The sequence below is a fragment of the Cibotium barometz genome, chromosome 60, assembly GCF_041138505.1.
Source record: "Cibotium barometz isolate CiBa-2024 chromosome 60, ASM4113850v1, whole genome shotgun sequence".
NCBI lineage: Eukaryota > Viridiplantae > Streptophyta > Polypodiopsida > Cyatheales > Cibotiaceae > Cibotium > Cibotium barometz.
The window spans coordinates 10,133,404-10,205,492 of record NC_141105.1 but is presented as its reverse complement, the minus strand read 5'-3'; the positions used below and the strand labels follow the sequence as shown (position 1 = coordinate 10,205,492).

The 72,089-nt window shown below is 42.8% G+C and overlaps 1 protein-coding gene across 6 annotated transcripts; it reads left to right on the top strand.

Annotated features, from left to right (window-relative positions):
• Positions 1-21,743: 21,743 nt before the first annotated feature.
• Positions 21,744-66,979, top strand: LOC147604958 (uncharacterized). 6 transcript variants are annotated; one of them, XM_086793956.1, is made up of 14 exons: positions 21,765-21,821; positions 21,996-22,067; positions 22,140-22,196; positions 22,290-22,367; positions 23,340-23,418; positions 25,766-25,943; positions 26,254-26,296; positions 64,261-64,544; positions 64,632-64,709; positions 64,799-64,837; positions 64,939-65,565; positions 65,659-65,733; positions 65,809-66,162; positions 66,481-66,979. In XM_086793956.1, exons 4-14 carry the CDS (start codon positions 22,337-22,339, stop codon positions 66,619-66,621), a joined length of 1,929 nt encoding a protein of 642 aa, XP_086650082.1. In that variant the 5' UTR covers positions 21,765-21,821; positions 21,996-22,067; positions 22,140-22,196; positions 22,290-22,336; the 3' UTR covers positions 66,622-66,979. The 6 variants fall into 6 exon arrangements, with proteins under 6 accessions (XP_086650079.1, XP_086650082.1, XP_086650080.1 ...); XM_086793954.1 differs by having other exon boundaries at positions 22,140-22,367; XM_086793953.1 differs by having other exon boundaries at positions 21,744-21,821; positions 21,996-22,367.
• Positions 66,980-72,089: the final 5,110 nt, after the last annotated feature.

Genomic DNA, 72,089 nt, shown 5'->3' with positions numbered 1-72,089 from the left:
GGCATATTAGCTACTATCAACGTAGATTTGTGAGGATGTATGCTAATGTCTCATTCCCTCTAATCCAACTTCTGCACCACAGAGTCCATTTCATTGGGGGCCAAATAAAAAACAACAAGCTTTTCCCATACTCAAGCATATGTTGGTGCATGCTCTAGTGCTCGTTACCCTGAATTGGTGTATCATTTTTCATGTTCACATAGATGCCAGTGGAGTAGTGGTGGGAGCAGTGCTTGTCCAGCCGGATGACACCCTCAAGATGGATTGACCTATCCATTATACGAGCCGTCAACTCAATCAAGCTGAGCAAAACTACTCCACCACAGAGAGGGAAGCTTTGGCTATTGTCTATGCCCCACTCAATTCAATCAAGCTGAGCAAATCTACTCCACCATACAGAGGGAATGTTTGGCTATTGTCTATGCCCTGCATAAATTTCATCAATACTTTTAGGCACCCATTTTTGTGGTAATTACTGATCTCTAAGCCTTAAAGTATCTATTTAACAAGGCTCAGGTGTGGTTAGTTGCATTTCAAGGTGGTTGTTGCTATTTTTGGAGCTCGACTTGGAGGTTATGGTGTGACTAGGGAAAGAGCATGTGATGTCCGATCACCTTTCAAGAGTCACCAACTACTAGTGGCATTTGTGATGGCCTTCTAGATAGCATGTTATTTACATTAGATGCCACTCCCACTAGATACAAAGATATTATGGTGCTGTTGAGCATGGCCCGCTTCCTTGAATGAGCCCCAAGGAGAAGTGAAAACTTCTCATCAAGATCCAACCATACCAGATCATTGGGGGGAAATTATAGAAGATGGGCAAGGATGAGGTACTTCACCAGTGCAATGAGCCCTAAGAAGAAGCACAAAGAAGAAGCACAAACTTCTAATCAAGAGCCAGCCATACAAGATCATTGCAAGACAACTATACGATATGGGCAAGGATGAGGTACTTTGCCGATGCGTCAACCCTCATGAGGTGAATTTAATTGTGGTCGAAGATACCCACGCAGATCTAGGTGTGGTGGCGGCCATCTCCTAGGGCATATCACATCAAATAAGATCATGCAGTCTGGGATGTGGTGGCCATCCCTTTTTACATTTTGCAAGAACCATGTGCGCCAATGTGATGTGTGCCAAAGGTTGGGTCCTAAGCCCACAAGCAAGCAATTCTCTCCACTGCCATGTGGGCACCCTTTGAGAGGCGAGGTAGAGACTTTATGGGGACTATCACTCTGAATGCTCACCCTAGCGGTGGTTGTGCATATTTTCTTGTGGCCAATGATTATGCCACCAAATGGGCTGAGGCAAAGGCCAAAAAGGACAACACGCGACCATAGTGGCAAAGTTACTCTATGAAAACATCTTTATCAAATTTGGGTGCCCTTTAGAGATAGTTATTGATAGAGGTAATGGACAACTTGCTTGCTTAGGTATTAGATCTTCCACAGAAAGTACTATGCCTTAAGAAGCAACAATGGTTAGGTGGAGAGCACGAACAATGTGTTATGCAAATTAATGCTCAAGGTAGGAGGAGAGAACTCACTCCCTTTTGGGGGTACTGTGGGCTTACCGCATTGCTTTCAAGGGCACCACCTTGTAAACCCCCTTCCAATTGTCTTTTGGCCTAGAGGCTATCATGCCCTTTTTCGAATGGTTATGTTGAGAGTACAAACAATGTGCTATGCAAATTGATGCTCAAAGAGGTAGGAGGAGATCACTCCCTTTTGGGGGATACTGTGGGCTTACTGCACTTCTTTCAAGCCCACCACCTTGTACAGCCCCTTCCAACTGGCTTTTGGCCTAGCGGCTATCATGCCCCTTTTTTCAACGATGGATCAGTGAGGGTGGGCAGGGCAAGGAAAAGAGGATTTGGGGCAACCTATTCAACTCGACAACTACACCTTGAGGTATTGTAGGATACTCATTGGATGGCTTATAAGGCCATTAAAGTGGAGTAATCAAGACAAAAAGTTTGGCATGAGCTGCCAGTTTGCAATTGGAGATTTGGTCTTGGTGTACAATTCTAAATTTTTGAAAAAGGCCTGAAAACTCATGTACGAGTGGCAAGGCCCGTACACATTGGTGGAAATTTTACCCAAAGGAGCACTACGACTGGCTTCCTTAGATATCAAGGAGCTTCCACTAATCAATGGCTCTCCAAGATGAAAAAATATTGACTCCATGGATAATATTTTTTTTGGCGAGCTTGAATGAATTTGGTGAGCTTCGTGGTTACGCCACTTATATTCTGGTGAGCTTTTTGGCTACATTAAGTTTATTTTGACTAGGTTTGGTGAGCTTAGTGGTTACACCAGTTGTAATTTGGCAACCTCATGGCTAATGTTTTTCCACCCCCACCCAATTCAATGTGAAATGACATCTTATAAATGTAGTACCCTCTCACATCATCAAATTAAAACCTATGTATAGAAATTCTACTACACCATGCTTATTTGTACAAAGAATAGCTCTACAATACATACTATCATAGAAATCCTACTACACCATGCTTATTTGCACAAAGAATAGCTCTATAATACATACTATAAGTTTTTCATAATGTATAAATCTAAGCATGCATATCATCAAATTTTAATTAAAACCTATACATATAAATCCTATTACACTATGCTTATTTGTACATCTATGATACATACTATCATGTTTTCATAATGTGGAGATCTAAGCATAGAAAATCTCCTATACCATGCTTATGTGCAAACAAAACATAGTCCTTGTTTGTAGATGAGAAAATTAAATTCAAGATCCCCATTTAAGTTCATGGTGGGATACATATGGGCTCTCAAAAAGATCAACACATAGACCTCCAAAAAAGAGAACAAAACTTATGTGCTACCCAGTCGGCTACTCCTTTGTAGAATTTCCACCCTCTTTTGTTTGACTCTTTGCATTTGGATGTGCCCTTGACAATGGCTTAAGGAACACATCCAACATGACATCATCAAACTCCATAGAGACACAATGTCTTCCAAACTCCTTGCATGCATTGGACATGTTCCCTATGCTTGCAAGCACATCCACAACTACATCTCTGCATTGTGTGAAACAATATAGCAAAAACCCGCAAGCATATGGGATCCAATGTGATCTCACCAACAAGTCAAACATGTTGAAGAAGGAAACATTAAATTATTTAGGGTTTTAAGACTGCTACCTACTAAGATCAATTTGTCTCTCAGCACCTCCACGTACACACACTCGCTCATGTTTGCTCATTTTGACCTCATCAAATGCACATTCTCTTATTCAGTTTGCTACCAGACACTGCAACATTCTCACCCATTGCCTTGTCAGCTCCTAACCTATCAAAGAATTTAGGTTGGTAGTGATCATGCTGAAACATAACACAAGGACCAACCAATTCACCTATCAAAAACTCACATTAGTAGTAGTTAGGAGCATGCACATAAGGTATATATCCCATCACAACCAAAGATCCATGCAATCACAACATCCTTACCATTGCATGAGGCTCTTGCATAATGTACCCATTGTGGATATACACCATCATGGTTCAATAGAGCCTAAACATGCATGCATTGGCCATCTTTTGTATCTTATAAAGGTCATTGGAAGTACAAGTTGTTATGAACCAGCCTCCATCAGCTAGTATCTTGTCAAGTGCAGGAGCTCCACGTACCAATAGGGCGTCAATACATTCCACCATGGCATAGTAACTTTGGGGCCACATTGTGATACAGGAGTGGAAGTTGGGTAATCAACCCAAACCATATTGGCTATCTTCTTTGTAGGATCCCCTTTCCAAAGCAATCTAGGTGGACTAGTCAACTGCAAGAAGTTTTGAACCTTTCGGGTTACTCTACAAGGTGCACAAACATGCTTAAAACTATAATGTCTCGCCCTTTAGGTTGAAATTATACAAACTAAAAAAGAATGCAAGATCTTTTTCTTACTTATGTGGTTCTCATGCATTTATTGCTGCCCAACCAACCTCTTTTATGTTGGCTTTAACCACACGATGGTATACTTGGTGACGTGCTTGTCACTTCCATTAGTAGACAATTCTAAAATGAAGGGTATAAAATCATGAAAACGCCATAGAATTTTGCAAACATAAATCATACCATTTATGTCCATGGTCTCATCTACAAAACCCTTGCTGGCTCCCCGCTCCTGGGTGAAACTCCAAGTTCTTCTTCACTCGTGGGTCTTGAGAAAACTTGGTCCTTTTCTTCTTTCGCTTTGATGCAAATCCCAAAACTGTTGCTTCTTAATTATTCTTCTTCACCCATTCAAAACCTACATGTCATGTATAATGGTGTGGGGCACATGAAGTCATGAAAACCTACAAAGAGATGATCATATCATTTATTTAATTTTCACATAAACAATTTGTGGAATGGGAAGGTTGGGTAGGATGCATACCTATTCATCTCTACAAGTGCAAGGAGGGCCTACACACTTACACTACACACTTCTTTTGGTTTTCACATGTTTAAGAAAAATAACAAAATATGGAGATGGTTGGAATATTCAATAGAAGAGCTTCACATATATCAATTATCACCAACCTTAATGATCAAGAGTATGAGACTGGTGGCAGAGGTATCTTGGTCTCTAAGATACTTAGGAATTAGTGATGATTATCATAAAGATTTGGTATCTGAAATCTTTGGAAAAACTATTAGGAAAATATGAGAAGAAACGTTAACAATTAAGGGTCTCGGGGCGACAGCACTAGATCTGAAGGCCATCTAATTTGTACTTAATTTGTATTTACTTCTTCAAAAAGGATAACTTTTTGGGTTGAATATAAACAAAAACATGTTTTAAGATTTTGTGTTATAAATTCAAGCCTTGAAATTTTTCAAGCTTTAATTTTTTTATTTAATGTTTTTTATTGATTAAAACTTTCTACGTACATCACAAGTACAAGATTTGCAAAAGTATAAGATTTATTTCTAACAAAAGAGATAAAATTTTAGATGATTCTTCACCAAACATTCTAATCAAAATTTTCAGCTTCTTCTTGTTTGGGGTCCTTAGATCCTTGGGGTTTGGGGGTCTTTAGCTCTTGGGCATCTTGGGCTCTTTCTTCACTTTGGCTAGAGTGAACATTTTCTAATTTTTTCTGATCTTTAAGAGCTATATCATGCATTATTTATTCTTCATTAATATCAACTTTTATTTCTTTGTTGGATTTGGCATCTATTTCTATGTGCGATCAAACTCTTTCCCACTATTAATATCAACTTTTATCTCTTTGTTAGTTTCATCATCTAGCTCCATGCGATCAAACTCTTTCTCACTTTTCATTTTTGCTTGACTTGCAGCTTCTTTTTCTCTTTCTTCTTTATTCAGTCTAGTAGACATATTTATTTAGTGCCCATAATTGGGCACTAATTAATGAATATACTAAGGTTCTGAACCTTAGCCTCTCTCTCTCTCTCTCTCTCTCTCTCTCTCTCTCTCTCTCTCTCTCTCTCTCTCTCTCTCTCTCTCTCTCTCTCCAACCCAGCCCCTCTCTCCCACGTTGACCTCATAGATGACAAACCATCTCCCATCTCTCTCACTCACAAACTTGCCCTCCCTCGTAAACCTAACCTCTACCATGGCTTGAACACCTTTCCCCCCACCCCCAGACTTGCTTCATGATGCCAATGTGCCTTAGCCGAGCATGCTACTAGCCCCATGTCAAACCCATTAACCTCTCCCATGGCTTGAACACCTTCTCCCCCCATCCCCAGACTCGCTTCATGCCAGCGTGCCTCAACTGAACATGCTACTAGCCCCACCTGACACCCATAGACACATCCCATGATATGCCGAGAGAGAGAGAGAGAGAGAGAGAGAGAGAGAGAGAGAGAGAGAGAGAGAGAGAGAGAGAGAGAGAGAGAGAGAGAGAGAGAGAGAGAGAGAGAGAGAGAGAGAGTAGCATACCCAAGGAGATAAGAGAGAAAGAGCCCACGGAAAGAAATCTGCTACCACCTATGGAAAGACATCCATGTGTTTCCACAAGAAAAATCAACACCCTCCCACCTCATTTAATCTTTGCACTAAGGTTCCTCCAAACAAATTATTTAATTAATACACAAACAAAATTTGGCACCCATATTGGTTTGATTTTGATTAGCATTGATTTTTTGTGATGAGGTGTTTCTTTTGCGAATGACCTTTGAGTGGAGAGGCACTTCTCCTTATTTCATTTAGTAAGACAAATGGAGAGAGAGAGAGAGAGAGAGAGAGAGAGAGAGAGAGGGAGAGAGAGAGAGAGAGAGAGAGAGAGAGAGAGAGAGTAGCCTTAGGATATTTCCATTATGTCTTCATAGCACAAATAAGGTTCTATGCTTCTGAGTGTAGAGTGAAGCTCATTGTTTGAGATTTATCATCTACTAGTGTATACGTGATGAAGATCTTTGACCTTGATCATAGAGATTGTGGCATTCTTGTTTGAAAATTCAATACTTTCTCTATGCGTTTTTATTGCAAGTTACCTAGACATAATCTTAAATTCAGTAATACCTTCCATATACGCTAAGGAGTCTTCACATCTTTAAGATAATAGAGAAAATCATTACTCACATGTAACCTCATTTATCATATGTCCAACACACATCGCCTTTTTATCCACTCGGCTTAAGCACTTTTTTTCAGTTATATGTGTACTAGACATATTCAGTCTAGCATACGTATTCATTAATTACTGCCTGCAAAAACAAACATGCACTAATTAATTAATATAATAAGGTTCTAAACCTTAGCCTCCCTCCCTCTCTCTCTCTCTCTCTCTCTCTCTCTCTCTCTCTCTCTCTCTCTCTCTCTCTCTCTCTCTCTCTCTCTCTCTCTCTCTCTCTCTCTCTCTCTCTCTCTCTCTCTCCAACCCAACCCCTCTCTCCTATATTGGCCTCAGAGACGGCAAACAACTCCTATCCTCTCTTTTGATGGTAGACTTGCCCTCACTCTTGCAGACCTAACCTCTCCCATGGCTTGAACACCTTCCCCCTTGTCCCTAGACTTGCTTCACCGCCAGCCTACCTCAGTTAAGCGTGCTAGTAGCCCTGCCTCACACCCATTAACCTCTCCCATGGCTCAAACACCTTTCTCCCCACCCCCAGACTCACTTAATGCAAGCCTGCCTCAACAGAGCATGCTACCAACCCTGCCTCACACCCATATAAACAAGCCACAATACATTGAGAGAGAGAGAGAGAGAGAGAGAGAGAGAGAGAGAGTAGCATACCTAAGGAGATAAGAGAGAGAGAGTAGCATACCTAAGGAGATAAGAGAGAGAGAGAGTAGCATACCTAAGGAGATAAGAGAGAAAGAGCCCACAAAAAAAAAAAAAATTCTACCACTGCTCGGACAGACATCCACGTGTTTACACAAGAAAAATCAACACCCTTCCCCCTCATTAATCTTTCCACTAAGGTCCCTCTAAACAAACTAATTAATTAATACACAAACAAAATTTGGCACCCATATTCATGCACGTCACTCACTTGTCTCATCATCTTAGAAGAAGATCAATAGCTCCATCTTCACTTCCAAGTTCTATAGTTGACACTACTAAGTTTTTACATGCTTCCAAGTTTAAGTTGCTTATGGGAGCCATCTTGATGCTTTTATAGATGAAATGGGCTGATGTGACACAACACAGTCTCACAAAAAGATGAAGGCTTACTAAACAAGTGGAATCACTCAAAATAAGGTCTAGACCTAAGATCGAGAACACTCTAATACCATGATAAAAATTTCAAAGGGGTTGGCATGTCAATAGGCTTGTTAGTAAACTATATCAAAACATACAAAGGATTGGCATTCTGTATACAACAAAATCATATCAATACATACAAAAGATTGGATTATGTATACAACAAAATTGCCAAGGTCTTAGCACTAACATCATTTTAGTGGTGTGTTGAAGACATAATGCCCAAAATAAACACTGCTCATCTCAACATGAAGGCTACTCTCAATCACACATGTTTACTTGCCTATGCAAACCCATGTTTCTAAAGTGCAAGAGTTTCAAGATTAAAAGTTTAGAGCCATTAGATTGCCCCAAATCTTAATTTAAATCATTGTTGGAGCTCTTCATCTCACAATGAGGGTGATATACATGAGTGGCTTTGAAATCACTTGGAATATCAAGAGATAATCAACCACCTATATGGAAACTTGGTGTGGAATTGGAATTCTAGCATCATTACCCACTATGTTGTGGTTGCTTACAACATGCTATGAATGATAAGGGTGATCATCCTCAGTCAATGATTCCAACATGGGGTATCGGAGGAGGTGGTGAGTCGTAGTGGTAAGATGCCTTACACTATGAGAAACCCCAATCCTTCATGTGCATGTGTTGTAAAAGAAGATGCGTACATTTTTAGGACAACGTAATGATTTTTATTGCATGACACTAGACAAACCTTGAATGTGAACAACTTATGGTGCGCATTGTAAGCCACATGTAACTTACCTTAGGATAGGTTCATAACTACAAGGTGTATATAGGGTGGGTTTTATTTTTAACAGAGTGAAAGGTTGGGTGTCTTAAAGGAGTTGGACCCATATAATTACATCAAGGTGAGGCGAAGCATTGGCATAGTGAGTCCAAAAGGATCGACTAGCCCTGGTTGCAACATCTAAAATAACCTTAGCCCTTTTATAATTAAGCTGAATGATGTTGAGCTTAATCTTATTCTATTAAGCACAAGTTTCTCCCCCTACCATGTGTCACTTTCTCTAGCCATCTTCCTTTCCATGATGCGGCCAAAGGACAAGAGGAATAGAGCCAAGGGAGAAAGGGGAGAGATTCACGGTGCCCTTTTCTCAAATTTGAAGTTTTTTCATCTCATGTCATTTTAATTTTTGAAAGATAATGGTTTTCTTAAGAGAAAAAATAGGAGCCTCCTTCTTAAAAGATAAGCTTCATTGATGAAAAATCTTGCAAGGATGGTGGTCTAAGATTCCATATCAAGGGATGGTGTTCCTATGGCGCATGCTAGTTGGAGGCCTACTATTGGGGGACCAGTTTTGCGAAAGTGACGAATTGCTTCTGGTAATTGTGTGTTTTGTATTACATGCTCGCATCTTTTCATTTCATGTATGTATGTATCTATAGGTATGTAAGCATGTATATATAAATAGATCTATACACACACACACACACACACCACACAAACACACGCACGTGATATGTGCACACACGCACACATACACACACTCGCATGCATGGGCACACGTGCACACATAGAGATATGCACACACACACAAGCTTACACATATACATACATGTGTATATATGCACACAAGAACATACATATGCTCACATACACAAGTACATGCATGCACACATGTATACATAGATGGAAACATATACACATTCGCACACGCTACATGCACACACTCACACACACACGTGCACGTGCACACACATAGACCCAAAGATATACATATGGACATATTCACATGTTCACACACACACATATGCACACACTCGCACATGGATACACACAAACATAAACATACACACCACGTACATACACAAGTACATGCATGCACACATGTATACATAGATGGAAACATATACACATTCGCACACGCTACATGCACACACTCACACACACACGTGCACGTGCACACACATAGACCCAAAGATATACATATGGACATATTCACATGTTCACACACACACATATGCACCCACTGGCACATGGATACACACAAACATAAACATACACACCACGTACACATGAAGTCGAGATTACACAATCACACACGTATAGATACACACTTGCACGATGCATGACGTCAAGATTACACAATCACACACGTATATATGTGCACACATAATCACACGCATATGCATGCAAGTGTGTGTTTATGTGTGTGGAGAGAGAGAGAGAGAGAGAGAGAGAGAGTGTGTTTCTATGCGTGTGTGAGGGGGTGTGAAGAGAGAGTGCATGTGCATGTATATGCATAAGAGAGGGGTGTGTGTGAGTGTGTTTGAGAGAGAGAGAGGTATATTGCACATGTATGTGCGTGCATGTGGGAGAGAGAGAGAGAGAGGTATATTGCACATGTATGTGCATGCATGTGAGAAGATAGGATGTTAGTGTGTGCGTGTGTGGGAGATTGTGTCTCTGTGAGAGAGAGAGAGAGAGAGACACACACACATGAACGTACATGTATTCATGCACACACACACACTTGAGCTTACACACACATATACATGCATACGCACTCACATAAGTATATACATATATATAAACACATACACAAACTCACACACACAAGTACACTGTGCACACCCACATGCACATCCATGTATACATAGATGCACACACATACACATTTACACGTGCATGCACACACATAGACACAAAGATGCACACACAGACACATTCACATGCTCACATACTTGCACACGCACATATAAACACAAACATACATACGTACACACAAACACATGCACATACACACACTAGCACATGTGCACAATCAAGACACTTGCACGATGCATGCAGGCATGAAGTCGACATTACATAGTCACACACGTATGTATGTACACACAGTCACATAGATGAGCGTGCAAGTATATGTGTGTGCATGTGTGTGTGTGTGTGTGTGTGTGTGAGAGAGAGAGAGAGAGAGAGAGAGAGAGAGAGAGAGAATTTCTATGTATGTGAGGGGGTGTGAGAAGAGACAGCACGTGCATGTGTATGCGTGAGAGAGAGAGAGAGAGAGAGAGAGAGGTGTGAATGTGTGTGTGTGTGAGAGAGAGAGAGAGAGAGGACGGGTGTGTGTGTGTGTGTGTGTGTGTGTGAGAAAGAGAGAGAGAGAGAGAGAGAGAGAGAGAGAGAGAGGACGGGTGCATGTGCATGTGTATATGTGAGGATGTTTGTATGCGCATACGTGGGAGATTGAGTGTGTCTCTATGAGAGACACACACACACATGCATGTACACATGCACACATACACACATGCACATGCATACATGCACATACATGAACATGCACACATACACACTTGCACATATAAACACATGTGTATACACATGGCATGCACACCACATAGAGTACAGGCACACACACTTAAACGTATACACACTCACTCACATGTACACACATGTATACACGTACAATCACCTACACAAACATATGCATAGAGTTGCACGTTTGTATATGCATACACACACATGTACACTCACCTACATAAACACACACACTTGTATGTATGGACACGCATACACACACAGAGATATGCACACTTACACACACACATACACTCAAGCTTGCACATACACATACATGCATATGCACGCATATAAGCACAAATAGACACACATACACAAGTACACATGTACACATATGTATACATAGACACACATGCATACACAATTGCACGTGTACATGCACACACTCTCACACACATATACATGTATATATGCACATACATCTATATCTGTACAAGATAAAGCAAGGGTGCCTACCCTATAAACCAAGCCTTTACGCGGAGAAAGGAGAGGGAGAACTTTTGAAAAGAAGAAAGGAGAAGAGAAGGCAGTCTTTGGGGGTTTCTTTCCCATATGCCTAGCTACATTGGGGCTCACAATTAATGATCACCATCAAGTCATTTGCTTATTGAATGAGTTTCTTATATATATATATATATATATATATATATATATATAATACATTAGAAAGCAAATTACCCACCCCTCCCTCCTCCTCCTCCTCCTCCACACACATATACATCTTCTAATATTATATTATATGCATGTGTAAGAGAGAGAATATACCTACCTATACATACATAGATAAACACACACACACACACACATATAAATACATACACACACATATATAATATGTATGTATATATGTATCTATAGGTATGTAAGCATGTATATATAAATAGATCTGTATGTATGTCGACGTACACATGTATCTATAGGTATGTAAGCATGTATATATAAATAGATCTGTATGTATGTCGATGTACACATGTACGTGCATGCACACACACGCACATGATACATGCACACATACACAAACACACACCCGCACTCATGGACACACGTGCATACACAGAGATATGCACACTTACATGCACGCACACTCAAGCTTTCACATACACATACGTGCGTGTACATGCACACAAGCACATACATTTACACGCATACATACACTCACATTTACAAATACATGTGTACACACATGTATACATGTGCACACTTACATGCACGCACACTCAAGCTTTCACATACACATACATGCGTGTACATGCACACAAGCATGTGTACACACATGTATACATAGACGTAAGCTCATACACATTTGCACGTGGTACATGCACACACACACACACATATGCATGTGCACGTACACACACATAGATAAAAAAAGATGTACATGCATATATACACATGGTCACACACACGTACATGCACACACTCGCACATGGATACACACAAATATAAACCATACACACCACGTACACACACTCACACCATACACACTAGCATAGACGCACAATCAAGAGACTTACATGACACATACACACATGAAGTCAACATTACACAATCACATATACATGTGTATGTGCACACACAATCACACACATTAGAGTGCAAAAGAAAACACAAAAGACATTGTATGTAAGACACACTTATTTAAGAGTGAGCACACCTCACCATGCATCCCTATTTATGTATTAAAATTTATTATTAATTAAAAGTATTTGTGTATGTGTTTATTTATTTTATAAATGCACATGTATATATAGGTAAATGCACATGTGTATATAGGTATATGCACACACACTCACACATATATGTCTCTAAATATAATAAAACATAATATTATAGATAATATATATTTACATATATGTGTGAGTGTGTGTGTGTGCATGTCAAAACCCTAAGATCTCTCTAGATAATTAACATACATAAATCAGGCATGAACTCTACCACCCAACCACCCCCGAGCCCAAGGGTTGCACACATGAAATATAATGGAGTACCACATACCTTAACCTTAGTGTCCATACCACCAAGAGGAATAACTCCAATACAACAACACTCAGCTCTATAGTGAAATGGCAAGAATGTAGATACAATTCTCTACACAAGAGAACATCCCTTGAGTGTGCCCCATGCCCCTATTATATAGGAGGACTAACCCATGCTCCACTAGAGCTTGTTCACATGCTCCCATGCTCACAAGCCTAATGTGGGTTAGCCTTCTAGTATATGCACATATAATGTGTACATAACATACTTCCCCTCTCTCAAAACATTGCACTCTTGCAATGAAAAGAAGGAAATTTGCGCTGAACATTCTCAACCGACTCCCAAGTCAAATCCTCTATTTCCCTATCTTTCCACAAAATTTTAACCTCAGGGATTAGTCGACTACGAAGTTTCCCCTGAATTCAAGTACCCTTTCAGGTTCATGTGGAACATAAGATAAATCTTCGACTTCAACGAGTTCTTGAGGAGTAACTGTGTTATCCTCACCTCCCAGCTTCTCTTTCAATCTACTGACATGAAAGACCGGATGAACTCTAACATGTGGAGGCAGTTTTAGCTCATATGCAACCGTGCCAATTCGACAAATAACTCGAAATGGACCACAATATCTAGGAGATAATTTCGAGCATTTTCCTGTTGATAAAGTTAGAGAGTCTTTAGGAACTTTTAAATAAACCAACGCTCCTGGTTCAAAAGATCGAGATGAGCGTCCTCTATTAAAATAAAAACCGTGCTCTATCCTGAGCACTCCTGATAGAATCCCGAGCTTCGATCAGCATTTCCTGCATATCATGCAAGAAATCCCTCGATGCATCAAGCTCAATGTCCTTAAGACCAACATCAATAGGTGCTTTGGGTTGATACCCATACATAAGCATGAACGGACTAAAACCTGTAGCCGTATGTTTAGAACTGTTATAGGCAAATTCTATCAATGGAAGATACTTTTCCCAATTTGATGATTTTCCAGAGACATATGCATGAAGCATATCCTCTACAACCTGATTCACCCGCTCTGTTTGCCCATCAGACTGTGGATGATCAAAGGAACTCATACTTAAAGTTGTTTCCAATTTCTTGAAAACTTCCTGCCAAAAATTAGCCGTGAACTTAGAGTCCCAATCGCTCACAATATCAGAAGGTAGACCATATAGTCTAAACAGTTGCTTTTGACAAATTGGTACGCCAATTCTGAGGCTTTAACTATTGTTTTTGTGGGTAAAAACCTAGCCATCTTTGTTAATCTATCCACGACTACCCAAATGGCATCGTGACAACTGCTGGTATGTGGAAGTCCCGTAATGAAATCCATGGAAATACTTTCCCACTTTCTAGACGGAATATCCAAAGGATGTAATAGCCCAGCAGATTTAAAGCATTCAGCCTTGTTTATTTGACATTGATGACATCGGACCACATAACTCTGAATAAAATCTTTCATTTTTGGCCAATAAAATGTCCTTCTAACTAAAGCCAAGGTACACTGTATGCCAGGATGTCCTGCCGGCTGATGGTACATCATGGCACTCAAATAGGATCCTTAACTTAATTTTCGGCACATCCGGCACGCAAACCTTATCATTTCGAAATAAAAGACCATTCCGAAGAAAAAATTGGTTGGCTTTTCCTTTCACCAGGTTTTGATCTACTTTCAGAGTTGGACCCTGATTTTGCCAAATTCCAATATTTTCCAAAGAAAATATATGTGCTGCATTTTTTCCTGACTGAATCCTACAAGTTAGAAGTAATCTCAGTGAAGCAAAGCTCATTAACTTCATCGATTCGACTCAATGCATCAGTAATGCGATTTAAACTACCCTTTCTGTATTTAATAAAATCGAAATCCTGCATTAACTCGGCCCATCTTGCTTTTCTACCTTTTAAGTCCGGTTGATCACAAATATACTGTAAAGATTGATGATCTGTCAAGACCATAAACTGAGACCCGTAAAGATACTGTCTCCATGCCTTTAAAGCATAAATGATTGCATACAACTCTTTCTCCTGAACTGGGTACCTAGTCTGTGCATCATTGAGTTTCTTACTCTCGAAGGCCACAGGCTTCCCATCCTCGAATAAAGCTGCGCCTACCGCAAAATCACTAGCATCAGTCTCAACAATGTAAGGTCTGCTAGGATCTGGCAAAGCTAACACAGGAGCATCTCGAACTTTATTTTTCAAAATTTCGAAAGCCTCTTGTAGCTTATCATTCCAACTAATTGGAGAATTAAACTTTTTATTTTTACTTTTAAGAAGATTGGTAAAAGGTATAGTCAACTTCGAATAATCTTTAACAGATTTTCGAAGAAATACCACAAAACCTAAGAAAGATCTTAGCTGTTTGACCGTACGCGAAACTGGCCATTCCAAAACCTTTTGGATCCGATCCCAATCTATACTTAAGCCATCCCGAGAGATCTTATGACCTAAATATAACAATTCCTTTTTGAAGAAATCACACTTATATGATTTACAATACAGTTTTTTCTTCCTGAGTCTTCCTAGAACCTCTTTAAGATGACTCTCATGCTCATCCAAAGTTTTGTTGTATATCAAAAAGTTTTTCTTCCTGAGTCTTCCTAGAACCTCTTTAAGATGACTCTCATGCTCATCCAAAGTTTTGCTGTATATCAAAAATATCATCTAAGAAAACCACCACACATTTTCCTAACAGATCTCAAAATATATCATTCATCATCTATTGGAAAGTTGCTGGTGCATTAGTGAGACCAAAGGGTAACACTAAAAATTCATAATGGCCATATCTTGTCCTAAAAGCAGTTTTAGAAACATCATCCTTTGCTATACGGATCTGATGATAACTTGTTTGCAAGTCAAGCTTTGTAAAATACTTAGCTCCATGCAACCTATCAATAAGATCATCTGATCTAGGTAATGGGTTTCTATTTTTAATTGTAACCTTGTTAAGATGTTTATAATCAATACATATCCTCCAGATACCTTGATCCTTTTTCTTAACTAGGAAAACTGGTGCACCCTAAGGAGACTTACTTGGTCTAATTTGACCCATCCTCAAATATTCAGCTAGTTGTTTGGCTACCTCATCCTCCTCAGATTGGCTAAGCCGATACGGAGGAATACTAATAGGTTCTGCCCGTGGTACTAGCTCTATTTTATGGTCCACCTCTCGTTCAAAAGGTAATCCATGAGGCAATTCATCAGGAAATACATCGTGAAATTTGCTTTTAATGAAACTTAATACTTTACTCTCCCAAACATCTAAAGAAACAGTGTTTGTATCAAAATGAATATACGAAGACACTGGATCCATAACCAACTGGAAAAGTTCATAGTTAAAAATATCTTCCATTAATTCTAGCTCATTTGATAAACGTTTCCTTGGGTACAACAATGCTTCCTTTAAGAGTTACAAGGCTTCCATTGTGATGAAAAGACATCAAATGTTTGACCCAATCGATAGAAAAATTCTTATTTTTGCTATGAAACCATTCCATTCCCAAAATTATATCCATATGACCCAAGCTCATGACATGGAAATCAAGCCTATCTGAGTACAATTGGATGTCTAATGGTAATTTTGACACCTTCTTGTCCCAAAATTGGACTTGTCCTCCACCCATCCTGACCTTGTACATGTGATCATTCTACATGGTTTCCAGCTTCATCTTCTGTACCACAATATTGTCAATAAAATTGTGAGGACTACCAGGACCTTGTACATGTGATCATTCTACATGGTTTCTAGCTTCATCTTATGTACCACAATATTGTTGATAAAATTGTGAGTACTACCAGGATCAAACAAAATATGAACCAGATGTCCTTTCACTTATCCATAAACACGAAATAATTCGTTTGGACCATAAACGTCTTTATTGAAAGTACAATCTAAACATTTGGTTCCTTCAAGATGCGAAACATTAACTTCAGAGAATTTACCTTGAAGTTCCGTAATGTGAACAGATTTTCTTGGAATAAACTTTTTCGGTGCTACCTTTTGAACAGGCGACGAAGTTGTTGTAGCTTCATTCAAAGGACAAAATTTCTTTGTATGCCCTTTCTCTTTGCACTTAAAGCATCTGAGTTTTTCCTTACTCATAAACTTTGGTTTTTTGCTGGCATTGTCACCATTTTTTGGTTTTGGTGTGAAAACGAATTTCCTTTTTTGTCCACTGTTTGAATAAGCGAAAGTGGGTTTCTTTTCATTTGACGCTGGTTTTGATGAATTGGCGCCAACCACCATTGTCTTATGAAAAACCTGAGCAGCCTGAATAGCATCTTCAGCCGTTTTAACTTTGCACTTCTTTACCTCGTATTGATAATCACGAGATAATCCATTGATGAAAATACCACACAAAGTATGATCATTAGACTTGGCTTTAGCAGCCAACTGTCTAAACTTTTGCACATAGTTATCAAAAGATTGATTAGCTGTGCTATTTTTAACCAACTTGGCAATAACTTTGAATTCATCCTCTGGTTGGACAAATTCTTTCTTGAATGCAACTTCAAATCCTAGCCAAGTAGTGAAATAGAATCTTCTTTTAGATCCTTCCACCAAGTCAAAGCTTTTCCCTTTAATAAACCCTGTGCCATTTGCAATTTCTGCACATCAGTGAAAGGGTGAAAAGCAAAGTGTGTATTCCACCTATGAAGCCAAGCATCCACACATTCTTGTGTCTTCTCCTTCTTCTCTCCACTATACACCTTTGGTGCAAAAGACGGAGCAACTGCTTTGGTAGCTATAGATGAGCTGGCTAGAAGAGCTTTCTGCAGAGTTAAAATCTGCACCTTAAGTGATTCCATCTCATCATGGCACTTTGTTATAGTAGCCTCGAGACGTTGTGTCACCTCCAAAAATTCGCTCTTTGCTACTGCCTCCTCTTCTTCTTCATGGAACTTATGATCTTCCCTTCTAGAGTTGGGATGATCACTCATGTCATCGACATTGTCATTGACCGAGAAGTCAATATGAGCCATGGTAAATGAGTTCTCTATGAATCCGGGTTAAACTTTTCTTCACCTTTCTCTTGACCCCTCTTGACCAAAAGTTCTAGCAAATTAATTCACTAGAAACAACTGCACATAAGAAAAATGCTTTAATTAGCATTTGGTGGCTAGACTTTGGCTTAAAAATCATGAAAACATCGTCTAGAATCAATCCAAACGAATAAAATATTAATACAAGGCATGCTCGCATTGATAATATGCGAATAACCCGCATTTGTTTAGTGTGAGTACATAAAAAATGTACTATAACACCAAATATCCCTCGAAAATAAGAATTCTCAAGAAAAAAGAATTACCATGATTTTTTTCTAATTTTTCCTAATTTTCTAGGGCCTCAAAATATGTTAATTTTGAAAACCAACAAAACCCATCTTATGGCACTCCAAACCTATAATTTTCCAGTAAAATTTTTAGCAAGTAAATTTGCCAAAATACCATTGATATTTTTAAAAAATACCAATTTCTAGAATCTCTAAAAATAATTTCTAAAATATTCCTAATCTCTTATGAGAATCCCATCGTCCACGAAATTTCCAATTTCGCCCGACAATTCTCAAATCCAATGAAAATTTAAAAATTTTAATGGATTTCTTAAATTTTTGGACCAAAAAATAGGTTTTTAAAAGAATTTGAATGGTCACGGTTGCCCGAATAAACATACCACATGCCAATCACCAATCCCAAATATTCCAAAAAATTAAAATATCCTTTGCCTAATTTTTTACTAATTTTCTAGAATTTTTTTTAAAAATTTTAATTAACCCCAAACGCATTTAGAATACGAATGGTCAAAAAAAATTCAGAATTCCAATGGTTTCTTGGAATACGGAAAGCCAAAAGTTTTGGGAAAATGAAAAGACAAAAAAAAAAGGAATATGAAAGGTCAAAAGTTTCCGGAATCCGAAAGGTCAAAAGATTTTCCGAGAATGCGAAAAGCCAAAAGGTTCAAGGGAAAAAAATTTCCAGAAGAAAGAATATAATTTTCAGAGAAATAATATATTTTTTAAGGATTTTTTCCCTTTTTCCAAGCTTTTTCCAAACGAAAATAACTTGAAAAAATATATCTATTTCAAATATATATTTTTTAATTTTTTTTAAAATGCTTATAACCTTTTGGTTTAAAGTCTTAAGAAAAAAATTTTATAAGGGGGGGGGGGGGGCGAATTTCGCCCACCGGCTGGCTACCCCTCCACCCGTCTCTGTGCGCCGATTCCCAGAGAGAGGGAGAGATACCTCTCTTCTCTCTTCTCTTCTCTCTACCATCTCCCATACTACCTCTCTCTACCATCTCCTTCTCTTCTCTTCTCTTCTCTTCTCTGTTAGAGATTAGAGATAGATGATTTAAGATTAATTAATCATGTATTAATCATAATTAGTGTTTAATTATGATTAATATTTAATTAAATTATCTTATTAAAATACGTTCCCACACACGAGAGAGAAATGGAAGATAAAAATTTTTGATTTTGAGTAAGAGAAGAACTTTACGCACACGGGAGAGAACCCACGCATCAATTGACTGCCCCACATTGCTTTTCAGCAAGAAAAATTGGCATAAAATCGAAAACATGTCCGCGGAAAACCCGCCAAATGCATTAAAAATATATTTTTACCATAAAAATGCTCAAAAAAAATTTAAAAAATTAGGAAAAAATTCCTAAAATTTTTAAAAATTTAGGGAATCCATTCTACCAACAATATCCACAATAAAATAAGTGGAATTTGGTAAAAATTTCATTAATGCTTATTTTAAACCATAAAAAATAGGAAAAAAATAGCATTAAACTCACGAAATTCCCCCGCAGCGTCGATTCGTCCACCATTGAGTAGTAGTAACACACGTTCCAATCGCCATATCGACGATCCACGTGCAAAATCACCAAAACAAACCAATAGAATAACATTCTATTTAGTAAATATAAAAATTTACTTTTAAAAAAAAAGCCAAAAATTAGAATAAGAAAGTAGAAACAACAACAATTAACTAGAGATTGCTCTGATACCACTGTTAAAACCCTAAGATCTCTCTAGATAATTAACATGCATAAATCAGGCATAAACTCTACCACACCCAACCACCCCCGAGCCCAAGGGTTGCACACATGCCATACCACCAAGAGGTATAACTCCAATACAACAGCACTCAGCTCTATAGTGAAATGGCAAGAATGTAGATACAATCCTCTACACAAGAGAACATCCCTTGAGTGTGTCTCATGTCCCTATTATATAGGAGGGCCCTCAAGTGACTCTTGACTCTCCATTTTCCATGTGTGACCATTGGATGCCTGACCCTAATCTTAACCCTTAAGGTTAGTCCTAACCCATGCTCCATTAGAGCTTATTCCCATGCTCACAAGCCTAATGTGGGTTAGCCTCCTAGTATATGCACATATAATGTGTACATAACAGTGCACGACAAAGAGTGTGTGTTTGTGTGTGTACCTGTGAGAGAGAGAGAGAGAGAGAGAGAGAGAGAGAGAGAGAGAGTTTTTATATGTGGGAGATCATGTGTGAGAGAAGAAAGAGAGAGAGAGTGTGTGTGTGTGACTGGAGAGAGAGAGACACACACAGACATGGAAGTCTATGTGAGAGTGTGTGTGGGGAGGGAAGAGTGTTTTTGCATTAGTGCATGTGCAGGTGTGTACATGTGTGTGTGAGAGAGAGAGAGAGAGAGAGAGAGAGGGTGTGCATGTGCATGTGTGTGTGTGTGAGAGAGAGAGAGAGAGAGAGAGAGAGAGAGAGAGAGAGAGAAAGGGAGTGTGTTTGTGCGAGAGAGAATTTCTATGTGTGAGATAGTTTGTGTGGGAGGAGAGAGTGTATGTTTGCATTAGTGCATGTGTGGGTGTTTACACGTGTGTGTGCATGAGAGAGAGAGAGAGAGAGAGAGAGAGTGCATGCGTGTGCGTACATCTGCATCTATCTTGAGAGAGAGTGAGATGGGGCAGGCCTGGAAAGAGAGAGAGAGAGAGAGAGAGAGAGGTGTGCAAAGAGGGAGAGGGTGAAAAGAGAGAGAAAGAGAGCGAGAGATAGAGAATAAAAAGTAGCTTTTAATAAAATATAAATTAAATTAAATTAAATAAAAAATATATATGTATATGTGTATACATATATGTGTGTTTTTATTTACATTTATACATACATACATACATACAGATATATATATATGTGTGTGTATATACAGATGTGTGTGTGTGTGTGTGTGTACATATATATATGTAAATGTATACACACACACACATATATATATATAGAAATATATATATGTGTGTGCGTGTATGTGTGTGTGTTTGTGTGTATAATATATCTATTTATATAATTAAAAGTGAGCACACCTTACCACCCATCTCCATACATTAAAATTTAATCAAAATTATGTATGTGTGTGTATTTATATTTTTAAAATCACCTATATATGTATGTATAAGTATATGTGTCTATGTATAGCTATATGTATCTAAAACATAATATTGTATATACTAATATTTACATGTGTGTGTGTGTGTGTGTGAGAGAGAGAGAGAGAGAGCTTCTATGTGTGGGAGAGTGAGAATAGAGAGGGAGTGTGTGTATGCGTGTGTGTGTGTGTGAGAGAGAGAGAGAGAGAGAGAGAGAGATGGGGACATGCCTGGAGGGGGGAAGAGAGAGAAAGAGATGGGGGCTGTGTGTGTGTGAGAGAGAGAGAGAGAGAGAGAGAACCAGTTAACAACGCAATGGGCCAATACTCTTTAGAATGCATGCACCCCACACTACAGAATGCATGCACAAACCTTTTAGAGAGGGCAAGGATAGGCGTGGTGAGAGGTAATAATGTTTGAAAAATGATAATTATTTTACAAATTTTTAAATCTTGTATGTTAATTTGCGTCATCAGTGTGTTTTTTTTCTCCTTTAGAATAGAGATAAGTTTTTATGTTGTAGCCAAGCTTTAGGGTTTGGTTGCAGCTTCAGAATTAGGTTTTCGTCTGTGTAACACAGGAACAGCGAGTTTCGGAAGGAGCATCACCTGGAGCTAGGGTTTGCCTGCAGTTCTTGAAGGAACCCGCAGAGGTTAGGGTTTGTCAGTCGGGCACGTCCATATGCTTTACTGCAGTTTCTGAAGGACCTAGGATGTGCCTGCAGATTTTGAGTTAGGGTTCGGTTGCAGAATCGAAAGGTTGCAGCAGTGTAGCATTAGGGACTTCTGATCACTGCGGTTTCAGATGGACATCATATAGGGCTAGTGTTAGGGATTTTGGTTGGCCGCAGATTGTTTTCGGAGGGGTTTGAGAGGGTGCGCCCACTGAGATGAGTGACTACAAGGTGGCCCTCCCATCAACATGAGCAACTCTCAGCACCGCTGCATTTTTGGTATGCACTTTCTTGCCATGATCATCTGCACTAGCTTGTACCTAAGGCTTTTTTGCTGTTTCCTGGTTCATAATAGTAATAGGCCCTTTTCCTCGATATGCGTGCTGATTGAAGAGTTCTTTGAATCTGGCATTCTTTTTACTTCTCCTGTTTTTGGTAAATCCACTCCTGGTTCTATTGTCATCCAAAAGGGCCTGGCATTGTGTTAATATCAGGTGCCCACACTATCTGTCATGCGCGTCTTGCCATCGGTTTGCCACAAAAATGTCTAGTGTCTATTCCATATCTTTTTAAAATGATTTACGCCGAACAAACCAACTTTCTCAGGTAATGAAGCCTTGAAAACACACACGTACAGGAGAATGATTCATTGATTCAAACCCCTAACTTGTATTCGGGTACCACTCTGTTCACAAGCAGCTATGCCAAATGCTGCACTGCAAAGTAACGTAGCCATGCGTTTGAAATCCGGCTAGAGGTTAGCTACGATCCGTGGCTGTGTGCACATCAGAAAGAGGTCGTCTAGGGAATTGGGATACCCGACGTGATCCACATATTCTTGTATTGTAATTTACTCAAGGGGTCTGTTTCAAAGCAAATCAATCCGTATTGCCTTACTCTATATGGTTTTTTTTTGGGGCACAAAATTTGTTTTTCTACGATTGTTTTGTAAATGCAATGCTTTTGAATAGCATGTTCAAATGCTTGGGCAGCATAAAAAAATCAAACACATGGTTTATGGGTTTGCATTCCATCGCATATTGCAAAAAATGGAGATGTTAACTTCTTTCATGGTTTCCGAGCAGTTGGTTTGCCAGCATGAAGTCAAGTGTTGTTTTGAATTTGCATGACCCATGGACACATAAATGTTCATTGCCATGCCATATACTGGTGTTTTCTGTAATTGGGTTCTCGGATGGGTAGTTGGCATTCTTTGGATGGTGAACTGATTGGTGCTTGTTTTTGCCACAGTGGGAAATATAGCTTACGACACTACAGAAGATCAGCTGGTTCGAATCTTTGAGGAGGTTGGCCCAGTTGTTTCTTTCCGGTGGGTCCAAGATCAGCCAGGAGCGAGAAACTTTTTCTCCTCCTGATTACATTCTGTTCCTTTTTAACCTTTTTCACCAGTTTAAAGATGTAAAAAATATTATATGCTTGTTACTCAGAAGGCAAGAAGGCAGGGCCGGAATAACAGTAACCTTCAGTATTTGAACATCCTTTTTGTATAAAATGATTTTTGTTGTAGGGAAATTTACTTTGAATGGAAACCAGTAGTAATTCATTAATGTGGTTTCCGTCTTTTAGTTGGATTCATTTGTCTATTGAATCTTGATTAATTAATTTATCTAAAGTTGTAGTGGTGTTCTTCTTGAATTTTTTTCCTTTGAAGTGTGTGATCACAGCACACGCATGGATACACCTTGCTTTTTAGCTGTGATTTGGCAAGGTCTGTGAATGAATTATATGGGTGGTGCTTAATGCGAAACTCTTTGAAAGTGGAATTTATGATAAAAGTAAAGGCTAATTGGCCCTAATGGAGTTGTAATTTGGGATTATGAGGATTTTGACCTCATGTTTTTTGCCTATATCTGCAGAATATGTCACTATATGTGTTTGTGAATGCAGTTGCATTCTTTTGCATACTGTTGTGTTGTGTGAAAATGAAATTGGCAGCTCCATACAAGTTGCAACAAAGAGCTTATGGTCATATCACTTGTGTAACTTAGTGCCCGGACACATGGATGCTCCGATGCCCAAGGGTTTCTCTGGTTTCTCTGCTGCCATGCTGTAGGGTCACTGTATTTAGGCAGGGGTTGGCTGAGGCCATGGTTTGAGATATGGGAGCAGAAGGTGAGCCACCTTGTGATGCTGTAGCCACATTTTTGTAGCAGGTAGGAGTTGAATTCAGAGGGCAGCTTATAGGTATATACTCCTCTGCCATGCCAGATGTTAATATTGCTTTCTTGCTGCACAGCAACATGCTTATTTGATTGAAAAGTCAAAACATCTATGGTAATGAGCAAAGGTCATGCAACAAAGAATGGATCGCGATGGAGGAGGTTTTATCTTAGGTCAATGTGCGTGTGAGAGAGAGAGAGAGAGAGAGAGAGAGAGAGAGAGAGAGACTCTTAAGGACTTAGCTAAGCCGATGGAGCACATATTATCCCCATAAGAGGGCAATGAAGTGCACTTGAACCTGAGATATGTCAAGTAGGACTATTACTCACGATCAACCTGCAAATGAAATAATAAAGAAGAAAATTTTAGCACAAATCACTATGCCCACACGAGAGAGAGATTTTTGCATCTCTCGTCTTACTAGTAAGTAGCAACACTACTGTTGAGGAGGTAATGTATGTGCATAATTACAATAATTGCAAAGAGTTGCTAGAGAGCCCCATTTCTTCAAGTGCCTGAAAATTTGTTTTTAATTTTTTTTTATAGCTTGCCTCACAGCTGAACCCTCGAGCTTGCAGATACAGTTAGGAGTGTCTCATGGCCTGAATTCAGTGTACTCTATTTTTTACTATATTTTGTTAATGATTGCATTGAAGCCTCACATGGTTTGTGGGACCCCGAAAGTGAATGCGATCTCAGTTACTGTAAAGAATGTCTAACTGCTTTTGCCCTCTATGTGAATTTTATTTGGGTTCTTGTCTGTATTGCGTGTTGATAAGCTTAGCTGCCCTGAATCACCATTTTAAATGTTTTTCATATCTTTCTCTCCCTTTCTTTATCCTGGTTCTGTATGCTGTTATTTTTCCCAGAGAAAAAACGCTGCAGCTTCTTAGGCTACGAGAGAAACAGGCATCGGGGATGAGCATTCTGTGGGTTGGCGACTGGCTTCTTAGGCTTGGAACCTTATGAGAGAAAACAGGCATTGGGGACGAGCATTCTGCAGGTTGGCGACTGGTGTCAGCCAAGAGTTAGCTGCAGAATGCCTGGACCCACATTGGTTCTACTCTTGTCAGGGTGGCCCAGGAGGGTGTCAGACTAATGACAGGTCATATAAGTTAGAATGTTAGTGCCTCTGTTGGACATCTCAGCAAAGGGGAGACCATATGGTAGGATGGCAGGCTAAGACTACTCGTCTGGGAAATGTGCCAACAGTGGAGATCATGATGGTACTAGGACAACATGTTTGTGTCTGTCAAAGGGACTGTAGACCTACTTAATTGGATGCCAAAGGGGCATTCGATATCATGTTAACTGTTTTAAGGTCCAAGGCTATTACAGTACATGTACTTGAAAAATTACCAACAACAATAGTTACAAAGTACATCAGTAAATCTTTTTTCAGTGGATTTCGATAAGTATCTTTTCGATGTTTCTAACAAAAATCTGCATTTTAAAATCTGGAGTCTTGTCTTATCAAGTTTCTTCTGTGGGTCCAGATTGGTTCATGACAGGGAAACTGGAAAGCTGAAGGGTTACGGATTCTGTGAGTTTAGGGATGAGGAAACAGCCTTAAGTGCCCAACGCAATTTGCATGGCTATGAAATAAATGGGAGGCAGCTGCGAGTTGCCTTTGCTGAAAACGATAAAGGGAGCGTAGATAGAACTAAAGAACAGGTACTGACTGATACTATTAGCTGAAATAGGGGCTTAACACAAATAGTCCATAAAACATGGATGGTCGGCTATGGACGAGCTTGATTGTCCTGCCACCCTGCTTGTATTTGGATCCGTGAACCCCCCGCCCCCCCTACCCCCCCTCTGTTGTCAGATCTTCTGAGTTCTGACAGCAGGCAGGGTGGGCAGCATATGTATAAAGGAGACCTCAAAGAAAAATATGATTGCATTTTTTAATTTTTAGATGAATGCTTTGTTTCACTAGGTAGTATTCTCCTGTTTTCTTGTTTACTCGTTTCTGCCTTCGCAGGGACGTGGAGGAATAGGGCCAATAGGCCCATCACAAAACACTGGTGAGTGCTCAACCCATATGTGTGTTACTTCTTACTTGAAGAAAGCTGTTATTCATGGTATTATAGAACAGCTATATTGGTTTATCAGTTTCCCTTTACGAAGCGATCCTTTTAGCAGGTTTGTGACTGAGGCCAGATTGAATGTGCTGTCCTACTATCTGTAAAGGTGACTAGCTTAGCTTGAGGAGATTGTAGTGTTGCTTCGGATTGTGACCATGCAACATAATTACTAGGCCACTCAGAAATCCTATGTGACCATGCAACACAATAACTAGGCCACTCAGAAATCCTATCATTTGATTTCAGCCATCATTGCCAAAGCACAAAGTTTAGAGGAAGTGTACACGCCTATAGATTATACAGAGGGAAAGAGCATTATTATTAGGTCAGAAAAACTGAAAACTTGCAGACCTTTTCCAAGCAGAAATTGAACAAGAAACCTTGTAAATCTTCAGCAGATTAGCTTGTAAATCCACATGATGAGGTAGGGAACTCCGTTGGACATCCGTTCCTGGCTACCTGTTGCGTGTCTGGGAGCACGTGTCCGAAGGAGGTGCACCTTGGCAAACATCTACATCTATCCTCTGATAGAAAACTGTCACCTTTCACTTTCCTGGCAGCAGCTTGTGATTGGTAGATGGGATGAGGTAGAAAGTTCCAGCTCTTTGACTAATAGAGCCATTTTGTTTGAGATTCTTTGAAGGGTTCTACAGTAGAATGATGGTCTGATGGATAGCTTGGGATGGGAACTAACATTCTAAGACCATTGGAGCTGCTCCGAACTCAGCCAGTATGTGTTTGAAGGCTTGCTCCTGATCATGTGTGAGAGCTTGCTTCTGATCATGGATGAGAACACGGTCACCTGCAATCTCTGGATCCTCCTCCGATCCTCCCCTCCCAAATCTGGACCCTAAACATTGGTCAGTCTCACCATGGTGTCAAAGAGGCTCCCGTGGGTGTTTCAAAAGCTGGGCTCTCGATATTGAATCAAAAGCCTTAAAAGAATCACAACACTGGTCCCATTGCGTGCATGCTCTTGTCTCCTCAATGATAGCTGTGAGATTAAAGATTTGATCCATTGTCAAGTAGTTTCACCTAAATCCTGCTTGCTCAGTGGGCTTTTGCTCCGTCTTAGGGTTGGGGTCTCATGTACTAAACATGTACTTTGCTGGCTTGGGGTTGCGGAACTACTGGATGATGACCTTTTATCCTTTAGCTTGTTTGAGTGTTTGAAGATGTTGAGTCTGTCTTCTCCGGTTTGGTGCATGTCTCTTGTTGTTTGGTTTGTTGGTACAGATGGTGTCAATTATCCATTGGGGGTAGTGTCACCAGCCTGGACATTTTCTAGTATGAAAGGGGTCTGGTGGACTCCAGGATGTCTAAATATTTGGAAAGTACAAGCTTTGGGAATGGGGGATTATCCTAGAATACAAAGGACCACACTCCTAAAATTTAGGAGAGTTGCTATTTTTGGCCCGACTCCGATGGAAATTCTGTTCGCGTCATTACATCTGGCATTGAGCAGATACCAAGAGTTGGCAAAGTGCCTATGACAGAATGTCTACCGGTTGGGATATTTTTAGAGAGAGTTTATGGAAGGACCCATCTCTTAGATTGGGACATGTGGCAAGAAAGTGGACCAAAGTGAGACAAGTGGCCTGACACTTGTTAGAAAGTGGATCAAAGTGAGACAAGTGGCCTCACACTTGTCATTGTAGCCTTCTCTTGCCATTTTAGCTCATGGGAGGCCCAAATCTATAAATTGGAGCTTTCTCTCTTCATTAATGAAGGCTCTCTTGCTGCACACTAGCCTCTACCACCGTTACAGGCTACCCTAATGATGGCTATTCTCTTTCTCTCTCTCTTGAAGGCTGCCCATGAAGAATATCGGCTAATTGGGACTATTTTGGAGGCTTCCATCGCGAAGAAATATTGAAGGCAAGGGTATTTAATCATTTATTATGATTTATAGCCATTGTACTTGTTGTACCAGCCTTTGTACCTGTTGTACCAGCCATTGTATTGGTTGTACCAGTCCTTGTACTTGTTGTACCATCCATTGTACTTGTTGTATCAGCTTTTGTACTTGCTGCACCAGCTTCTGTACTTATTGTACAAATCACTGTACATGGTGTACCAATCATTATACATGCTGTACCAGCATTTGTACTTGCTGTACCAGCCATCGTATCGATTGTACTAGCCATTGTACTTGATATACCAACCATTGTATCGACTGTACCAGCCATTGTACTTGCTGTATCGACTGAATGGAGAGTTGTGCTTGCTGTACCAGCTCTATTGCATGAAGACCCGTGGTTTTTGGGAAAGAACCAGTACCCACACGGAGGTATATGGATTATGTTGTTGGCTCGGCATTTCCCTAGTCCCCAGTGTCCCATCCACTTAGATCTCCATATTTCTTCTCGTCCAGCCCTTGTGGAGCCCCCCTTATGTGGAGCTGGAGGGATTGAGCCTCCATTCTTTTCTGTTCCTTGAGTTCGACCCGTGTTCAGATCTTCATGAGGCGCTTAGTTGTCTCTTGTAGGGTATCGTATCCTTGTGGAGGATTCCTCTCAAGTTAACTGCTCTCTTGCAGGTTGTGTTCGAATTCTAACTCATCATAATCTCTTCCATGCATCAAGTTTGGGTGACCAAATCGTGCCTAGATTCCAGTAGTGCACGACAGTCCTCGAGATTGCAGAGGCAGTCCTTGTGTGTCACATGTGGAAGCTTTGGGAGTCTTCTTTCAGCCCTAAACACCTTCCTTGGAACATACTTGATGCAAAACACAAGTAGAAGATGGAGAGAGAGCTGGGTTTCAGTATATTCTTAATATACAAAAGGTGTACATTCTTGGCAAGCCTTAGGCTGCCCCATAAAAGGTAGAATAATCTAGATTCTAGTAAACCTAATCTATGATCTAACACCGCGACAAGGTGAGAGGTGCCTCACAATGAGCTATGCGCCTGCTTATATAGGCCCTTGGAGGCCATGTGGGTTGGCCGACTTGCGACACATGATCACTGTCTTTATCTTCTGGCTGACAGCCACTTGGTCCAACCACAATATCTTCCCTGCCAATAAAAGCTGCAAGAGCTCCATAATCAAGTCCAAAATCTGGTTTTTATTTGTTGCCCTTCAGGGATTAGCATGTACATGTCATGCACATGACATCCCTCCTTGCTAAACTTGTTGACGGGATTCCAACTTCTGACCTTGGATGACTATCATCATCCCCTTGTCTTCTCATGGGTTCCCCAACTTGACATGCTTTCCTTCCTTTGGCAACCTTTTCATTGAAAACCCTGCTCGGTCTCCAAATCCACTCCAAATCTGATGAAGATATGTGCGTCTGTTCCACTTTGTCCCCTGGCCTTCTTGCCCTGTCCCTGATCTTCTTTTCCCCTGAGTATTGAGTTTGGCACTCTCACTCCACTACTTGGAGGATCACCCTCCCTTGGAACTGTTGCTTGAAAGCCTTTCCTGGTGTGCCCCAAGTGGTATCCGACTCACAGGACTGCCATTCCCCTTGGGTCTTGTGGAACACCACCAACCGACCTCTTGCGAACTTCTTCCATGTCTTGTGTTACTTTCCTTGCCACCTTCATCCGGGTCACCATTAGTGTTTAGCCTTGTTGAACCTAACGCTCAAATACCCATGTCACATGTGGAAGCTCTGGGAGTCTTTTGCTAGCCCTAAACACCTTCCCTAGAACATACTTGATGCAAAACACAAGTAGAAGATGGAGAGGAGAGACAGAGCACTGAGTTTCAGTATATTCATATATACAAAAAGGTGTTGTCACATGCACTCTGCATTGTAGTGCATGGTGACAAGATGGCTCATTCATCAGTGCAACATTGTATATTATTAGTACCTTTTAGGATGATATTTGTTGGACGCCGTGACCCCATTGTAATCCTCAGTCCAGGATAAGTCAGGCAGCACGAGCTACGTAGGTCATTCTCAGCCTTAGACAGTTAGTCAGTCAGTCCAAGTCCGTTAACCCACTTGAAGAGATGCATTCATGCATGTAGAGTCAGTAGAAGCCTGGGATTTGCATTAGAAAGCACTTTGCATAATGCATAGCATTCATCCATTGCATTTAGACCATGGCAGAAGCCTTCAAATACCATCTAGCATTCATTAGAATTCAATCATGTAAATGTAAAGTAATAGACTTAATTACACTCAAGTAATATCATACATTTTCTTTAGTGATATCATAATGTAAAGAGACTTAATTACACTCAAATGATATATCATACATTTTCTTTAGTGATATCATAATGTAAAGAGACTTAATTACACTCAAATGATATATCATACATTTTCTTTAGTGAGCCAGGCATCCCAAATACAATCATGAAAATAAATACCAACAAGAAAAAGCCATCTGGATAATTGCTTTTGTTTGCATATTACATGATGGGAGTGATTCTGATAAGAAATGGAAATTATATATAACATAAACATAAAACTAGCTATGCTATACACAATGATGAAGTATTTTTTTCATAATTTACAGCATTTATTGGGCATTTTTACATCATTTATGTATTTTATCCAAGACAGATGCAGTCGGCCAACTTTGTAGCCAGCCGACCAGCATCCTTTGTCCATATAAATAGCTGACCATATAATCCATTCATCATCCATATCATAATCAGCATTGAAGAACTCAACGCTTGGAGCCGTCAGCACAAGGAGCATAAGTGATTGCAGAATTCAGCACATCAGCCTTCAGCGTTTTTTCCTCATCAGCATATAGGAGCATCAACGCTTGAGCAATTCAGCCTTCATTCAGTAAAACGTAGCATCTACAGCATTCAGCCTACAGATCCCCTTGCGTTTTCAGCATTCATACAGTTTTCAGCATCCTCACATGCATCATTTTGCTACAACCACTTGGTGAAGGTAAAACTCAGAATTCATACTCATTTTCAGCATTCAGACATAGTCTAGAACAGTCCCAATTGGCCCCTTCTCTCAGCCTCAGATTTGCAGCCTTCCTACATCCATTGGGAAGAGTGCATAGGCTCGAGATTGGTCATCATTGGTGCTTCTACAGCCGTGTACAGTTCAGCCCAACTCTTGGTTCTCAGAGATCTTGCGTTTGGCTTATCGTCAATCCACAATCAATCTCTTCAAAGAAATAAAGCAAATACTATTCCGGTAACGGGATAGGGGGTCCTTTAGTGGGTAATTTAGGACCCCATATGGTGTAGAGTTTCTCTCTCTCTCTCTCTCTCTCTCTCTCTCTCTCTCAAATCTTTAAAGTTTGAAGTCATAAAGTGGATTGCTAAACTTGCGAAACTCAGGATACCGAAGATGGTGTGAGCATTTGTGTGACAGGATCCTCAATTACGAATACTTCTGTTGCATGTTACATTGGTATCAGATTCAGCTTGTCCACACACACCGTATCCTAGCGTGAGGGCATCCTTGGATGGTCAGATTGCGTTCCGGTACGACCACCGACTTTAGCATCATGTCCACAGAGGAGAGTATCCATCGGTCGGAAGAAGTCTCCCCCGAAGGAGACCGTGCCCTTCCGACCACAGCAAACACCATAGCTCTAGCCAGAGCTGAGAACCAGCTTCTCATGGAGTGTCTCTAACTCTGGAGGCAACAACAGCACGTCCTCCTCCGCCTCCAGCAACCCTTGACTACATCTCCCTCTTCGTTCAGATGGAACAACAAAGAAGAGAAGACAAGGCTAGACGAAGAGAAGAAAAAAGCAGAAGCTGAAGCAAGAAAGCAACAAGAAAAAGCATATCGACGGGACCATGAGGAAGCCCAATGCAGGATCGAAGAAGACCGACGTCAGGCTGAACTTGCCGCTCAGGAGTACCAACAAGAGCTTGATCGAGAATGTATGTTACTCGAGCACCAAAGGGAAAAGGAGGCCATGTATCTTAGATATCCAGCACTTCTCTTCAGTTTCCCTAGCCTCAGGTGCCACCAGCGAGCAGCCCGCGACATCGACTACCGTCATTGGAAGTCAACCGAATTTTAGTAAGTATGATGGTAAGCGTGATCATTTAACAGTTAATCAGTTTATTTCATCAATTTACTGCTCGTTTTCCATTAGCTAGGATTACAGATCCTCAGGACAGAGTCATACAGATCAGACCACGGGTGTCACAACTTTTAGTTGAGATACCTTTGTTCATGACCTTAAGACTAGATTCCTCTCGCCCTAGTACATGACCGGCCTAGCAGATAAGTTTTATGGACTCAAACAGAACAGGTCAGCAGTGCTTGAGTTTTTCGGAAAGGTTATCACTTTAGCACAACGGTTAGGGTTATTTGAGCAGTCCAAGATGGATCAATTCGTTCGTGGATTAGATCCCAACATTCGGTTCACAGTTCGCAACTTTGAACCCAGTACATAGGACCGGGCTTTGACTCTTGCTGAAAATGAAGAAATGAAGATGAATGGAGGCAAGCCCAAGCAGTCATCACAGTCTAGTACCAAACCCCTGCAGACAGCAGCAATATGTTGCGCAGCCAGGGAACAGGGAAAGGTAATGCATCTTCTAAAGATGCTAAGAAGGACGGCAGTAACAGCTCTAGTTCAGGGGGTAAGAAGGATAAAGAATCCAAGCCTAAGAAAACCCCTAAGGAAAAGGCTAAAGCAGGCATCAATGGAGGCTATCTTTCTCAGAGGAGCAAAGGAATACCAGTCAGAAAATAGATGCTTTTTTTGTCATACCATAGGGCATGGTAAGAAGGATTGCCACAAATGGTGTTGGGATAAAGGCATTATGCCCACCCTTATAGTGTGTACAAGCCCATAAGTTTTATAGTACATAGTACACTTAGTACTTTTAATGTACTAAGTGCACTATGTGTACTAGAGCAAATATACATGTGTGATAGGGGAGTCACACACTCATACTGTGAGTTGACTTATCCCCACATGTCTCTCTCTCTCTCTCTCCCCCTTCTTCTCTGTGTGTGTCTCCCACATGAAACCCTAACTCTCTCCCTTCAACTGGTATCAGAGCCTACAACACAGTTCATAGCCTCTGCAGGTCTGCCTCGCCTGCACTCCCTTGACAGCACGGCTCTCTAGCAGCTGCTTTGCAAGGCCTCTGAGTGCCAGCTGTCCACGTCCAATTGGCTCTCTGTTCCCACCCTTATGAGGGAAGAAGCCAGCCAAAAGAGGCGTTGAACCAGTCGGTCGCAGGCAGGTGGGCGGATATGCGCATGCAGGCAGGCGGGTATGCACACTTAGGCGGACACGTAAAAGTAGTTCGCCTCTTGCTGCCCTTGCCCAATCAAGTATTCGCCAGTTGGAGCTTCCCTTGCGCAGAGGCGATTCAGAATCCGACACGTCGGTCCTCATGTCTCTCCGCCAAGCTATACGGGCCGCCCCTCTCCAAGGCCTAAGAGTTTGCGTGGATTGCTCCTCGATGCATCTGTTGCCTGCAGATCACAGCTGCGGCCACTCGGTGGTGGAACCACGCAACTGACATCGCCTTCCGATCCCAGAAGTACACAGCAGCTCTACATCTCTGACAAAATCGCTGAGGGAATTCTCTCGTGTTGGAGGAGCTCCTGCTTCGTTGCCCTCTGACGACTTCTTCTCAGACTGTCCATGATGGCGCACCTGCGTCCAACATCAATTTCTGCCATTGCAACAGAAATCAGAAATTTCAGAGGTATTTGCTTTCAATTTTTGGGATTTGAATGTATCAATTGAGCAGCTATAGGTCCAAATGGCTCAGATTTTGAGCAAAATTGGCAACATTGGGTGACATTGGTCACAATCCAGGTCAATTTGCAGGAAATTGGGTGTTAACATTTGGGGCTTTTGATGTAATTGTGCCATTGGACATTCATACATGCTGTATGATGTAAGCAATCTCACATTCGGGTCTAAAATGCAAGAAATTGGAGTGCAAATCAAAGGGCTTTTGTGCCAATTGGGTTGTTTTGCATGCAGGCACTGGCATTTGATGCTTTGGGCAATGTGTTGATGCCTGTCAAGCACTCAATGTGCCAGTAAATCAAGGGGCTTTTATGTATTGGATGTATATGTGGCCAGGGGGAAGCATTGTGAAGACTCTGGATGCCTTCATGTGCATTAATGTACCATTCATGATAAAAAATTGATCTTGAATCAAGGGGCTTTTTTCAAGATTCTGTGCTTGTTGAGCTTGGCAAAGCAGCAGGGAAGACTTTTATGCCTTGAACCCTAAGAAATCCACTTGCAGTCAAGGGGCTTTTGCCCAATTTCTGTCCGGGACTGTTGTATGCAGTGGTGGGGACTATCAAGGTCTGATTTTCACTCATTTGGACAGCCAGGAGAGCATTTATTGCTACTGTACTTGCTGGTACAGATTTGGTACAACTTTGTACAAGTATTGGTATGGCTGTACATTGATTTGAGTGAGGAAAAGGCTTATTTTCAGCTGATGTACTTGCCGGTACAGATTTGGTACATCATTGGTGAGCACTTAGTACTGTTGTACAGTATTTTGGAAGGGGAACAGAGCACATCTAAGGTGCTGTCATAAATCTGCAGCAACCAGATTTTGGTGATTTTATCACATTCAGTGGGAGGAGAGTTGCATTCGTGCTTCCGCAGTGGGAGATAAACTTTGGGAGAACAACTGTGAGCACTTTGTGTGCTTTGGTGCAGTGTTTGCACATCTTGCAGAAAGTCAGGCATTGACTGTGTCAAAGGTTGCATATTGCTATGGCAACCACAGTAGAGAGCTCTTCATTGCTTCACATCAAGAAGCTTGAAGGCTCACATAATTATGACATTTGGCAAACCCAGTGCTATAATGTGTTGCTCCAGAAGAAGCAGCACAAGCCCATCAAAGAAAGGGGTGTAATGCCCGCTTCTCTTACTGGTGAAGAATGGGAAGATATGGATGAGCTGGCAAGATCCACCATCATGTTGTCTGTGTCAGACACTTTACTTTTCAGCATACGTGAAGAGAAGACAGCTTGGGGAATGTGGCAAAGATTGCAGGACTTGTATGCCCAGCAAAGTGCCTCAAGCAAAGTGTATTGGTTGAAGAAACTCATAGGTCTTCAAATGAAGGAAGGGGCGTCTATGACAGCCCATCTAAATGAGTTTAATGGTGTTGTCAGCCAGGTCATTAATCAAAAGTTGGCAATGGACGATGAATTCAAATGCTATACTGTCATATGCAGATGTGGAGGGTGCTCTCCTTCAAGAGGAGATGAACAACTCTGTTGGAAAGTCCAATGCAATGAATGCACGTGGGAGATCCCAGCAAAGGGATAAAAGTCAAGAACGGGGAAGAAGCAAGTCCCGCTCCAAAAAGGACTTGGAATGCCATTATTGTGGCAAGAAGGGACATTTCAAAAAGCAATGCTACAAATGGAAGAATGATCAAAAGGAAAAGGGCAAAGGCAAAGACAAAGACAAAGATGAAGCCAAAGATGCAAAGCCAAAGGGCAAAAGTGGAGTCAAGATTGAAGAAGTCAATGTGTCACATGCAGGTGACAGTGAGGATGAAGTCCTATTCATGTCTTCACTCGATGCCCATTCACTCCATGCAGGACATGGTCATGGTATGCACTCATGGATTATTGATTCAGGTGCCTCCTTTCATGTCACAGGTTGCAGAGACTTGTTTGTCAGGTATACTGCTCGCAATGTAGGAGTAGTTTATTTGGGTGACAACCATGCATGCCAGATTCTTGGCAGAGGTGATGTGAGGCTTGTGTTTTCAGATGGCTCACAGCTTATGCTCCATGATGTCAGGCATGTGCCTGAGATCAAGAAGAACCTGTTTTCTACTGGACAGCTTGATGATGCTGGTTACGTGTAATATGCGGAAGCTTCGGAGAAGGATCGGTACTTCAAAACTCAGAAAACAGCACTCTTTTCGCGACGGAACTAACGCACAAACTGAAAGACGATGTGCAGAAAAATAGAGAGAGAAAGGGGAGATGGAGAGGACACAGTATTGGGTACCAATTACCCTCTGTAGGGCCCCCACCACGGATGGTGTATTTGCTTTATTAGAATGATGTAAATCTGAAACAAATACAAAGTACTTGACCTTTTCTTGGCTGGAAAACCTGCCCTTGACCTTCAGTCCTTCACCCCTTTGCTTTAGCAATGTCCTTGGCTGTCCTGGCCCTTGTTTGCTTGGAGCACTTGGTGAATTATGAGATGAGAGCATGGATTATGGGCTAAGGTATTTATACTCTTCATAACATCCAGTCGGCTGGCTTCAGGGAGCTCCACGACCGAGTTTTATTAATGAAGTGTTTTCACACTATAAATACCTTCTGTCCAGCCTGCGCATGTATTCACACTGCTGTCCAGCCTGCGCAGCCTTCTGGGGCAGCATCCTGGCTGCTGGGCATCATGCGCATGGGTGTGGGACCCCACACCTGGCCGATTGGCTGGGTAGGGTTTCTAACCCTGTCGGCTGCCTGTCCAGCAGCCCTAGGGCTGGCCGACAGCCCTTCCAGCCCAAGCCATGGCTGGTGGGCACAATGTGGGCCCTCCTGGCCCCTTGGGGGTGGTTCTATACCTCCCCCATGCCCACACTAAGAATGCAAATGCAAATCCTCGCACTGGGGTAGCCCTATGGGCTGGCCCCATCTCTACATGCAAACCTACATGCCTACAGAGGCCTGGCATCCAGTTGCAAACCAGATACACAACGCATCTGACATCATTCCAGAGGGAGACTCACAGCGCGGATTGGCACTGCTTCATGTGCAGGACAATGCACACCTGACCTTGGACTCATGTGCAGGACGATGCACACCTGACCTCGAACGACTGAGATGGATCCCTGGCTGACTCGTCTCGGACTGGGCTCACATGGGACCAGTTCACCATCCCAGGTCCTGCACCTTCTGTACAGAAATGTCTACGTGGCATCCAAGTGCGGGATGCACGTGACATCCCCTTCTGCTTAACTTGACGGAAGTTGCATAGCCTCCAAATAATCCGTCAATAATGCCGGATAGTCTTCGAAAAATTCTTTGTCGAGCCATACCGCTTCATGAGTTCCTCGGTCTTGAAACTTCGTGAGGAACTGTCGTAGTCTTCGGCCTGAGCCATGCTTGAAACGGTGCAGAAGGATCTGTTCTGGAACCATTACCTCAGCTTCATCAATGATGTCTGGTTCCGCTTCGTCTTTGACCTCTGAAGGGGGTGGACCTGCATATGGCTTTAACCAACTGACATGAAATACATCGTGCATCGTCCAACTCGGAGGTAGCTTTAACTGCATAGACAGCTCATTAATCTTTTTCCGGATGGGAAATGGTCCGAAGCTCCTGAAAGACAACTTTGGGCATCGCTTGCCCACCTGCTTTAATCTTTGCTTCATAATCCGAAGATACACCCAATCTTCTTCCGAAAACTTCATGTCCCTTCGGTCTTTATTGGCCTGTCGAGTGTAGGCCTCTTGCGCTTTAGCCAACCTGTCTTTAACGGACTCTAGGATCTCCTGGTAAGACTCCGTCACTCTGTTCGCCTCCGGTACTGAAGACGAAGTCCTGGTTAACAACGACTGGAAAGGCCTTCCAAACGCTGCCTCATATGGAGTCCTGCCAATAGCTGAAGAAAAAGAGTCATTCAAAACAGCTTGAACTAAAGGCAAAAACGATTCCTACTTACCTTGTTGATCGTGGACATAACACTTCAGCACATCAAAGGCCAACTGATTGTATATCTCTGTCTGGCCATCTGTCTGTGGGTGGAATGCACTGGAAAAATTCAACTTAGTACCAAAATTATCAAACAATGCCCTCCAAAAATGACTGGTAAACTTGGCATCTCGGTCTGACACTATGGTCTTAGGAATCTCACCAATCGGGTACCAATGCCGAATGAATAGCTGGGCAACATTGTCGGCGGTCACATTGGCCCTGCAAGGAATAAGCATAACAAATTTGCTGAACCTGTCAACAATAGTTAAACACTGTGTATTACGCTTACTCGGACTGGGAGGCAGATTTGTGACAAAGTCCATTGAAATGTCTTGGAAAGGACCCTCAGGAATTGGCAAAGGCTGTAACAACCCTATCTTCTTTCCACGAGGAGCTTTCACCTTTTGACAAATGTCACAGCGTTGTACATATGTAAATACATCACGCCTCATCTTTGGCCAAAAGTATTGCCGTTCTAATTTCTCCAGAGTCGAATTCATGCCCCTATGACCACCTGTAATGGCGTCATGGGCATCATGGAGAAGAGCTGCCCGGAATGATTTCATGACACACAGTCGGCCTTTGTAATAAAGCCAACCATTGCGTATCGGAAAATGGCATGGTCCTGTGGCATCCAATGCCTGTTCCCACTGAGTACCGAATTCCTCGGAATCCGCGTACGTGTGCTTCATGTCTTCTAGTCCTGTACCAACAAGGTCCAGTCGAGTGGTCTGAATCGCAGATACTTGTCCCTTCCTGCTCAAAGCATCGGCCACTGGATTGGCCTTTCCTGGAAGGTACTCAATCATATCACCGAACTGCTGGAATATCTGACTCCAGCGGTGTTGTCGATCACTCCACTGTGCACTTGGCATCGTCTGAATCCAGCGCAATGCCTGATGGTCAGTGCGGACCTCGAAGTCACGGCCATACAGGAAATGTTTCCAATGTTTCAAGGCCTGTATGACCGCTAGGAGTTCACGATCATAGATTGAGTAGTTCTTTTCGGCGGGCAGTAACTTACGAGACATGTAAGCTACTGGATGACCATTCTGTTGCAATACACCTCCAATTGCGATGTTACTCGCATCGGTGATCACTTGAAATGGTTCGTCCCACGAGGCAAGGGCTAAACAAGGCGCTTCAGACAAAGCCACCTTGAGGGTCTGGAATGCCTCCAACGCTCGTGGAGTCATTCGAATCTTTTACCTCCTGGTTTTCACTCCCTTTAGCAGATCGGTGAGGTCTGCCGAGAGATCAGAAAACTTGTCAATGTGGGTGGAATATGCCTGGCATATACCCACAAATGATCTAATGTCATAAGCAGTCTGAGGTACTTTCCAGTTAACAATCTCGGCTACTTTAGCCGGATCAAGTCGAATGCCTTCGGCACTGATTATATATCCCAAGTAATGTACCTGGAACAGATAAAATTCGGACTTCTTTTCATTGACATAGAGCTCGTTGCTTTCCAGCAACTTAAGGACTTTCTCCACATCAATGTCATGCTGCTCAACTGTAGCTGAAAATATGAGTATGTCGTCCAGAAATATGAACACACACACTTCAATCAACTCCCGGAAAATACGCATCATCATGCGGTTAAATGTAGCTGGGGCGTTCGTCAAACCAAATGGCATGACCACAAATTCATAGTGGGCCCGTTCTGTACGGAAAGCTGTCTTGGGGATGTCCCCCTCAACAATCCGAACCTGGTGGTACCCACTCTTTAAATCCAGTTTGGAGAACACCTTAGCTCCATTCAGCCTCTCGAGGATATAGTCAATTCGAGGCATCGGGAATCGGCTCTTGATAGTCAGCTTCTTGTTGAGTGCACGATAATCGACACACAACCGAGAAGACCCATCTTTCTTCTTGACAAATAAGATCGGTGCTGCAAATGGCGACATGCTGGGGCGGATGAAGCCAGCTTGCAACAATTCTTGGAGTTGGCGGTCCAACTCCGATTCCATTGCTTTAGAAAGGCGATACGGAAACTTGCTCGGGGGTTCCGAGCCTAGGAGGAGGTCAATCTTGTGATCCTCCGGTCTGGACGGGGGAAGCTGGGGAGGGAGACTGTCCCGAAGAAAAATCTTCTGGAACTTTTCATGGAGAACCGAGTACTTCTCGGAAGCACTGGCCATGGTCTGGGCTGTCTGGATGTAAATCATCGCACACTGTGCGCCTTTCCTGACTGCTCGCTTAGCCTGCAAGTGGCTTATGAGCGGAAAGTTTGGAATACCTGGCTCACACTTAATGGTCACCGGGGTGTTTGACACATTCCGAACAATCTGGAACGTGTGCTTGTCCCACTTGACATCAGGAAGAAACTTGTGAAACCACTGGATACCCAAAATTATGTCTGCTCCTACAAGAGGGGCAACCATAAAGTCACGCACAAACTCTATGCCCTGAATCACTAATTTAGCACCTAGAGCTTCATACTTGACGCTCGTTGTCATACCTGTGCTAAAACCCTCAACTTGTTTGTCCACTGGAGTTAGCTCGAAACGGGCACGCCTAGCGGCCTCTTCCGTGATCACATCCTCCGTGCTGCCGCTGTCAAACAAGACAACGACTCTCTGGCCACCTATGTAGCCAAAGGACTTGAGCAATTCGTTGCGCTCATACTCCTGGTCATGGGCGCCCTTCTGCTCATCTTTGAGCTCCCGGCTAATAATTGCTCCAAGAGAAGCATCGGGGGTTGAAGAACTAGGGGTAGCCGCTGGGGTCTGTGTGGGAGCTGTGCTCACCACGGAAGCTGTGGAGGCGGCGGCGGCCTTTGGAGGCTTCTTCGGACAATCCCGAGAAGTATGTCCTTTTGTGTGACAAAAGTAACATCTACCCTCCTTCCTGTACTGAGAAAGCTCCTCAGCACTCAACTTGCCACCTGTCTTGCCTGCCTCCGCTTTCTGGTCTGGAGTAAGCTTAGAGAGGCGTTAGCCTTGGGAGAAGCCGGCTGGGAAGTCTTGGGCTTGCCACCATTGTGTTTCATTTCTGCACTCTGCGCAAGCGAGAGTGCGTCCTCAAAGGTGGCTGGCCTAAACATACGCAGCTCCCATTGGATTTGCGTGTCCAGGCCATACAAAAACTGCCCTTTCTTGTCCGAATCAGATAAGCCTAATTGTAGACACAAGGTCGAAATTTTATTGGCAAACTGAAGGACTGGTTGCGCGTTCTGACGCGCACCCCTGAACTCGTCTTCGAGTCGCTCAAGGTAGTGGGGCGGTAAAAACCGTTGCTTAAGGTCACGGACGAACTCGTCCCACCCATAAGCTGCCATACCTGATCTGGTGTGGGCATGAGCCCACTGAGTCCACCAAGGAATGGCCTCACCTTCCAAGTACCAACTGGCTAAGATCACTTTGTCAATATCTGATTTCCTAACTGCGGCAAAGTAAGCTTCAAATTGATGTAACCATGAATACAGAGTAGTGGGATCGAGTTTACCATTATACTTACTGAAATTCATTTTCTCGGGAAAATGATTCGAGGGCGCCGCCGGTGTCAATCTGGCGTCCAAAGCTTTGAGGTAACGCTCGTGTTCCACTCGTCGCATGGCGTCATCTTCGCGTTGTCGAATCTCCAATGCGCGCAACTGCATCTCAAGCAAGGAGCTTGGCTGCGACTGTGACCCTGTGAGAGGGTCCCTGTGACGAGGATCTGGTATCTGGGATACGGAAGGAGAGGGAGGAGGAGATGGAAAACGCGACGCTGGAGAGCGAGAACGCTCCTCCAGAGCCAAAATCCGCGCCTTCTGCTCATCCAACTTGGTTGTCTGGTCTGCGATTGCTCGCATCATCTGCTGGAACATGTCTTGTACACTCAAGCCGGGTGCCCTCGCTGGGCTGCCTGGTGCACTCTGGTCCCATGGTTCTGGTTCTCTCTCGTCGCCAAAGTTCGCCATAGCGGGAAAATGCAATTCCTTTCCGGAACGCAATCTGACCATCCACTATCTGTGTGGGAGACTTCCGGAGGCTTCCGGAGGCTAAAAACCAACCGTCCTTCGAGGGACAGGAGTCACTCCGAAAGGGGTAGTCCACCGGCGTCTAAAAACCAACCACACGAGCGAAAAAATTTTCTGGTTTTCTTTGCTGAATCTTTGTCCTTGAAGTGAGCTCTGATACCACTGTAATATGCGGAAGCTTCGGAGAAGGATCGGTACTTCAAAACTCAGAAAACAGCACTCTTTTCGCGACGGAATTAACGCACAAACTGAAAGACGATGTGCAGAAAAATAGAGAGAGAAAGGGGAGATGGAGAGGACACAGTATTGGGTCCCAATTACCCTCTGTAGGGCCCCCACCACGGATGGTGTATTTGCTTTATTAGAATGATGTAAATCTGAAACAAATACAAAGTACTTGACCTTTTCTTGGCTGGAAAACCTGCCCGTGACCTTCAGTCCTTCACCCCTTTGCTTTAGCAATGTCCTTGGCTGTCCTGGCCCTTGTTTGCTTGGAGCACTTGGTGAATTATGAGATGAGAGCATGGATTATGGGCTGGGGTATTTATACTCTTCATAACATCCAGTCGGCTGGCTTCAGGGAGCTCCACGACTGAGTTTTATTAATAAAGTGTTTTCACACTATAAATACCTTCTGTCCAGCCTGCGCATGTATTCACACTGCTGTCCAGCCTGCGCAGCCTTCTGGGGCAGCATCCTGGCTGCTGGGCATCATGCGCATGGGTGTGGGACCCCACACCTGGCCGACTGGCTGGGTAGGGTTTCTAACCCTGTTGGCTGCCTGTCCAGCAGCCCTAGGGCTGGCCGACAGCCCTTCCAGCCCAAGCCATGGCTGGTGGGCACAATGTGGGCCCTCCTGGCCGGGTGGCCCCTTGGGGGTGGTTCTATACCTCCCCCATGCCCACACTAAGAATGCAAATGCAAATCCTCGCACTGGGGTAGCCCTATGGGCTGGCCCCATCTCTACATGCAAACCTACATGCCTACAGAGGCCTGGCATCCAGTTGCAAACCAGATACACAACGCATTTGACATCATTCGAGAGGGAAACTCACAGCGCGGACTGGCACTGCTTCATGTGCAGGACAATGCACACCTGACCTTGGACTCATGTGCAGGACGATGCACACCTGACCTCGGACGACTGAGATGGATCCCTGGCTGACTCGTCCCGGACTGGGCTTACATGGGACCAGTTCACCATCCCAGGTCCTGCACCTTCTGTACAGAAATGTCTACGTGGCATGCAAGTGCGGGATGCACGTGACATTATGTTACCACATTTGGTAGCGGAAAGTGGAAGATTAGTAAGGGCTCACTGGTTGTTGCCAGAGGCTCTAAGGTGGACACTCTTTACTTCATGCATGCTGGTGTTTGTCACCATGCTAATGTAAATGCAACCGAGCTGTCGGAAATCTCTATGTGGCATAGCCGGTTGGGACACATGATTGTCAAAAGGAATGGAGCAATTGTCTCGTTTTGGTTACTTGCCTTCTCTAAAGTTCTCAAGTTTTCAGTTTTGTGAGCATTGTATATATGGCAGGCAACTCCAGTGCCCCCACAAGAAAGCTCTTGGACAGAAAGATGCTCAGTTAGAGCTTGTGCATACAGATGTATGTGAGATGCCTCAGCTTTCTTTGGGAGGGGCAAAATATTTTGTGTCTTTTATTGATGATGCCACACACAAGGTGTGGGTTTATCCTCTTCGTTTGAAGAGTGATACATTCTCAGTGTTTGAGAAGTTTGTTGCTCATGTTGAAAATCAAACTGGCAAAACACTGAAGGCTTTGCGTTCCGACAATGGTGGAGAGTATATGTCCAAACAGTTTCAGGACTTTTGTGATGCTAAAGGCATCAAGAGGGAGCTCTCTACTCCTTTTGATCCTCCACAAAACGGGACAGCAGAGAGGATGAACAGGACCATTTAGGAGAAGGTCCGTTCTATGTTGTCACATGCTTCATTACCTCATGGTTTTTGGGCTGAAGCTGTTATGACAGCCGTTCATCTTATAAACAGGTCACCTAACACGAGGCTTGGTGGGAAAGTGCCAGAGGAAGTATGGACAGGGAAGCCTCCGTCCTACAAGCACTTGAGAGTGTTTGGTTGTGTTGCGTACGTGCACATACGCAGGGAAATACGCACCAAACTTGATCCTAAGTCTCACAAATGCATATTCCTAGGATATGGTGACAGAGGTGAAATGGGGTATAGACTTTGGGATCCAGTGAATAGAAAGATTATATGCAGCAATGATGTGGTCCAAATGGACAGCCAGAGATGGCAGAAGATATCCCTATGGATATCCCACAGTTACAGGAGATACCGGGCATGATCTTTCAACCTTATGGCATGGAACAGGAGCCACCAATAGGTGATATGCAGGCTGGACAGCAACCTGCAAATGATGGTCATTGGGTACGGAGGTCCACAAGACCCTCCAGACCCCCTGACAGGTTTGTTCCAGGGGTTGACTACTTGATGCTCACTGACTGTGGAGAGCCCTCTTGTTATAAGGAGGCTTTACAGAGGGCAGACAAGGCTCTTTGGGAGCGTGCTATGAAGTCAGAGATGGATTCTCTGCACAAAAATGGAACATGGAAGTTGGTGCATTTGCGTACAGGCAAGAAGGTTTTGCCATGCAAGTGGGTTTACAGGCTCAAAGTTGCACCTGATGCAAAGCCAAGATACAAAGCCAGGTTAGTGGCTAAGGGCTTCAAGCAGGAATATGGTGTGGAATTTGATGAGATCTTCTCTCCAGTGGTCAAAATGACCACACTTAGAGCTGTATTAGCTTTGGTTGCTCATGATGATCTGGATTTGATTCAGATGGATGTGAAGACTGCTTTTCTTCACGGTGATCTCCATGAGGAGATATATATGCAACAGCCAGAGAGTTATGCAATGAATGGAAAGGAGAAGCTTGTATGCAAGCTGAAAAAGAGTCTTTATGGGCTCAAACAGGCACCAAGGGAATGGTATCATAAATTTGATACATTCATGAAATCCCAGGATTTCAGGAGGAGTGACATAGATCACTCCTTATACACCAAGAAAGCTTTGGATGGTAGTCTATTGATCCTCATCTTGTATGTTGATGATATGTTGATTGTCGGGAAATCTCGTAAAGAGATGGATGCCTTGAAGAAGAGGCTGCATCAGATCTTTGATATGAAGGATTTGGGTGATGCAAATCACATTTTGGGTATGCGGATACTTCGGGACAGAAATCAGCATGTGTTGTATTTGTCTCAGAAGGAATACATTGGCAAAGTTTTGCAGAGGTTCAATATGGATGGGGGGAAGAAGACTAGTACTCCTTTGCCTCCATATGTGAAACTCAGTGCTATGGACAGCCCACAGTCGGATAGTGACAGGGCTGGTATGGCCAAGATTCCGTATGCTTCAGCTTGTGGCAGTTTCATGTATGCCATGGTTGCTACCAGGCCGGACATTGCATTTGCAGTGGGAGTGGTTACTAGATACATGGCCAACCCTTGCAAGAAGCATTGGGAAGCAGTGAAAGGTGTCATGAGATACTTGAAGGGCACACAGGATATGTGCATCTGCTTTGGCAAACAGGATGCATTAGTGCATGGTTACACAGATTCGGATTATGCTGGTCATCCAGATAACCGGAAGTCTACTACCGGTTATGTGTTTACATTCACAGGAGGTGCTGTGTCATGGATATCCAGGATGCAGAAGTGCACTGCCTTATCTACTACAGAGGCCGAGTGTAACTCGCGCGACAGGTGCCCGAGGGACTAGGGCCTTTGACACACTTGTTGATACCATCAATGCATATTAAAACATTTAAACATGGCCACAGCCTTAACACATATCCATCATCACTTTGCATAAAACATAAAGCTGGACAAAACATCCACAAATGCTGAAAATGGAGCTTGCACGTGTGACACCGCATAGAGGCCGGAATGGGCCGACCCCCCCCCCCCCCCCCTTGGAGTATTTTATTACCCAAGGAGAATAATATCATGTACAAGCTTTGAGGGCCTTACTCTCCCCACGGGAGATGCCGGATTATCCATATACAAATGCCATAACACAGCCCAACATGAGGCAACCAAGCCGGAACATAGGCTGTAGAAATGCCGAGCCAACAATATAATCCATATACCTCCGTGTGGGTACTGATTCTTTCCCAAAAACCACGAGTCTTCATGCAATAGAGAGGGTACAGCAAGTACAACTCTCCATTCAGCCGGTACAGCTGGTACGGTGGCTGGTACAGCAGGTACAGCAAGTACAGAAGTTGGTACAGCAAGTACGGTGGCTGGTACAGCCGGTACGGTGGCTGGTACAGCAAGTACAGAAGCTAGTACAGCCGGTATGGTGGCTGGTACAGCAGGTACAGCAAGTACAAATGCTGGTACAACACATACAATGGCTAGAAATCATAATAAATGATTGAATACCCTTGCCTTCAGTATTTCTTCGCGATGGAAGCCTCCAAAACAGTCCCCAACAGCCGGTATTCTTCATGGGCAGCCTTCAAGAGAGAGAGAAAGAGAGTAGCCATCATTAGGGCAGCCTGTAACGGTGGTAGAGGTTAGTGTGCAGCAAGAGAGCCTCTATTAATGAAGAGAGAGGGCTCCAATTTATAGATTTGGGCCTCCCATGAGCTAAAATGGCAAGAGAAGGTTACGATGACAAGTGGAGAGCCACACAATAGCTGAAGTGACAAGTGTGAGGCCACTTGTCTCACTTTGATCCTTTTTCTAACAAGTGTCAGGCCACTTGTCTCACTTTGGTCCACTTTCTTGCCACATGTCCCAATCTAAGAGATGGGTCCTTCCATAATCTTTACCTCTAAAAATATCCCAACTGGTAGACATTCTGTCATAGGCACTTTGCCAACTCTTGGTATCTGCTCAATTCCAGATGTAATGACGCGAACAGAATTTCCATCGGAGGCGGGCCAAAAATAGCAACTCTCCTAAATTTTAGGAGTGTGGTCCTTTGTATTCTAGGATAATCCCCCATTCCCAAAGCTTGTACTTTCCAAATATTTAAACATCCTGGAGTCCACCAGACCCCTTTCAGACTGGGAAATGTCCAGGCTGGTGACACCGAGTATATTGCAGCCATAGAGGCTTGCAAGGAGGCATTATGGCTATCTCGGTTAGTGGTTGATTTGGGTTATTCAGGGGATATTCCATTGTTGCATTGTGACAGTCAGAGTGCCGTCCAGTTGGCAAAGAACCCCGTCTTTCATGCAAAGACAAAGCATGTGGATGTGAAGTATCACTTCATCAGAGAGGTGATAGAGAACAAGCTGATTCAGCTTGTCAAGATTCATACGGATGACAACCCGGCTGATCTGTTGACAAAGAGTTTGCCTCCAGAGCGGTTTGCTCATTGCAGACACTTGATGGGCATTGGATGAGGCCAGTTTCAGCCTTGATATGGCCTTGTATATTATCATGTATATGCTGATTTTTTCTTTTCTTTCATTTAAGGGCACTTTGCCTTTAAGTGGGAGGTTGTTGGGGTAAAGGCGTTATGCCCACCCTTATAGTGTGTACAAGCCCATAAGTTTTATAGTGAAACTCTAACTCTCTCCCTTCAAATGGCAAGCGGAGCAAGCCTCTAAAGCTCCTTTTGCCACAGTTGCCACAGCATCACTAGCTCCTCAAGCCCCGCCTACTACCACAAATGCGGTGCAGTTTTTACCTTCTATGCATCCTATGCCATCCGTGGTATTTGATGCTAAGCAGGAGGGTGAGAGCAATGCTGCACAGAAAAGTCTCATCCGAGCTTATGGCGCTGCAAGGGCCGGTAGTTTGTAGTCTTGTTTGACATGGGCAGTTCTAAGGACTGCATCTCTCCCTAGTTAGCTAACAAGATGAGCTACACATTAGTACCATATCATTTGGATGTGGATGGGTTCACACTTGGTCTCCGCACCCATATATCTCAGAAGGCACAACAGGTTGCCTTTGAAGTTCAGAAGGCCTCATTTCGACGAGATTCCATTGTCTCGTCTCTTTTGGGGTGTGACATGATCTTAGAAATCCAGTGGTTTTGTCAATATGAGCCTATTTCCGATCGGGGGCAGGACACTTTTACTATTTGTAAAGGTTTTCCTGAGCCCGTCATGATTTGTATAGGGATAGAAGCATTCTTGGCATCCCATTGATTTCGCACCTCCAGGCCCGACGAGCTGTCCGCAAGGGAGCGGAGCAGCACTATTTTACGTACATGCTCAGACAGCCTCTACCGCATCGGTAGCACCTATCTCATCTTCAGTTCCACAGTTAGCAGACCTCTTGTCCAGCCATTAGGACATTATGCTTAGGGATGATCTTCCGCCCAGTCTCCCTCCATCACGTCCTGAGGACCATCATATCGATTTGGTCCGTGGATCAGAACCTCCCAGCAGGTTCCCCTATCATCTTTCCAAGACTTTAGAGGGCGAGCTAGAAAGGCAGATAGTTATCTGAGCTCCTCCGAGCTGGATTCATCCGGCCTTCGTCCTCACCATTTGCTGCACCCATCCTATTTGTCCAAAAGAAGGACAAGTTTGCACGCCTTTGTGTAGACTACAGGGCATTGAATAAACTCACCATTAAGAATAAGTTTCCTATGCCAAGGATTGAGTACATTTTGGAGCGTTTAGACGGTGCAAAATTTTTCTCTAAGATCGACCTCAAGAGTGGTTACCATCAGGTTCGCATTTTTGAAGCTGACATTTCAAAAACAGCTTTTTGGACAGAGCATGGTCACTACGATTTCGTAGTCATGCCTTTTGGGCTTACAAATGCACCCGCAACCTTCAATAAAATGATGTCTAGGATTTTTGCAGTCCTTATTAGTAAGTGTGTCTTCATCTTTCTTGATGACATACTTGTATTCTCAGCCACTGTAGAGCAGCATGAGAAAGATGTGGAGAAAGTCTTGCAACTTTTTCGAGATAATGAACTCTACATAAATGCCAAAAAGTCTATCTTCAGCGTTAAAGAGGTTCAATACTTGGGCTATATCATCGATTCCGATGGGATTCGATTGGACCCCTCAAAGATTCAAGAGATCTTGGTTTGGGACGTTCCTCAGACCGCCCAAGAGATCCGTTCTTTTGTAGGTCTTTGTCAAGCCTACAGCACCCATGTTCACCAGTTTTCCAACCTTGTAGCACCTCTCACCGACTTGCTCAAGGGGGTAAAGACTTGTAAACAAAAAGTCTCAGTCATCACAGGCAAGGCGCTTGATGCATTCTGTGCACTCCAGAAAGCGGCCTTAGAAGCGCTTGTTTTTAAGTTAGCATCTTGGGATGAACCTTTTGACGTCATTACCGATGCAAGCAATGTAGCCATTGGTGTAGTTCTCTAGCAGGACAATAGACCCGTGGCCTACTATGATCGAAAGTTGGATGTCGTCGAAAAGAATTATTCGGTTTATGACAAAGAGCTTTTGGGTGTGATCACAACGCTGAAACATTGGAAGCCTTTCCTTTATGGACAGGTCTTCACAGTCAAAACAGACCACCAAGCACTTCAGTGGCTTCAAACCATGCCAAGTGCCCAGTGGAGTGATCGGCAAGCCAGGTGGAGTCAACTCTTCCAACAATTTGGAGGAATGATCGAGTACATCCTTGGTAAGCATAACCCAGTTTGCAGATTCTTAGTCGAAAGGCCAACATCCAGGCAGTGCAGGACTCTACCATTCTCGAAATCACGGGGAAGGACTTAGATAGCATGAAAGACCAGTATGTCGACTCTCCTAAGTTTGGTACTCAATACAATTTGGCCCTCACTTCTGAGCCTAGCCATTATTCAATACAGAACGGTTGGTTGTTCTTTAAGAATCGCCTCTGTGTCATTCGAGAAAAGCGATAAGCTCTTCTCCATGATGTCCATGACTCCTTCGTTGGAGGACAGAGAGGTATCAATAGTACCCTCGAGCATAGTAGCAACGGAACAGGAACAAGAACGGAACGAAAGCACCACCAGGGGAATGGGAACACGGGAAAAAGGGGGAACGGGAATGAAAACAGGGAACGACCTAGATAATTCCTAGAAATGACAATAAATCTTAACATACAATGCTCATTTATATAACCAAATTAGTGCACCACACAATTTGCATGGCTAGATACTAACATTGAACAGATCTCACAAGTCAAAATAAATTAGCCCACATGTGACATCATACATGACATAAGTGACAAAAAGCACAAAATGTGGCCCAGGGCCTAGATAAAAGAAACAAACCAAGTCCAGAGTCCAAGCCTCAAGGTGACATGCAAATAGTAAGGAGATATCATGCATGGCTACTGCCAGTGATGCCATCAAGGAGACTATCATCTATGTCATCCAAGAAAGCCATATTATCAAGACCAACATCTGTAGCATCCAAATCTTCAACCCCATCCTGACCAAGATCTGCAAGTCCATGTGTCTGCTTTTCATATGAGGACTCCTCATATAAACTTCTCTGGTTTGGGAGAAGCTATATCCCCAAGCAAGCGCAAATTAGCACTCACAAAAATCAAGTCATTGACTTGTTTTGTCCCAAATTTGTTCCTCTTCTTGGATGCAACATGGCCGAACACACTCCATAGTTGCTCGATTGGAGAGGAGCTTGCACCTTGAGACAAGATCCTTACTGCCAATGATTGAAGCTGTGGTGTACGAGCTCCATAATCCTCCCACCATAAAGCAGCCCCTATCTTAAACCTATCTCTCTGTGCATCAGCCGATCCAAACCTTCCCAACTTGCTGCGATAAAATCCAAGTTGGTTGTGATATGCAGCGGAAGTCTTTGTATTGGAAGATCCTGTCACACAAATGCTCACACCGTCTTCTATATCCTGAGTTTCGTGAGTTTAGCAATCCACTTTAATACTTCAAACTTTAAAGAGATGAGAGAGAGATAGATGAGAATTGTACACCAGATTGGGTCCCGAATTACCCACTGAAGGGCGCCCTATCCCGATAACGAGATAGTATTTGCTTTATGTCTTTAGAGAGAGTGACTGTGGACTGTAGATAAGCCAAACGCAAGATCTCGGAGGATCGGAGAGTGGCTGATCCGTACACTGCTGTAGAAACACCTCGATGACTTGATCTCGAGCCTATGCACTCTTCCCAAGGGCATGAGGAAGGGCTGCACACCTGAGGCTGAGAGAAGAAGAAGGTGGACTGTTCTACACTATGTTAGAATGCTGAAAACACTTATGAATGCTGTGTTATCTTCACCAGATGACTGCTGCATGTATGGATGATGCACAGAAGCTGGATACTGATGCAAACTGCAGATTCAGGGCTGGAAACTGCTGTAGACTGTTGATTCAAGGCTGGAAACTGCTGTGGACAGAAACGCAGGCCTGTAGGGGTGCTGAGGGACTGAAACGCAGAGGTTTTGGGGCTGCTGGACAGAAACTGCAGGGTACTGAGGCTGTTGGACAAAAACGCAGAGGTATTCTGCTGCTGGACAGAAAAACGCAGGGTACCGCAGGTTGAATGCTGGCGTTGAATTGATGCTTGACAGTATGCTGAATTAGAGACTGTAGAGGGCTGAATCAGGGCTGCTTTGGTGCTGATAACAGGCTGATTGGAGGCTGATAGCAGGCGCCTAGGGTTGTATGAAGCAAGGGGTTCTCAAGGGCTGGAGAAGCAAGCTCTCCAAGGGCTGGATTAGTCTAGGGCTGAAGGCAAGAATGCTCCTAGGGCTAAGGAGGAGAGCTCTTAGCACAATGAAGACTGAATGAGAAAATAGGCTCTAGGCAAGTCTATTTATACTAACTGGAGGTTGGTCATTTAATAAAGTTTATATTTATAAATGCCCAATAATGCAAATAATGCTAAATAAATACTATTAAATATGGAAAAAATACCAGATAAATCCCAGTAAATTTCCTAAGGCTTCTGGGCTGTTCTAAATGATGCACAAGCATATGAATGCATATTATTCAAGATGCAGTGTGCTTTCTGATGCAAACTCTAAGGCTTCTACTGACTTTACATGCATGAATGATTCTCTCCAAGTGGGTTAAGGGACTTGACTGACTGACTGACCCGCTAAGGCTGAGGAATGACCTACGTAGCTCGTGCCTGACTTATCCTGGACTGAGGATGTACAATGGGGTCACGGCGTACGACAATTATCATTCTATTGGGTTCTAAAACTGTACAACTGTTGCACTTCTGATGATGAGCCATCTTGTCACTATGCACTGAGTGCAGAGTGCATGTGACGCTTGACTCAAAGTTCCAGAAGCTTGTTTTTTGTGGGATATAACTCTCTTTCCAAAGGCTATAGGTTTTTTTTTTTTTCTTGGGAGAGAGATTCTACTATTACTTATCGTTACAACTCACTCATCGTCCCAACCAAGCTGGTGACGAGAGCTACGAAGTCCATCCACGCGGCCCTTAGAAGAGAGTGACGGCTGCACTCGACCACGGAGAGCGGAGCGGCTACACGGGAGTCCTCCTGGAGGGAAGGGGTTAGAACACAAACGATGTTGACGATGAGGCTTTGGAGGGCACGGAGGAAGATGCCGCTAAGGGGTCCAAGCAGGGTTTGAACCCAAGAACACTTTACTACCGCCTTGAACCACCACCTCATTGGCCAAAGGCTACAGGTTATATGACCCAGAGCGGAATGAGGTTGTTGTCAGCAAAGATGTTGTCTTTGATGAGCATATTCCAGCTTCCACTGTTGAGAAGCCACCACTTCTTGGAGAACCAGATGAGTATGAGGATGATTCCTAGGCTATTGTTCCAGCTAGGTAGCCTTAGTTAGTTGTAGAGGTTGAGCCCGAGGTTGGAGATGAGCCACATCAGTAGTAGGATGCTCCGCGTTCTGTTCGAGTACCAAAGTGGTTGTTGGACACCATTCAAGGGTTAGGTGTTATGGAGTATCGCTTCGAGTGGACCGCGGAGGATAGACCTTGAAGATTGCATAGAGTTCGTGATAAAAGTTAAACAGAGGAGCTTTTACTAGTAAACTATAAATTGATGTCTCGTATCATTAGGAAAAAAGAGCCTACTTCAGTTAAGGAAGCTCTTCCTCAGGAGACTTGGAGGAAAGCCATGCAAGTGGAACTTGAAGCCATAGAGAAGAATAAAACTTGGGAGTTGGTTCCCAGGCCATCAAAACGGTCAGTCATTGGTGTCTAGTGGGTCTACAAGACCAAGTGTACGTCCGACGGCTCGGTGGACAAGCACAAAGCTAGACTTGTGGCTAAGGGCTATGCTCAGCGGCCTGGCATTGACTATGAGGACACTTTTGCACCGACAGCTATGATGACCACGATTCGGACAGTTCTTGCCTTGTTTGTTCTTAGTAGTGGCCGGTGTATCAGATGGATGTGAAATCTGCATTCTTGAATCCGCTAGTACCATGCTCGAGGAGCCTGTTTTAGCTCATACAATGCCTTCCGGAGTTTGCACGCTTTGTTTTCTGAACCGGGTATCTCAAACCCTGTTGAACATGTCATCTCCAGCATTTAATCTCCATTTTATCTCATTTTATTTTCCCTTTTATCCAAATATTTATCTAATGTAATTAGGGATTTTTCCCATAGTTTTTCAGCTATTTTAGGCATTTTTATCAGTCGTTGAGCAACCTCTAGGCTTTGAGGTTCCGGGATCAAAAAGTATGGTGTATAGCTTACGGAAGTCCTTGTATGGTCTTAAACAGGCTACCAGGGCTGGGAACCAAAAGATTGATTCTTTCTTTCTTAGAAAGGGTTTTCAGAGATCAGTTGTAGATTTGAACTTGTATCTCTTTTGGGAACGCGGTATGGTCACCTTGATTATCCTCTATGTGGATGATCTTATTCCCACTGGCGGTCATGTGCAGCACGTAGCTGTGACGAAGGCTGCCTTGTCAAAGGAGTTTGAGATGACGGATGTAGGCTTACTTCATTTCTTTTTGGGATTGGAGATTTGGCGGTCCTTTGTTTCTCAGCAACGGTATGTTCATGAGTTGCTGGAGGCCTTTGGGATGGAGAATTGCAAGCCTATTTCATCTTCAATGGACCCAAATACCAAACTTATAGTACATGATCCTTGTGATCAGGTTGTTGCCTCCTTGTATCAGAAGCTTGTTGGTTCATTGATTTGGTTGATGAACACTAGATTGGACTTGAGTTAAACTCCAGTGGGGCTGTTGAGCTCATTTATGTAGACACCTTTGAAGACCATTGGGATGCAAGATTGCAGATCTTGCGGTATTTGCAAGGTACTAAAGATCTTGGACTCTTTTATAACACTGGATGGGGAATGAAGGACTGAGTTATTCTCTGAGGTTAGAGTGACTTTGATTGGGGAGGAGATCCAGACAAGAGGAGATCTACTTCAGGCTACGGCTTTACCCTTGGCTCAGGAGCTATTTCTTGGAGCAGCAAGAGGCAGCCAACTATTGCCTTGTCTTCTACTGAGGCAGAGTATTGGGCTACTTGTGGTGTTGCTTGCGAGGTGGTGTGGTTGCGAAGGTTACTTGGCGAGATTGGGTTTCCACAGAAGGAACCCACGGTCATCCAGTGCGACAACCAGAGCTGTATAGCGATTGCTCAGAACCCGGTCTTCCATGCCCAGACCAAGCACATAGAGATAGATATCACTTTGTTCGTGAGAAGATTTTGGTTGGTGACATCTTGCTCATCTTGACGGAGGACATTGCGGTGGACCTCTTCACGAAGCCTCTACCTCAGCAGATGCTCCGTCAGCACTCCAGCTCACTGGGGTTGGTTCTAGATCCAGGAGCTGAGAGGGGATGTTAGCAGTCATCTCCTGTTTCTACCATATTACTCAGTAGGTACTAGGGAGTGAGGGCCATTGTTGTGGGTGTGCCCGCCCGTGGAGGAGTCTCTCCATTTTTCCTCATTGTCCATATTTTTCGAGTTTTTGCTAGGTGTTGGGGGGCTGTGTGAGCTGGCCGACTGGTGTACATGCTGGCCGATGTGTATTCTCCTGGCCGACTGGTGTTTTTTGCTGGCCAACTCATTTGTTGCTAGCCGATTGGTATTTTTCTCAGTCGTGTGCTTCTCTTGCTGTTGTCGGCCTGTTTTGCAGTGGCCGAGCGGCAGCCCAAGGTGGTATATATACCACTCTTCCCCCCCCACTTGTTCTTGTATCGGATTTTGGTGTATATAGTAGAGTTTATACCACCTTCTCCTCTCTTTCATTTCTGTACTTCTGATCTGAGTACTGTCTCATTTCTGCTGCCCATTTGACAAAGGACACATCTTGTGAGGCATAAGAGGATTGGTGCACAAGCCAAGAGCTCAAAAATCAGCTTGCTAAATAAGTTTCTTGAACTCAAAATGAATCCTGGAGACTCTCTTTCTTCTCATCTAAACTACATGAAAAATTGCACAACTTGCAAGGATTAAAGTGGCTATAGAAGAAGATGTCAAAATTGCACAACTTGCAAGGATTAAAGTGGCTATAGAAGAAGATGTCAACATTGTAGTGTTACTCAAGAGTCGTCCACAAGAGGACTATGGTAATTGGTTCCCACTTCCTCCAACATTCCATCTCCTAAGCTCGTGGAAATTGAGGCATTCCTGTTGCTGGAGGAGGAGAACAAGATCAAGCAAAGACGAGGTGACTACATCAACCAATATTGACCCCACTATACAAAGAAGACATTCAAAGGATTTTCATCAAAGTCTACCTTCATGGCCAAAGACAACATCAAGTGTCACTTTTGTGGCAAAGCTGGTTGCTACCATGAGAAGGATTACTTCACCAAGAAAAGGATTTTTGCCAACCTTGTAGAAGGAAATGAAGGAGAGGAAGAACACAAAGAAGCCAAGGTGGTTCCAAATGTACTGAACGATACATTTAGTACGTTTGGAAAACGCGCTGAAAAGATTCCAAACGTAGTGAATGCCGCCCCCGATATATATATATATATATACAAAATTTATAATTTACTTATAAAATTTTGAAATATGAAGTTTGAAGATTCATCAATGAACATTAAAGCACTTACTAATACTATGCAACCTTTAGTTTCAATTTTGCAAGAGGGTGAGAGAGAGAGACTTGAGCGAGCGAGAGCGAGAGAGAGAGAGAGAGAGAGAGAGAGAGAGAGAGAGAGAGAGAGAGAGAGAGAGAGAGAGAGAGAGAGACGCCTGCAGGAGAAGACTTGCGCCGCACAGAGGCTGCCACATGCACGTAAGGAAAAAAAACGACGTTGACTTGCGTCCGTTTTTTAACCTATAAAATCAAAAGTGCACGTTCACTACGTTTCCACACGAGGCCAACCTTGTTGATCATGATTGGGGTTTTTATTTTTTGCTCATGTGCATCCTAACTCATGATTGTCATAAATGTCAATTGAATCCTCTCACTTTGTAAACCAATGGACTAGATTTGGAGTGAGATCATGTGGTGCTAGAGCGTCCAAATGAGTCTATTGCCAATGCAACTAGATTAGATCTAGGGTTGAGGTCATCAATTTGAGGGAGGGATTACTGGACAAATTGATGTATTTGGGGATGAGGGATTTGAGCAAATAACCTTTAATGCCATTTGTCTACGGTTAAACATTTATGTAAACGCCTTCTGTAGAAGTAGAGAGATTTACGAGGGGATCTCTACAAATGCAACTTGGTGGTATATGCCAATCAGCCCACCTTGAATCTAGGGAGCTAAAATCAAGGAGAGAGAATGGTAGGGCTAGGAGAGAACCTGGGAGAGAATTAAGGAGATGATTGAGGGTCAACTTTCTTGGCTTCTTGTATCTTGTTCTTACCAATATAAGTGGCCATTCTCATTGGGCTGCCATTATGCTTCACTCATCTTGATTTAGTTTACATAATCATGCTTATGTTGTCATCGTGAAACCTTTACATTTTGATCCACCATAAGCTTGGCTTAGCTTAATCCTCTATCCAATGCATGAACCATCAATATGGAATATACTAGTACCATAGTCACAAAGAAACCCGTTTCTAACTTTTGAAACCTTGAGACTTTGAAACAGTTTCAAAAACCCTCGAAACCCTCGGCAGTACAACAGTTTTGCCCGAATTTGAGGTTTCTTTTTCTTTCAAATTCTTTTGATTTTTTTTGCTTTTTTTTTGCATCATCTTGTGACATCTGTCCTCCTCCTTTGTCTAAAACCCTCAACACCTCAAGGTTTTTCCATCATCATACTATGTTTTAAGGTGGCTTTTAAAATATTTATAATTAATAAAAATATTGATTTATCGAAACCTTGAAACCTGGAGGCTAAGGGAATGACTATCACTAGTGTATACAGATGTGATATTAGCTTCATAGTTGTTTGCGAACCTAGTACTGCTCATGAGGTACGTAAAAACCGGTATGGTATGAAACTATGCAAGCGAAACTACTGCGAAACCGGTATGGTTTGAAACTATGCAAGCGAAACTACTGCTCATGAGGTACGTAAAAACCGGTATGGTATGAAACTACTGCGAAACTGTTTTTTTTTTTGAATGGCCGTTTTTTTTTGGGTGCCTTTGTTTATGCCCCTTTTTTTTTCTTGCTGTTTTGTTTTACGGTTTTTTATGGTTGTTTGGGCAATGGGGGCTTTCTACCTTGCCACCTTCTCTCAACTTTGCATCTCTAAATGTGTACAAATATCTATTTTTAAAGTGTTTTTTAAAGTCGAAAGTACCTCTATCGAACTTATTTTTTCGAAATAAAAAGTCCCATAACGGTACCGTTTTTTCGTACCTTCGTCTTGTTTTGTACCTTCGTACCTGACAACTATGATCAGCTTGTGACCCTGTATGGGAGAAACTAGCCATGATCAACTAATAATGATGCCCTCCTTAGCCAATCAGGATCTCATTGTGTGGGAGAAGGAAGAATTAGGGTTTTGAGATTCATGTGGGAGACATACACAGAGAAGAACAAGGGAGAGAGAGAGAGAGAGTTGTGGGGATAAGTCAACTCATGAGGCATGAGTGTGTGACTCCCCTATCACACATGTATATTGCACTAGTACACATAGTGCACTTAGTACATTAAAAGTACTAAGTGTACTATGTACTATAACTTATGGGCTTGTACACACTATAAGGGTGGGCATAGTGCCTTTACCCCAACAACCTCCCACTTAAAGGCAAAGTGCCCTTAAGTAAAGGAAAAGAAAAAAATCAGCATGTACATGATAATATACAAGGCCATATCAAGGCTGAAACTGGCCTCATCCAATGCCCATCAAGTGTCTGCAATGAGCAAACCGCTCCGGAGGCAAACTCTTTGTCAACAGATCTGCCGGGTTGTCATCCGTATGAATCTTAACAAGCTGAATTTGCTTGTTCTCTATCACCTCTCTGATGAAGTGATACTTCACATCCACATGCTTCGTCTTTGCATGAAAGACAGGGTTCTTTGCCAACTGGATGGCACTCTGACTGTCACAATGCAACAATGGAATATCCCCTGTATGACCCAAATCAACCACTAAACCGAGATAGCCATAATGCCTCCTTGCAAGCCTCTGTGGCTGCAATATACTCGGCCTCTGTAGTAGATAAGGCTGTGCACTTCTGCATCCTGGATATCCATGACACAGCACCTCCTGTGAATGTAAACACATAACCGGTAGAGTAGACTTCCGGTTATCTGGATGACCGGCATAATCCGAATCCGTGTAACCATGCACTAATGCATCCTGTTTGCCAAAGCAAATGCACATATCCTGTGTGCCCTTCAGGTATCTCATGACACCTTTCACTGCTTCCCAATGCTTCTTGCCAGGGTTGGCCATGTATCTAGAAACCACTCCCACTGCAAATGCAATGTCCGGCCTAGTAGCAACCATGGCATACATGAGACTGCCACAAGCTGAAGCATACGGAATCTTGGCCATATCAGCCCTGTCTCTATCCGACTGTGGGCTGTCCATAGCACTGAGTTTCACATATGGAGGCAAAGGAGTACTAGTCTTCTTCCCCCCGTCCATATTGAACCTCTGCAAGACTTTGCCAATGTATTCCTTCTGAGACAAATACAACACATGCTCATTTCTGTCCCGAAGTATCCGCATACCCAAGATGTGATTTGCATCACCCAAATTCTTCATATCAAAGGTTTGATGCAGCCTCTGCTTCAAGGTATCCATCTCCTTACGAGATTTCCCGGCAATCAACATATCATCAACATACAAGATGAGGATCAATAGACTGCCATCCAAAGCTTTCTTGGTGTACAAGCAGTGATCTATGTCACTTCTCCTGAATTTCTGAGATTTCATGAATGTATCAAATTTATGATACCATTCCCTTGGTGCCTGTTTGAGCCCATAAAGACTCTTTTTCAGCTTGCATACAAGCTTCTCCTTTCCATTCACTGCATAACCCTCTGGCTGCTGCATATATATCTCCTCATGGAGATCACCATGAAGAAAAGCAGTCTTCACATCCATCTGAATCAAGTCCAGATCATCATGCGCAACCAAAGCCAACACAGCTGTAAGTGTGGTCATTTTGACCACTGGAGAGAAGATCTCATCAAAGTCCACACCATATTCCTGCTTGAAGCCCTTAGCCACTAACTTGGCTTTGTATCTTGGCTTTGCATCTGATGCAACTTTGAGCCTGTAAACCCATTTGCATGGCAAAACCTTCTTGCCTGCAGGCAAATGCACCAACTTCCAAGTTCCATTTTTATGCAGAGAATCCATCTCTGACTTCATGGCACGCTCCCATAGAGCCTTGTCTGCCCTCTGTAAAGCCTCCTTATAACATGAGGGCTCCCCACAGTCAGTAAGCATCAAGTAGTCAACCCCTGGAACAAACCTGTCAGGGGCTCTGGAGGGTCTTGTGGACCTCCGTACCCAATGACCATCATTTGCAGGTTGCTGTCCAGCCTGCATATCACCCATTGGTGGCTCCTGTTCCATGCCATAAGGCTGAAATATAATGCCCGGTATCTCCTCTAACTGTGGTATATCCATAGGGATATCTTCTGCCATATCTGGCTGTCCATTTGGACCATTTTCAGCACCATTTAAGGGCTGGTTTTCTTGCTGTAATGGTTGATTTACAGCCCTTGGTTGTTGTCCATGATGTCCATCATCATCAAAGATGACTCTGCCAGGCTCCTGTTGCCTTGCAAGCTCCTTATACATGCATGTTTCATCAAAAATGACATCATTGCTGCGTATGATCTTTCTATTCACGGGATCCCAAAGTCTATACCCCATTTCACCTCTGTCACCATATCCTAGGAATATGCATTTGTGAGACTTAGGATCAAGTTTGGTGCGCATTTCCCTGCGTATGTGCACGTACGCAACGCAACCAAACACTCTCAAGTGCTTGTATGACGGAGGCTTCCCTGTCCATACTTCTTCTGGCACTTTCCCACCAAGCCTCGTGTTAGGTGACCTGTTTATAAGGTGAACGGCTGTCATAACAGCTTCAGCACAAAAACCATGAGGTAATGCAGCATGTGACAACATAGAACGGACCTTCTCCTGTATGGTCCTGTTCATCCTCTCTGCTGTCCCGTTTTGTGGAGGATCATAAGGAGTAGAGAGCTCCCTCTTGATGCCTTTAGCATCACAAAAGTCCTGAAACTGTTTTGACATATACTCTCCACCATTGTCGGAATGCAAAGCCTTCAGTGTTTTGCCAGTTTGATTCTCAACTAGAGCAACAAACTTCTGAAACACTGAGAATGTATCACTCTTCAAACGAAGAGGATAAACCCACACCTTGCGTGTGGCATCATCAATAAAAGACACAAAATATTTTGCCCCTCCCAAAGAAAGCTGAGGCATCTCACATACATCTGTATGCACAAGCTCTAACTGAGCATCTTTCTGTCCAAGAGCTTTCTTGTGGGGGCACTGTAGTTGCCTACCATATATACAATGCTCACAAAACTGAAAACTTGAAAACTTTAGAGAAGGCAAGTAACCCAAACGAGACAATTGCTCCATTCCTTTGACACTCATGTGTCCCAACCGGCTATGCCACATAGAGATTTCCGGCAGCTCGGTTGCATTTACATTAGCATGGTGACAAACACCTGCATGCATAAAATAAAGAGTGTCCACCTTAGAGCCTCTGGCAACAACCAGTGAGCTCTTACTAATTTTCCACTTTCCACGACCAAATGTGGTAACATAATCAGCATCTCAAGCTGTCCAGTAGAAAGCAGATTCTTTTTGATCTCAGGCACATGCCTGACATCATGGAGCATAAGCTGTGAGCCATCTGAAAACACAAGCCTCACATCACCTCTGCCAAGAATCTTGCATGCATGGTTATCACCCAAATAAACCACTCCTTCATTGCCAGCAGTATACCTGACAAACAAGTCTCTGCAACCTGTGACATGAAAGGAGGCACCTGAATCAATGATCCATGAGTGCATACCATGACCACCTGTAAGAAGTGAATGGGCATCAAGTGAAGAAGTAAATAGGACCTCATCCTCACTGCCACCTGCATGTGACACATTGATTTCTTCAATCTTGACTCCACTTTTGCCCTTTGGCTTTACATCTTTGGCTTCATCTTTCTCTTTGTCTTTGCCTTTTCCCTTTTCTTTTTGATCATTTTTCCATTTGTAGCATTGCTTTTTAATGTGTCCCTTCTTGCCACAATAATGGCATTCCAAATCCTTTTTGGAGCGAGACTTGCTCCTTCCCCTTTCTTGGCTTTTCCCCCTTTGCTGGGATCTCCCACGTGCATTCATTGCATTGGACTTTCCAACAGAGTTGTTTTTCCTATTCATCTCTTCTTGAAGAAGAGCACCCTCAACATCTGCATATGACAGCATAGCATGCGAATTGCTAGTGGCTGTCCTAAATGTGTCCCAACTCTCTGGCAAAGTGCATAACAGAAAAGTGGCTTTGAACTCATTGTCCATTGCCAACTTTTGATTAATGACCTGGCTGACAATACCATTAAACTCATTTAGATGGGCTGTCATAGACGCCCCTTCCTTCATCTGAAGACCTATGAGTTTCTTCAACCAATACACTTTGCTTGAGGCACTTTGTTGGGCATACAAGTCCTGCAATCTCTGCCACATTCCCCAAGCTGTCTTCTCTTCACGAATGCTGAAAAGTAATGAGTCTGACACAGACAACATGATAGTAGATCTTGCTAGCTCATCCATATCTTTCCACTCTTCAGCAGTAAGAGAAGCGGGCATTACACCCCTTTCTTTGATAGGCTTGTGCTGCTTTTTCTGGAGCAACACATTGTAGCACTGGGTTTGCCAAATATCGTAATTATGCGAGCCTTCAAGCTTCTTGATGTGAAGCAATGAAGAGCTCTCACCTGTGGTTGCCATAGCGTCAATGCCTGACTCCCTGCAAAATGTGCAAACACTGCACCAAAAGCACACAAAGTGCTCACAGTCGAAACTAGGCGAGTGAAGAAGCGTCGGCTGGGCGTCAACACAACTAGGCGGAGGCGTTAACATTGAGTCGACAGCATCAAAACGGGCCAACAACCTCCGTCTGCTGCATCAAAACGGGCCTACGATCTCCCACGTGTGCGACGCCTGAGATCACCGTGGTCGCTTAACCTCTGCCGTGGCCGTTTTTCGCCACACTCCAAACCTGTCACTTCGACCACTTCACACCCGTCGTCTGTCATTCGCCTCAGCGCAGCAGTTGGCTGAGTTCCACCGAGACGTTCTGGGAGTTCCTACTGGAAGTCGAAAGTGCTATTCAGTTCCACCGGCTTACTGTTGTGGTAGAAAGTGCTATTCAAGCGGCAGCCCTTAATGCAGCAAGCCCAATACGCTACAGCTTCAGGAGCAGCAGCATCAGACATGCCCCCCCCTTTCTCCTGCAACAACTAAAATTCAGCCTGCGAATTGGAGAAAAATCAGAAAATTACAAGGTATTTTCCTCAAAATTTTTTTGGGATTTGCAATTGAGCAAGTACAATCAACAATTGAGCAGATACAGGTGTCGAATTGCTCAATTTTGAGCAAAATTGGCAAAATTGGGTGACATTGGTCACAATCAGGATCAATTTGCAGGACATTGGTCACAATCAGGATCAATTTGCAGGAAATTGGATGTCGAAATTTGGGGTTTTTGATGTAATTGTGCAATTAAGCACTCATACATGCTGTATGATGTGAGAAATCGCACATTTGGGCAAAATTGCAGCAAATTGCAGTGCAAATCAAGGGGCTTTTGTGCCGATTGGATTGATTTGCATGCAGGCGATCGCATTTGATGCTGTGGATAATGTGCTGATGCCTGTCAAGCACTCAATGTGCCTGTAAATCAAGGGGCTTTCATTATTTTGATGTATATGTGGTCAGGGGGAAGCATCGTGAACACTCTGGATGCCTTCATGTGCGTCAATGTACCATGTATGATCAGAAATTGATCTTAAATCAAGGGGCTTTTCAAGTTTGTTTGCTTGTTGAGCTTGGCAAAGCAGCAGGCAAGACATTTATGCCTTGAATCCTCAAAAATCAGCTTGCAGTCAAGGAGCTTTTGCCCAATTTCTGTTCGGGACTGTTGTATGCAGTATACGGGACTGTAAAAGTCTGATTTTCACTCATTTGGACAGCTAGGAGAGCATTTATTGCTACTGTACCTGTTGGTACAGATTTGGCACAGCTTTGTGCAAGTTTTGGCATGGCTGTACACTGTTTTGAGTGGCCAAAAGGTTCAATTTCAGCTGCTGTACTTGTCGGTACAGGTTTGGTACATCATTGGTGAGCACTTGGTACTGCTGTACAGTACTTTGGAAGGGCAACAGAGCACATTTAAGGTGCTGTCCAAAATCTGCAGCAACCAGATTTTGGTGATTTCATCACATAAAGTGGGAGAAAAGTTGTGTGGGAGAGGAGGGAAGAGGGAGGGATCACTAAGCTCTGATACCAGTTGTGTGGGAGAAGGAAGAATTAGGGTTTTGAGATTCATGTGGGAGACATACACAGAGAAGAACAAGGGAGAGAGAGAGAGAGAGTTGTGGGGATAAGTCAACTCATGAGGCATGAGTGTGTGACTCCCCTATCACACATGTATATTGCACTAGTACACATAGTGCACTTAGTACATTAAAAGTACTAAGTGTACTATGTACTATAACTTATGGGCTTGTACACACTATAAGGGTGGGCATAGTGCCTTTACCCCAACACTCATGACTCAGAGAATATCTGGCCTCTGTTATCCAGTCACATGGCAGTGTCATTAAGTGCAAGTTTGAATGACACTGCCATGTGACTGGATTGCAAAAGACGATCGCAACTGCTTGCTGTTCGGGTGTTTTAGTATGCCAAAAGTGTAAAGAAAATGCAAAAACAACGTGTAATATATGTTTCAACGACATTGTGATTACTAGTGTCATTATTGAAATGCTAACTTTTCCTACTGTGCAGAGGTGCCGAAGCCATTAAGCTTACCGAGAGCAGCCACAGATCCTTCAGTAAATAGTTCGGTGGGGTTTGGATTGGCAGCTTCTGCAGCTACTGCAGCTACTGCCATAGAGGGAGTTACGAGTACTTCACAGATGTCTTCTATGATGAGTCAAGGAAATTTGGGGAATGCAAACCCAAAAAATGGCGGGGGGATTGATGCAACAGCGGTTGGTGCCGATGCACTCACGAACCAATTAGCTGGCATGTCAAAGCATCAACTCTATCAAATTGTCTCTCAGATGAAGGCAAGTGGATTGGGTGTATATGCGTCCTGCATTTCACAAGCTATATCCAGAGTTTTGACTGACCATGTAAGCCTGTAGTATGAGCAGGATTTGATTCACCAGAATCAACAGCAAGCACGCCAAATTCTAATAGCAAATCCACAGTTAACGAAGGCTCTTTTTCAGGTGCTTCTTTTGTGTATGTGTGTGTGTGTGCATGTTTCCCTTCTAGTTTTCTGATACTAGGTCGTGCTTATCACCCTCTTCTTTTATAGGCACAGATCATGCTGGGTATGGTGCGGGCTCCGGATACGGTAAGCAACTCACTCTTAAAGTGCGCTTTTTATTTTGGTTTTCTGCCGTGTTGCATTTCTGCACATGTATACCAACAAGCTGTGTGTGTATGTTTATGCAGTCACCTCTTTTAAGTGTGCCAGCCCAAGCTGCACAACACCCCCCAGTACAGGCACAGGCCCCACAAGTGCCAGCTGTTCAGCCCCCACAAGTTGTAAATGTGCCTCAGTCTCTGCCTACTCAGCAGACACCTTCTCAACAGGGACAGCCTCAGATGCTGCTGCCACACTCGCAAGTCCAGCAGTCTCAAGCTTCTAATGCTGCAGTGCAGCCTAACCAGTCTTCTTTTCCATTTCAGCAGCCTGTGCAGTCTCAATCTTCAAGTGCTGCAGTGCAGCCTAACCAGTTGTCCTTACCGTTTCAGCAGCCTGTGCAGTCTCAATCTTCAGCTGCAGTGCAGTCTAACCAGTCGTCCTTTCCGTTTCAGCAGACTGTGCAACCACATCAGCAATCGAACCCAAGGACCAGTACAATGCTACCTCACTCACAGACGGCACCTCCATCAAGCCTGCAGCTGCCTCTGCAACACACACCCCCTCAGCCACCCCTGCCTTTGCACCCACCACCTTTACCACAACAGCCTCGTCCTTTGGGAACCCCATCTCAGCTGCAGCAGCAAATCACACAGGGGATGGGTTTTCACCCTGCTGCTGGTTCCCACCCTTACCATCCTCAGCCTCCCTATCCGGTATGTTCTGGTTGTCCCAATGAGTTTTATTTTTTCCGTTATCCTATGGGATCATCTTTGTATTTTTCTGACTCCCAACTTGGTCCTCCCCAGACGAATGCGGGGTCACCATTTCAGCACTTGCACCCGCCTTTGCCTAATCAGCCACTGCCACAACATATGTTCCAGGTTGGTTAACAAGTAGGGTTTTGGCATGTTTGTTGGGGATGCTGAAAGTTAAGATGTACTGATGTGCTCTTGCAGATGCCTCGAAATGGAGCTGACATGGGTGCGAGTGCCGTCGTTGGTCAAGGTGCCATTTTGCCCATGGGTGGACCTTCACAGGCTGGAAGAGGGCCAGGCATGGGTGTCCCTAGTGTTTCTGCTCCTTTGATGACTTGGAATCAACCGCTGCCATCAAGTGGGTCCATGGTTGCCCCCCAGGCTACTGCTTCAGTGGGTGTGGCTGGTCACATGGTTCCTGGACATCATCCTTTCATTGGTGGTGGTGGAATCCCTTCCTCTTTGGCAGGTGGACCTGTTTTGAATCATTCTCAAGGATATGGTCAACCCCTGACACAAACTCAACCTCAACAGCAGTTACAACATCAGCCACAGGTTTGTAAACAGAAAGAAAAGAGTATTCAGGCTTAGAAGACAGGCATCTTTTTTGCAGCAAATGATTTTTTTTGGTCTTGTTTAGACTAAGTTTTGCATGATATGACCTCATATGCAGTGAGGCTGGTTACAGAACCACCTCACCTGTCAGTGGCTAGGGATGGATGGGCAATCTTGCCAGTCCCCCACCTGTCCCAGGGGCGAGGAACTTTCTGTAACCAGCTGAATTTCTTCTCGTGTTTTGCTGATTGCTTCTTAGTGGAAGGCATTCCATACTCATCCTACTATTAGTTTTGGTGGAAATTTCTTCTGGTGCAGATGCCTATTGAGTTGGAGCAGCAGAAGGCATTGCTGCAGCAAGTGATGAATCTGACACTAGAGCAAATCAACTCCTTACCACCTGAACAGAGACAGCAAGTGCTTCAGCTACAGCAGGCTTTCCGAAGTCAAACTGGTTGAGCCAATCATCACACAAGTAAATGGCAATTTTTGCTCATGTTTAAGCTTCAAATCAGTCTCCTTGACTCAGGGCTATGATGGAGTATATGTGCTTTTGTGAGTACTTTATCTTTCTGTTGTTTAGCTTTGGATTTTATGTAATTTCCGTCAGATGGTTTAATGAAGGAATGTCTTGAACTTGTGGATGTATCACAAGTCCAAGTAATGTGTCGGGTGTGTTGAGGTTGCAACTATGGTTGTGGTATGGACTCCTCATACTGCTGTGTTCTCCTCTTTGGCCATGTTGTCGGAGGGGAGTTTTTTTAGTCATGTGGTTAATTTGGCAATGTACATCCACAATTTAGTGTTTTGTTTTTGGTATACAAGAGTCAATAAGGGGAGACAGGATTGGTAAGATGATAGTTTTTTCTTTTGTTTATGCATTTTAAGGTCAATTTTTCTTGGAATAGTTTAAGAGCCCCCGTACCTACTCATGGTACAAACTTGGCATGATGCTACCGCACACAAAAGAAACTTCTCCCTCTTTAGAACATTGATCGTGCCTGCCTTCACAAGCCTCCAGTACTTATCTGTTTCTATCATACCCTTGGGTCTTTTTCTCCCTTAAAGATTTAAGAGAGATTTTTAAAATTAAGTCATCAGAGCTTCTTCTTCATAGGAATCTTCAAAATGCTTATGATCGAGTCTGAGATTTTGCACTGCGTGCACGTGCATGCGCGCGCGCGTGTGTGTGAGAGAGAGAACCACAGCACCAATTGATTAGGACTCGTGAACGTGTGGTAGCTGTACTTCGGAAGTATTATTAAGATCTGGAGAGAGTCGAATGCTTGGACTTGCAAAACTACCTCCAACCTTAATATGAGATTGGATATGAAGCGGCGTAGCGGGTTTTCAAGAGTTAATTTTTGAAAGTAATCATCAAGAATGTTAGTTTCTATAAATTGCGGTGGGCTGGTTGGTAACTTTTCTTTGTGCGTGTGCGTGTGTGTGTGTGTGTGTGAGAGAGAGAGAGAGAGAGAGAGAGAGAGAGAGTGATAAACACAACTATTCTCATTGTAGTGGTTTGATGTTGACCTTAAGTCCGTTGACTCTTAAATTAGTAAGGTTTACATTGTATATGTTAAAGGCACATTCTGTTTTAAGATTTATGGTGTTCATGGTGTACATATTAAAAGGCTGAACTTCTACAAGAGAAAAATATGCTTGCATTGTTAGCTCATTGAAATCTTGACCTACTTTAGGAAAAGATTAAACATTTAACTGCATCTTAATACTGTCAACTTGTGAATACACTTGATTCGGAGAGACACATGCCACGTATTAAAGAATGCACCCTATCTGTAGCAAGGTGAAACGAGGACGAAACAACAATTGGCCAACAACTGATGCACTGTTACAAGAAGTTTTTTGTTGTAGTAGGCAAGCTAGTGACTATTTACCTGTCCGTTTAGGTCTTTTCTTCTTTCTTGGTTCTTTCTCTTCTTTTCTCTCTGCTTTTTCTTAAGTTCTCTTCTTTCCCTCTCCCTTTTCCCATCTCTTTTCTGCTCCTATTCTTTTCTTAACACACCGAATCCATCTGGAATGGTAGAGAAAGTTGTTTTATCCACGTGTGCACTACAACACCAAAAATTGCACATTTATACCATTGATCTGATAGTGTCAATCCATTTCCCCCTTCGATGGATACCTCTACTAGCCCTTGCATTTACATGAGTGGTTATTTGTGTAGTTATCTCTTCTACATCTATTGATATTGCGTTGCATTGCTTTGCTCCAGTTGCCTCCTCTACGTTGCTTCATTGCAACAAGAATCCTTCCCTTTCCTATGCTCTCTCTCTCTCTCTCTCTCTCTCTCTCTCACTCTCTCTCTCTCACACACACACACACACACGCATGCACTTACTCACTTGCTACGCGCTTAAGCTTTGTAGTTTTTCATAGGGGACTAAATTGTCTATAGGGTGGGCTAATGGGTCATGTGTAGGGGATGACAGGGCGGCATGTCTTAAGGAGCATATGAGAGCCTGGTGGGCTTAATTTATGACATTATTAAGTGAACTAATGCTTTTTATGCTAATGTTTTATCACACTATTTTCTTTCAAGAAATGCTTTATTTTGTGGATGTGGTGTCTACTCATAGAGGACGCCTCTCTATTTGTTCTTGCAACGGCGGCCAATCTCTCTCTCTCTCTCTCTCTCTCAAGAGGAGGAGCAATGAAAGGGAGACGGCAGAGGTAGAAGGAGTGGGAGGGAAGGGAGTAGTAGGTGGAGGAGCAAGGGGGCATCATGCTCGGCACCTCATTTGATAAGCAGAGGAACCAAGGAGGTACCGATGAAGCTTTTATCGAGAAGTGGAATTGGAGCAGGGAGAGGGTGTGCCAAGGGTGGGAGAGGGTGTGCCTGACAACTTGGCTTCCAGCTGTGTGACAAGGAAGAAGGAAGAGTAGCGTTTTTAAACCTTAGGTTAATAACAACCTAAGGTAGGAACTTATAAACAACCCAAGGTAGGACCTTATAAACAACCACTTACACCGCTCAGATAAATAGCATATCAAAATAATTTAGAAAACCCGAAAACATTTTATTGTACTCTTGAGTCTATCAATTATATAATGTTTCAAATTTTACTGTTAAATGCTTTCCTAGGTTTCCATTCTAACTTTGAACCCCAAAACTAGAGACCATCAATTGTTGAATGCTTTACAAGGTTCTCAATCTAAATTTGAACCTGGGTGTAAAATATGGAAAACTTTCAATAATAATAGCAAGTAAACAACTGTCAGTGTGCATTCTTTACTCGACGATTTCTCCTCCCCCTCTCAGGTATGTACCTACTCTCAGGTTCTTGCAACACCTCTGACACGCACTTGAAGAACCATTCCCTTGTTCTTACATAAGATCCCTTGCGATTTAAAGGTAGAAGTCCAAACTCCCCCTTCAGCTTTTTCTACCCATAGTTCCACTGAGTATAGATGCTTCACAGAGTACACAAATGGTATACACCTTCTCTCATGCTCACTCACCCTTCGAATTCTAACGTTTTCTGTTCAATTTTTTAAAAGAAAGATGTCATATTTTGTAACTCTTTAGCTCTAACATAGATTTCTTACACACTTTTTTCTTTCTCGACTTGCAATTTCCAATATACATCTCTCTCTCTCTCTCTCTCTCTCTCTCTCGTACTCCTAGCAGTTCTCTCTCTCCTCTCTCACACACTTTAAAAAAAATAAAAAAGCTATGTTTTATTGCTTCACCTTCAAAAAAGAGACAAACTTCTTAAAGAGCAGTCGAAGAAGTTAAAAGCACTAAAAAAACAAAGCCAATTGACCCTCATCAATTTGATCTAGGTGGATGGTGTCAAACAAAGATTGATGCAAGAATTGACGAAAGTAGGGATCGCGCGCAATTCTTACGAAATGAAAACCCACTAATTTCTTGCATGCCATATTATCCACAAAGCCCAATATCTAGTCTAGATTAGAAAGGCCAATGTAGAAGGCCACCTCCCAAAGAGCCAAAAAAATATAGAGAAGGAACAAAGAGCCAAAAAAATATAGAGAAGGAACAAAGAGCCAAAAAAATATAGAGAAGGAATACCTTGGAAATTCGAGTTGTAGAAAATATGAAATTTGGCAAAGGAAACTTTCGGTCTGCGGCGGACAAGACCAAAGAAGACGCATCATTGTTTCCGTTATGCAACGACAAGAAGGGCATTTCGCTCTGCTGCTGTAGCTATGTGTCTTTTTTCAAGAAGTTCTCCAACTTGGAGCACTCCCAACAAGCATCACCATAAAAACAATCTAGATTTGAGTAGCAATTTACTATGCCAAATTTTCTTTAGATTTTGTTTCCACCACCATCGGGTTGTCTTAGTGAGGAGTGGGAGTCACAACACTCGCATATCTATTAAGGATGGTCGAAGAAATACGAAGGGGGGTTGCTAGGGAGTTAGGTATTGTACTTGCACCACAAAGAGAAACACCAGCCAAGCCCAATGATGTGGCAAGGTTAATGTCAAAGTTCTCAGATGTTGGTGATGCCATACAATACCTGGAGATATTTGAATCGGTGTGCAAGGCTTGTGGACCGATCGGTGTGACTAGATGAAAATATTTACGTTTTCCTTATACTAAAAGGGAAGGCACATCAATGGTATCGATCGCTTAAGCCAGACAATGGCACGACTTAAGAGTGTGTTGGTATCTAGTTTTGCACGAAGTAGAGACAAGTAGAGCCTTGTGGCTCAATTGTATATAACATAAGCAACAGGAGCATGAGTCGATGAGAGATTACATCTCTTGTCTCTAAAATCTAAACTCAAGGTATAAACCTAGAGAGAGAGCAACTACTACCATGTTTCTATAGGGGAGTAAACGATACTAAGATGCATGACTACTTGCTGTTGGCTAAACCAAGATTGCTTGATGATTATTGCACGACGCTAGCCATTGACTTTGTGGAAAACATTCTTGAGTTACCTCAACCTGATGATACCAACTCGGTCACTACGATAGTCCTAGCCACATGGGGCTTAGGGGCATTTGCACATATATTGTGTAGGCCATATAAAGACCTTGGGACTATTAAAGGCACCAACCTTAGGATATTATACCTTTTTGACATATTACTCTTTTGGTCAACTTCTTGCCTAAAGCAAACTCCCATGGCTAATTCATGGCAATCGTTCCATGTTTAGGTGCTACTCGCTACTATGATGAGTGGGACATGTGTATACTCCATGTGGTGCTGATGAATGTAATCCCTAGGTCCCCTTCATTGCATTGGTATCAAAGCTCTTGGCTTAGATCTTGATGCTTTGATTAAGGGATTAATCATTTTGGATTGTTCTTAATCTAGTTTTTAAAATACATATTCTTGATCATGATTAGTGATAATCATTTTTGGATTACTGTTAATCTATTTTTTTAGAATGCATTTTCTTGATCATGATTAGTGTTAATTATTTTTAGAATTATTTTTTACATAATTTTTAAATTTATTAATATTTTTTTTGAGAAGATTAGTAATGAAATTTGAATTAATTATTTTTAAATTTGTATTAATTACTTAAAAAAGCCCTAATCTACTTTACTACTTGATTTCTTGAATTTCTTGATCTTGATTTCTTGAAAATTTTCTTGATTTTTGAAATTAGGGTTTACAAAATTTTTAACAAACTAATTTTTAGTGATTCCTTGTATTATCTTGCTTAGGGAGCATCCTTTTTCAAAGATTAATCTTTAGAGCCCTTATTTCTTCAAGATTGAAATCCTAGATTACTAAATCTTTGAGTTCTTGAAGGAATACTACAAGAAGAAGGTTACTTTATAGAATCTTGGTGCAGTTTCAAGAAAGTTAGTAGAATACAATTGGCACAATACAGTTTACTGTGCAGTTTCAAGTACGAAGTAAAAGATTTAAGTGTAGAGTTTTCAAGTGCAAAGAGCAAGATTGATGCAAAGATTTA

What these genes read in the sequence shown, in the direction of transcription:
- LOC147604958 (XM_086793953.1), top strand. Translation starts at nt 22,337, where the DNA reads ATGAGCAACTCTCAGCACCGCTGCATTTTTG. An exon ending in TAGATAGAACTAAAGAACAG is followed by an intron (nt 25,944 to 26,253) that starts GTACTGACTGAT and finishes CTGCCTTCGCAG; the next exon opens with GGACGTGGAGGAATAGGGCC. An exon ending in AGGCCCATCACAAAACACTG is followed by an intron (nt 26,297 to 64,260) that starts GTGAGTGCTCAA and finishes CCTACTGTGCAG; the next exon opens with AGGTGCCGAAGCCATTAAGC.